The 72,089-nt window shown below is 37.2% G+C and overlaps 1 long non-coding RNA gene and 5 gene segments (V, D, J or C); all 6 read right to left on the bottom strand.

Moving 5' to 3' along the window:
* Positions 1 to 2,506: 2,506 nt before the first annotated feature.
* Positions 2,507 to 3,174, bottom strand: LOC124106598 (T cell receptor alpha variable 13-1-like). The segment is given in 2 exon segments: positions 2,507 to 2,850; positions 3,017 to 3,174. Coding segments are annotated over 2 exon segments (396 nt in total).
* A 27,401-nt stretch (positions 3,175 to 30,575) lies between these two features.
* LOC124106597 (T cell receptor alpha variable 14/delta variable 4-like) lies at positions 30,576 to 31,281 on the bottom strand. The segment is given in 2 exon segments: positions 30,576 to 30,979; positions 31,148 to 31,281. Coding segments are annotated over 2 exon segments (453 nt in total).
* A 5,817-nt stretch (positions 31,282 to 37,098) lies between these two features.
* On the bottom strand, positions 37,099 to 37,708 carry LOC124106596 (T cell receptor alpha variable 13-1-like). The segment is given in 2 exon segments: positions 37,099 to 37,442; positions 37,601 to 37,708. Coding segments are annotated over 2 exon segments (396 nt in total).
* A 10,168-nt stretch (positions 37,709 to 47,876) lies between these two features.
* Positions 47,877 to 48,370, bottom strand: LOC124106611 (uncharacterized). Its single transcript, XR_006856100.2, has 3 exons — positions 48,343 to 48,370; positions 48,074 to 48,146; positions 47,877 to 47,984 (listed from the first exon to the last, which is right to left on the bottom strand). It is a non-coding gene; the product is annotated as an uncharacterized LOC124106611 (long non-coding RNA).
* A 20,068-nt stretch (positions 48,371 to 68,438) lies between these two features.
* LOC124106595 (T cell receptor alpha variable 14/delta variable 4-like) lies at positions 68,439 to 69,275 on the bottom strand. The segment is given in 2 exon segments: positions 68,439 to 68,743; positions 68,911 to 69,275. Coding segments are annotated over 2 exon segments (354 nt in total).
* A 2,274-nt stretch (positions 69,276 to 71,549) lies between these two features.
* LOC124106610 (T cell receptor alpha variable 13-1-like) overlaps positions 71,550 to 72,089 on the bottom strand; it is a 1,196-nt gene continuing 656 nt past the window's right edge. Inside the window, exon 2 of the V gene segment in view lies at positions 71,550 to 72,089. This exon is cut by the window's right edge and continues 353 nt beyond it.

Raw genomic sequence — 72,089 nt, 5'->3', positions numbered from 1 at the left:
AAAGTTTGGTGAGCAAGTTATCAAACCTTTGAATTCTTAGTTTTCCCTTTTGCCTCAACTAGGACCTTTAATGAACCACAGCAAGATCCCATATTCTGTGTGCCCAAATCTGCATGAAACCTATACTGATTTACCTCAGACACCTCCCTAGGACAGATCACCATAGCATGAGAAATTGTGAAAAGCCGTTCTTTTTAATGTGCACATTAAAGATAAGGACATGTCCTAGAAACATTACTGAACAACATAATAAGCAACAAAGACCCATTGCTGGCCATAAGAGAAACCATAGAAGCTGGGGAGTGGTGATGCTTGAGCAGATGATCATGATGAAGTAAACATGCCTTTCTGACTAAAGTCCTTATGCAAGGGGTATAGCTCAGTGGTGGAGCACTTGCTTGGCATATGTGAAGCCCTGTGTTCCATTCCCAGTACCAAAAATAAAAAACAAAAATCAGGTGAAATTAATTACTGTATTAATTGCTGCTCAAGTCCCCACATCCTAAGTAATGTATATTGTTCACCTAAGTTCCTGTGACCTTGCTTCCCCTCAGCCACCCCACACAAAGTTGTCTGTTTTCTTGCTGTGAAATGGTCACCAGTAGGCAGATGTAGCTCCTGAACCATACATATTCCATTGTTTTACAAATTTAACTAGAGAAATAAACTCAGGATTGTCTACTCTTTCATCAGCATGCCAACTGGCATTTCAGTTAATAAACATGTATGCCACTTAAACCCAATGACAGAGGATGTGAAAACAATGCAGAGAAAGATGCCTCTGGAACTGTCCTCATTAAGTGCTATTTACTACCAGTTAAACAAATAAAGCACAATGAATTGATCCTTGGTTGCATTTAACGACTAGTACAATGTTACTCATCCTTATATGACAAGAATTTAAAAATAACGCACATTAAAGGTCTTAACTAAGATTCTGTGGACAATGTCCTTATACATATAGTCCTCAGAAAATGAGCACTAATGCAGAATCCGTGAAACACACGGGCCCTGGTCCTGCTAAGAGCCAAGTATATGATGCATGGCATTTTTGGTCGAAAGGTGACGCCAGCTAGCCATTGAGATGATATGATTATGTTAAGATTTGCATTCATATGGATATTGGACTCATGCTGTTCACCTAGGCCGGCTACGGGACTCCTGGAGAGTTCCCATTGGTTGGGGAAGTATAGTAGGAGGGAGTTCCGGGGAGGAGCTCCCTCTGCGGTTCCGAGAGGAGGCCGCGTGGGTGAAAAAAATCTTCCCGGGGGGTACTGGACATTGGCGGCAGTTTCAAAAAATAAACTTTGTTCCTGCTTGAGTGGCTCGTGATTTTGTGCCCAGCCAGACTGCGGCATGGTCCCACCTGTACAGTGCCTCAGAGACTATCAGAATAGAATTCTCTGGCTGATTGGAACCACTCAGGGTGCTATCTCCTGTTCAATCCTTAACTTTTTTTATACTTTAAATAGTATTTTCTCACCTTAATAATAGAATATTATATATTTCTCATGTATCTTATTTTGTTCTAATTACTACTAAAATAACTTAATTAGGTATAGGCTTTACTTCAGGCAATAGTCACACTAGTGCTATAATTCCACTCTAAAAAGCCATTGGTAGAAAATATATATATAATATATATATAAAATATATAAAATAAATATAGTAAACTGTAAAATTTTTAACATACGCCAGAAATAAAGATAAAAATAGCCATGAAAATAAATAAAAATAGCCATTAAAATTAAATGTGAAGGAATAAATTTAGTTTTTATTACAAACTGTAACTTATCAAAAAAGAAAGACATATATAAGTGGAAATAAATACATTTATTTAAAATAAATTTTGCTACATATAATTTGGGTTTATAACACAATGATATGATACATGTAGAGAGTGAAATGGTTACATAGAGAGTCAAATTACATATTTTTTCTATTGCACAGTAAATTTCACATTTTTTTGTATTTTACCTTTTTAATATTTGTTATGTAATGTTTATAATCAGAAAAATAACTAATGTGATATCTAAAGAGTCTAAAGCCCACCAACAATAAGGATTATGTTGATCACAAGGGGTTATTCATAGGAGAGGAGCCTGAATAGCAGGTGTAAACTCATCTTCCAAGACTAGATTTCAAGGCAAAACAGTTCTAATTCCCTTTAAGAATCCTTTAAGCTTTAGAGTTGTTGATCACATGGAGATACCTAGAGTTGGAAGCTCCTTCCCGATGCCTTCCCTATTCATCTCTTCAATCACCTGACAATTTTCGCTATGTGTATGATTTTCAAACTCCATATTATACCCCTTAAATACACATAAAATGCAAGTTTAAAAATAATTATTAAGCAATAATCAGCCAACAAAATATTCTAACTCTTTCTGGATCATCATGAACCTAACATTTTTATTATGTGCTTTTAATGTCTATATGATAGTTGCCACTTTTAAAAATAAATATAGTAAATGTTATACTGGGAACTTTATGCAAAGGAAGCAGCTCAGCCCAGTGGCAGGTTTGAGTACAGGCTGCAGGTGTCTGGGAAGCATTGTGTACTGGCTGCACAGAAGTAGACAGATGAGTCTCCAGGTTGGGTGGCTGTGATGTTCAGGGAGACGTGTTTGGCTTTCTTATCCAACACAACAATGAATCTTTGGACTTGATTTATCTCCTTGTTTGAACGAATGTCTATAATGTGCTGGGGACCTTTTCCAGTTTCTTGCTTATACCAAGGGAAGTAGTTGGAAGCACTGTCTGAATAAGTGCAGTTGATAACAGCGCTGTCTCCCTCCAGGACACTCAGGGTAGAAGGGTGCTGCTCCACCTTCTCTCCTTGGCTCATCCCTATGCAGAAAGTAAAAGAAAAAAAGATAATGTTGGCATGTGGTTACTCCTCAGAATATTCCTTTTCTTCAGTGACTATGGAAAACATGCAAAAAACCAGTCTTCTTCCCAGATGTCTAAAGAACATCTGCTAATATACTCTGCTTCCCCCAAATCCTCAACTCACAGTCCAGCTGCAGCCACAAGAACATGAATAAAGCAAAGGGAGATGTCTTCATTGTTCTTCCCAATTGAGATCAATCCAGATTTGCAATCTACCCAGGAGAGCTACTTTTGTTATCAATTTGTTCCTTTTTCTCTAACAATTATAGTGGCTTCTCTTATTGTTAACCCAACCAATAAGAAAAAAGCCCTGCTTCTCTCCTAAGCCTATTCATTCAGAATCCACTGAAATAAACCCCCATTGATTCTGCACCAGCTGTGGTAGACTGCCACCTTGTGGTCACATTCCTAACTACTGAACTCTGAACTCTGGTTAAATGGTCTTTTACCTTATCAGGGACTAAGAAAGATACATAGAAAGAGAAATAGGTAAATGTAGATTCTAGATCAGAGATTAGATTTACAGTATGTATATAAAGATCAGAGTTGATGGTTGTACACACTACTTAGTCATTGTTAATAAATTTGACACAGATGCTGTTGGTGTTGCTGTTGGTGACTTGACATGTTTGAAATCAAGGAAGCACCATGATTCACTCTCATAAACAGCTAAACTGTAAGCCAAAGATCAGTGTCAAATAGCCAAAATCACTGGATACTTGAAAATCACATTGTCTCAGACTCTGCTCCTCCATCTTGCACATGACCCACCATTCCCAAAGAATGTGCAGTACCAAAAGTCAAACCATGACTTCTTCCTTCTGTAAAGATGCTTGTGATAAAAAAGTAAAGATCAAATCTTAATGGTAAAAGAACATGAGGATGAGTTATTGAGTTATTAATACTCTAGAGAGTTTGACAGATAGATTGGGTTGAATTTCAATGAGAAATTTGATGTGCTCTAAGAAACTTTTTCCCATTTCTCATGACTTTTATTCTACAAAATCCTTAGAGAATGAGGAGATAGCCTCACAAAAGATCAGACTACAGATTCAAAATATGTAAGCACATGTAAGTTTTTTCTTAATGTGATTTTATTTCCTGTTATTAACATGGATTTTAGGTATATAATGCAATGACTATGTTATATTTTCCCTGGAATTTCCCATAAACTATGAACCAACCCTCCTGAGGTGGGGGATTGCCTTGACTATTGATTTTTCTCCCAGTTTCTATTATTTTTTTTCTTTCCCCAAAACTTTGATAAAATAGGTCAGCAGGGTACATTTCCCTCTGCAAAGAAAAAAATACCCTTTCTCATCTACTTAAGGTTTTTGTTTGTTTGTTTGTTTTGTTTTATTTTTCTAAAACTTCGAGGAAAGGAAATAGTTAGGCTTCTAGTTAGACACTGCCTGCCTCTGTCTTCTATAGGGACAGCACAAATAGGAAACTGACCCCCAAAACTAATCATGAGCAAAGTTTTCTAGAAAATCAAGGTGACTTCATTCCTATAAGCCCCTTGCTTCTGATTTGTACTCACTACTCTCCTTGAGTCACACAGAGTAAATCTAACTCTTCATTCACATCTTGTGCCATTAAAGATTTAAGGATACCTGCTATTATAAATCTCAACTTGATAACTAAACATATGTGCATGTATAAATGTTTCACTTTGCTTCATCCTGTTTTCTTCTTGTTTTTTGTCTGTTTGTTGTTTTGTTTTGTTTTGGTTTTGTTTTTGTTTTGGGGGAGGTGTACCAGCAATTGAATTCAGGGGCACTCAACCACCAAACCACATCCTCAGGCCTATTTTGTGCTTTATTTAGAGATAGGGTCTCACTGAATTACTTAGCACCTCACTTTTTTGAGGCTGTCTTTGAACTCACAATCCAAGTTCATAATTCACCAGCAACTGATCCCAGAGATAATGAAGTGGATGAATATCCAATAAATAATTCAAAACAATCATTATAAAAATGATCAATGAATTCCAAGAGAGACAGAAAAACAACCAAATTAATTAAGGAAGTTGTTACAGAAAAAGAATGAGAAATTTAATAAGGAGATATAAATATTGAAAAAGAACCAGATAGAAATCTTGCAAACAAAAATCAGTATGGAAATTCCTCAAAAGATAAGGAATGGAACCATCATATGACCCTGCTACATCACTCTTCAGTATTTATCCTAAAGAATATCCTAAAGCATATTCTAAAGTCAGTATACTACAGCCATACATGCATATCCATGTTTATAGCAGGATTCACAATAGCCAAATGAATGGAGCCAGCCTCAGCATCCATTAAAGAGTGAATGAATAAAGAAAACGTATTATACATATACACAATATAGTTTTAATGATCAAAAAGAAAGAATGAAATTAAGTCGATTGCAGGAAAATGGATAGACATTGAGAATACTATGTTAAGTAAAATAAGCCAAGCTCAGAAAGTCAAGGGTAATATGCTTTCTCTTATGTATGGAAGATAAAGAGGAAAAAGTAAAAGAAAGTTTGAGGTTGATATCTTGAAAATAAACCAGAGATCAATAATGTAGAAGGAAATTGGGGCGGGGGTTAGTGGACAGAGATGTTGATCAAAGTATATTGTTATATTGTGTGCATGTACAAATATATAACAATGAATTTCACCACGTACAACTATAATGCACCAACAAAAAATTAGGGGAGTGGGAGAGAGGAAGGAGATAAATACTAAGGAGTAAGTGAGGAAATAGTTCCCTTCTAATCCCACCCATTTTTTAGCTAACAGTTTTATAGTGGCATCTTGTATATAGTTTCTGTCTTTGTAAAATGAAGTTGGGCTAAAGGATTTCTAAGGGCTCTTCTGGTTTTGAAATTGTTTATCACAATGTAACAGAGAAAGTATGTATTGAGGACTGGGTGTGTGAGACATGGAGTTGTATGAGAGGAAAAGAAATGACCCTGCACCATGGAACTCCAAAGCATTTTTATATCCTCATGTAATCTATTGTGTCTGAGGTTACACTAACCCATCTTTGGGCCTCTTCAGAAGCAGAGACAGGGTCTTCAGGATGGGTTTCCATTACTGTTGTACAACATCAATAATGGATGATAGATTAGGAAGAGACTACATCCCACATAAAGTAGAATAAAATGGGACTTTACTAAGTATAAAGATCATCACAGGCAGTAATACAGGGGTGGACTCCATGCCTGAGCCAGGGGTAAACAGGATGCTTCCTTCTGATTATTTCTTTCATTCATCTGTAACATCATGTTGTTCTCACAGGAAACAAACAAACACTTGAAAGAGCTGGAAAACCTAGGAGAAAGTAGACATGAAACTTAAAGAATTTTCTCAAATATTTCTATTGATGTCCAGCTTGAACAACCCTTCTTTTAAGTGTAGCTTTAGGGTTCAAGGTTGTTGACCAGGGATGGCTATGATATTGTAAAACTTTGAGCAAAATGAAAAATTTTAAACATTGATTAAAAAAAAATAGAAAAAAAATACTAGGGATAATAATATAACCAGTGTGAGTCTACATCATGTACAACCAGAAGAATGAGAAATTATACTCCCTTATATATGATTGTTTCAAAGTGTATTCTACTATCATATATAACTAATTAAAACAAATATTTTAAAAGTGCTATACAATAATATAATATATAATTCTCCTTACAATATATTGAATTACTTATAAAACACAATAAGATTTATAGTTATAAGTAGCAATACAATTTGGTGTCATAAATTTATACAAAAAATAACTAATTTCTTTGAGAATATGATATCTTGATTAATATAAAAAATTTCTGGCTTCTTCTAATACAATTTAATTTATAAGATTTCCAAACTTTTAAAAAAATTTTTTATATATTCTTTTTTTTTATTTTTTTATTGGTTGTTCAAAACATTACAGAGCTCTTGACATATCATATTTCATATTAGATTCAAGTGGGTTATGAACTCCCATTTTTACCCCAAATACAGATTGCAGAATCACATCAGTTACACATCCACATTTTGTACATGAAGTAGAATGTATTCTGACATATCTTCCATACTGAGTATATGAAGTGGTATTGCACTGGTCATGTATACATATATGAACATAGGAAATTTATGTCCAATGCATTCTACTGTCTTTCCCATTCCCATCCACCTTCCCTTCCTTCATTCCCCCTTGTCTTATCCAGAGAACTCTCACTCCTCCCTCCCCCCAACACCTATTATGAGTCAGCATCCTTATGTCAGAAGTAACATTCATCCTTTGGTTTTGGGGGATTGGCTTATTTCACTTAATATGAAGTCTCCAGTTCCATCCATTTACTGGCAAATGCCATAATTTCAGTCTTCTTTATGACTGAGTAATATTCTATTGTGTATATGTACCACATTTTCTTTAACCATTCATCTATTGGAGGGCATCTAGGTTGATTCCACAGTTTTGCTATTGTGAATTGAGCTGCTATAAACATTGATATGGCTGCATCACTACAGTATACTGATTTTAAATCTTTTGGGTATATGCTAAGAAGTGAGATAACTGGGTCAAATGGTGGTTGAATTCCAAGTTTTCTGAGAAATCTTCACTGCTTTCAAAAGTGGTGGCACTAATTTGAAGTCCTACCAGTGATGTATGAGAGTACTTTTCTCCCCACATCCTCCCCAACATTTATTGTTGCTTGTGTTCTTAATAATTGCTATTCTGACTGGAGTGAAATGGAATCCCAGTGTAGTTTTAATTTACATTTCTCTAATTGCTAGAGATATTGAAACTTTTATAATATATGTTTTGACCATTCGTATTTCTTCTTCTGTTAAGTATCTGATCAGTTTCTTTGCCCATTTACTGATTGGGTTATGTGTTTTATTGGTGTTAAGTTTTTTTTTTTTTTTGAGTCCTTTGTATATCCTAGAAATTAATGCTCTATGTGAAGTACATGAGGTAAAGATTTTCTCCCATTCCATAGGCTCTCTCTTCACATTCTTGATTGTTTCCTTTGCTGTGAAGAACCTTTTTAGTTTGATACCATCTCATTTATTGATTCTGGATTTCTTGTGCTTTAGAAAATTTGTTGAGGAATTCAGTTCCTGAGCCAACATGATGGAGATTCTGGCCTATCGTTTCTTCTAGGAGACATAGGGTCTCTAGTCTAATGAGTAGATCCTTGATTCACTTTGAGTTTTGTGCAAGGTGAGAGACAGGATTCTAATTTCATTTTGTTACATATGGATTTCAAGTTTTCCCAGCATCATTTGTTAAAGAGGCTATCTTTTCTCCAATGTATGTCTATGGCACCTTTGTCTGGTATGAGATAACTATTATTTAGGTGGGTGTGTCTCTGTGTCTTCTATTCTGTACCATTGGTCTTCATGTCTGTTTTGATGTCAATCCCATGCCATTTTTGTTATGATAGTATAATTTAAGGTCTAGTATTGTGATGCCTCCTGCTTCACTTTTCTTGCTGAGGATTGCTTTGACTATCTGGGCCTCTAATTTTTCCAAATAAATTTTATGATTGCTTTTTCTGTTTCTATGAAGAATGTCATCAGAACCTTAGTAGGAATTGAATTAAATCTATATAGCACTTTGGGTAGTGTGGCCATTTTGACATATTAATTCTGCCTATCCAAGAACATGGGGGATCTTTCCTGTTGAGAGTCAACCTTGGGCTCTGTGTGGAAGATGTTGTGCACAGGGGATAGGTCTGGCATTGAGTTTCTAAACTTTTCAAAAGAATCTAACAACTTCTTTTAAAATGCTTTATTTTCAAGAAATATAATTTGAGGTGATGACATAGGCTCACTGTGCTCTTGAACCTGACATGTCCTCCTGTCCCAAGCCTTTGTATCTCTCCTCTGCTCAAGCACATGCTCCAGCCTCTTATCAGACTTCACTTAAAAAAACAAAATTAAGGGCCAGGGTTGTAGCTCAGTGGTAGAGCACTTACCTAGCACGTGGTACTGGGTTCGATCCTCAGCACCACATTAAAATTAAATAAAAAAATTTAAAATAAACACAAATTCAAAGACAAAATTATTAAGACTCTCAAGACAATGGTAGCACAATGTTAAATCAGTAACCAACCTGTTCTGAGTCCCAAGTCCTATGAAACTGTACACTTCACATCCCAGGAAGCTGGTCTTGCTCCTAGCTTCACTGAAACCCCTCAGAGTCTCACTGCTTCCTAGGTTATTCCTTACATTAACATAAAAGACCTTGACAAGATTGAAATTCCTTTTACATTGCAATTGATCCACATACAACTTAAACTTTTGATTTGCTTGTGAGAAGTTTTAGGATGTGGCTATAGCAAACAAAGGCTTTTGGGGGGTATGCTGGAAGGTTTTGGCTTCCTTTCCCAAATTTGAAATGATGTAAAAAAAAAATCGTGGGTAATAGATTTCTTCAAAGGAAGACCAATGGCTTTAATGTAACAAAAGGAAGCTTAATGATCTCTTCCTTAAAGAGTTACATTTAAGGGGTTGTGGCTCAGTGGTAGAACGCTTGCCTCACACATGAGAGGCCCTAGGTTCAATCCTCAGCACCACATAAATAAGTAAAATAGAGATATTGTGTTCAAATACAACTAAAAAATAAATATTAAAAGGTCATCTCTTTTCTGTTTGTTCACAATCATAGTTTTTCAAGTATTTTTCATCACAGTAATTTAGAAACCATTTATAAGCTCAGCCAGGGGACCTGTTTTCACAGTATTGGGGGCCCTCACATTCTTATCAGTTGCTCCCAATGCTTCCTTATTAAGAAATTTTTCCATCAAAGGGGTTCTGGGAGAAAAGGATCAACACAACTGGAATGACAGTGATAAGAATTCTCCTGTTACCAGCGGTGAGGCAGAGGCTGTGGCTGCAGGTGCAGCTGTAGTTTGGGGACAGGCTGTAGATCCCCTGGGAGCACTGTGCCTCAACTGCACAGAGGTAGGTGCCTGAGTCTTCCTGCTGGGAAGTGGAGATGTGCAGGGTGCTGTAGCGCTCCTTAGCATCTGCTGTTGCCTTTAACCTTCCCTCATGCTTTGTACCTGAAGCCAGGTAAATCAGATTGATGAGGCCACCCCCAGGATTCTGTTGGAACCACTGCACACTGTATATGGTGGTGGAAAAATTGCACCTCAGAGTAGAGCTGGCTCCCTCCTGGAGCCTCAGGGCTGAAGGACTCTGCTCCACCTGCTGCCCTCTCACCCCTGCTTGGAAAGAGAAAAGCAAACACAGCTGGTGTCACTGGGGAATCCATGACCAGTTCACAAACCTGCAGAATATCCCAGGAAACCCCCTGAGGGTGGAGCACAGGGAGGGGGCTTGGCGCCAGCTCTCCCTGCCCTCCCTCACACTGTCAGCCCTACAACACCCCCAGCCCCATCTGGGAGGAACCTGACTCACAACAAAGCTGCAGCCACAGAAGCCCCAGCAGAGCCCTCAGTCCCCTCTGCATGGCTGCTGGCCTGGCTGCTGGGTCTTCTCCCTGCTCTGCAGGTATCAGGTGTTGGGCCAGACAAGCTTGTTCTTCCAGGCAACAGGTTCCACCTGACTCCCTGAGCACCAGTCACATCTGAGCTCTGTCCTGCCCCTAACAGGGAGCTCCACCCCCATTGGCCCAGGGAGAAAGCAGTGGTGGCTCCAGAATTGTGTGAGGACAATGCAGAGGAAGGGGGCCATGTTTATGGTGGATGAAAACAAAGGTAGAGTTTTGTTTTACTTTAACAGCTGATGTAAGAACAGTGTGTTGGAGGAAAATATGTGAGAAAAATAGATGAAACTTCATGGAAGGAAGAATGTCTGAACTGCATAAAGTAGAGCTTTGAAGAGTCACAGGACATGTTAACCCATTTCCTATATTAAGTAGTTTGGCAGAGAACTTGAGAAATCATTTATATGCATGTTCTAATAAAGGTAAACCATTTGATAGCATGCAGTATTAAGAAGTAAAGAAAATTTCTTAAAATTAGCTGATCAACATCTGCATAAAAAATGTTTCCAACAGAGGCTGGACCTGAGGCTCAATAGTGGCACACTTGCTTGGCATGCATGAGGCACAGGGTTCATTCTCAGCACCACATACAAATAAGTAAAATAAATAAATAAAGAATATCATATGTATGCCATATTTTTCTTCATTGGCTTGAAGAAAAATATGGCATACATATGATATTCACCCAGATTTATATTCTATCTCTCCCCTTGCTCTCTACCCCTTTCCCCATACATACAGATCCGATCCACACAGCACACCAATCAGGTCACACACTGCTTGTCAAGTTAAATAATGTTTTTTCACCTTTTCTTCTAATTTTGTTCTTTATTTTTCATCTTATTTATTTTTGTTCCTTCTAGTCTCAGGGAAGGTATACAAAAATATTGGAAATCATAAGTCCTGCAATGATTTGTATGTCAGTGTATTGGGGGAATTTTTGTAATAAATTGAAAACAGGTAATGGAGATGTTCTCTATTGAACATGTTCCCTGTAAACTTTCAATTCCCTGACCTCTCTCAGAGAATCATCTTCCTAGTGGATTTACAGACATAAGGGCTCCAGAGAACATAGATTCAGGCTCCAGGCTTCTGAGGTTTTATGTAGAATGGCAGAGCTGAAGGCCTGAGATGAACATAGACCAACATCCACTGCCCCCTTCTGTCTCTCTCTGACCAGCTCACAACTTTTCTGTTCTCTTTCAACCCTCCTGGATCTTAAAAAATAAGTCATTCCTGGTGTAGTCTGGGGTGCCCCCTAGTGGACTGAAACTATCAATTCAGGTCACTAAAGACTAACCAAGTCCTCAGCAGTCACTCAACCCAGCCCCACCACATGCTTCCTGCTGCAGGAAAAGCAAATGATCCCAGGGGGTGGGGGAAACAAAAAACTGACTAGATTGGGAGGCGGGCACCGAAGGGATAAAAATGAATTATATTTAAGGTTTGGGTATAGTTCAGTAGAGCACATGACAGATTCAGGGTCAGATCCCCAGCACGACAAAGATGACCAGGGACACATTTTTTTTTCTTTTTTTTTTTTAATTTATTTTTTGCATTGCAATTCTAATACACCATTATACCATAATTTATCATATCTCTGATTATATATAAGGTATGTTGACACCAAATTCACATCTTCATACATGTATTTTATATAATGATGAGGGTCTCCTTTCACCATCCATGCTATTCCCTTTCTCCCTCCTTTTCCCTCCCACCTCTATTCCCTTTCTAGAGGTAATCTTCCTCCCTTGCTCCCCCTCCAAACCCCATTTTGAGTCACCCCTTATATCAGAGAAGACATTCGGCATTTGTTTTTTGGGGATTGGCTAACTTCACTTAGAATAATCTTCTCTAATGCCATCCATTTCCCTACAAATGCCATGATCTTATTCTTTTTTATTGCTGAGTAAAATTTCATTGTGTATATATGCCACATTGTTTTTATCTATTCTTCCACTGAAGGATATCTGGGTTGGCTCCACAGTTTAGCTATTGTGAATTGTGCTGCTATAAACATTAATGTGGCTGTGTCTCTGTAATATGCTGTTTTTAGGTCTTCTGGGTATAGTCCGAGAAGAGGAATAGCTGGGTCAAATGGTAGTTCCATTCCCAGTTTTCCAAGGAATCTCCATACTGCTTTCTAAATTGGCTGCACCAATTTGCAGTCCCACCAGCAGTGTATGAGTGTACCTTTTCCTCCTCATCCAACCGGGGACACTTTTAAAATGCCTTTTTATGGGTGTTATATTTTAAAATAAATTAGCAGTTATCATCCTGTGCTGTTGACCAAATTTTCTCTAATTTAGTTCAAAATAAATTCATAAACATTTATTCAAGTATTATTGGGAGTGAAAAAGAAGGATATGAAAGTGAGGAGGGAACAGTTTGTAGTCTACTGGGAAAGACTAAAGCTCACATATCTGTAATGAAATCAAGGAGTAGGACCCTGAGATAAAGCAAACCTATATGACCCCAGAAGCAGGAGAGCATTTATATATGGGATGCACAGACAAAACCTTCTGAAGAAGGTGAACATTTTCCCCCTCCCCTTCCTTTCTATGAGAAGGATAGACAAGAACATGGATAGTTCTTTATGATGGATTTTATGACTTTTTATTAATTTTAATGTTATGAAAAATTCATGAATATATGAATTATTGAAAGTAATAAAACACTGCATATAGACCAAATAAAATGACATTTGACTTTCCCTCCCAATTCTGCCTCTTTCACTGATCATTACCCAAAAGCTTTCTTCATCTTCTCAATTTGAAGGTGAAACTCTCAGGAGTTTTACTATAAATTTACAAGCATAGTACAAGTATGTGAAACAACAGAAACTATGTAGCATTTCATTTATAGTTTTTATTTGATACAAAACGATGGGTCTTGTACATACCTTTCTGTACCTTGCTTTATGAGCTCAATAATAAATCCTGTAGGTCTTACTACATAGCCCAGATCAGTTTTGCTGCTGCCTTGGACTACATCATGGCATGTTTAGTCTATACAGCCCTTGCTCTGTTGATGAACACTCACAGTGTTGTTGGATATTTATTAGGTATTTTAAGTATTTTAGACTGATTTTATATGTATATATATGCATATATATATATATATATATATATACATATCCAGTAAATAAGTCAATTAATAAATTTTTAAATTTTAATAATAAATAAAATAAAATAAATTTTAATAATAAAGCAGGTAATCAAGTTTGTTGGCATACAAGATTTGTGGGAGCAGGCATTATCATTTATCATTCATTCACTGCTTTAAGGTGGTTGAATCATGTATTTTAAATTTACCCAGCCTAAATATTACCTCATATGTGTTTTCATACATTTTTTTACTTTCCTCTTCTTTCATTTCATCTGAAGATCTACTTAATCTACCTTCTTACCCTGTGACTCCTCTGAAGGTTTTTCAGAAGATGGTCAAATACATTAGGTAGTCCATCAGTATTTATTTAATTTTTTTTACCTTTTTTTGCTTGGAAATATTCCACTATAATGTTCTGCTCTTCTTCTGAGAAGACCATTAATGTTGGGATTTTATTCTTACTAGAAGTTTAGGGGATTTTTTTTTTCCTTTCCTGTGTAATGAAATTTTATGTTGTCCTCAGCACTTGGATTCCCTTTCAATTTGGAAACACATATCATACACTGCTGAGAAATATTTCTGAGTAAACATCATCTTCTTCCAAAATTCAAAATTAAAAGTTGTTGTTTTGGCCAATTTCTGGGGCTGACAGAAAGGTCCAGCACTAATTGGGATGCATCTTCCTAGATTCCCTTTCTGCAAGATTTGGTTTCACATTTTTCAAATCTTTGTACACTATTATATCCTGATGTCTCTTTTCCACCTTTACATGTGTTGTTGGTATTTCATCTGCTACCTCCTCCTTTTCCATTGTCTTTCTGCATATGGAATTTTGCCTTTTTAAATACCGCCTTTTTGAGGTTGTGGAGGGAACAGCAGTAAATGTACAAGTTCAATCTGCCATGCTTTGCAAAAGTCAAAAACTTTGTTATACACCCATTTGAACTAAAAGTTTTTCCTCTGAATATAATTTGTGGGGTTATTTTAGTAGTTATGAACTCTCAATTAATTAATATGGCAAAGAATTATCTTGTAGAAAAAATATAATGATAAGAGAAAAGACTAAGAAATGACAATCATAGCAAATGAACGCTTTATGGGCAAGGTCTCTTTAATGATGATGACAGCATCAGTATTCCTCTGCAGGCTGTGAGACAGGGCATCATGCACACCATCCCCTCACTCTTACTTTTTATACACAAAGAAACTTCTCACAACTATCCTCTTCCTGGGCCAATAAACTGATATACATGAGGTGACTACAACAGACAAGACAATAGAAAATCTCAATATTTGCAAGAAAACAAGTTACCTATAATTAAATCTGTTCACATAAATAGCAACTTGTCATAGCAACAGCCCTCAGCACTACACCTGGAACTCTAAGACAGGACTCTGGAAGCTCCAGTTACGAAGAATGACAACTACAGGGTTCTCAGTTCTGCCCACACATTATGTTCACCTCTGAGGTGTAACCCCTGCCAGAACCTGAACTCCAGGATTCTGATGTGATTGACCTGGGGTGAGTGCCAGCCACATCTGGCTGATTCTACCCTGCAGCCAGGGTTGAGAAGCACTTGAGATGCACAGGCTGTAGGTGCCTGAAGAATGCTCTTTGGCCTCTCTCTGCTCAGAAGTCATGCCTGAGTCTCTGATCTGAAGACACAATAAACAAGGAGCTGAGCTTCTTTTTCTTTCAAACCACAGCAATCTTCTCTTCATTCCTCAAAGTTAGGAGAACATCAGTCCCTTTCTTGGGATTCTGCTTTAATTTAGGTGATTGGGGAAAGTCTTCGCAGTAGGTGGTAATGGGGATTCCTCCTGGAGGTTCAGGGCCCCAGCTGCAGCTGTTCACCTGCTCAGGGAAGGATGACCTCTAGAAACACAGGACATTCTGATGGGAGCAGGAGATCCCTTCAACATCATCATAGTATATGGAGCCTCCCCTTCCCCACTGATGGTTTCAAAACATATCTAGCCCATGTTGATCAGGGTTCCACAACACCTTCAATCTGTAGTCCTTGCTCACAGAAAGCTATTCTTAGACTGATTTAAAATAATTTCCGATAACTTTTAATACTCTTTGTCAATATCATCATATGTTTTTTTTTTATCCTCACAATTTTACTGTTAAATAAATGATCAAGTTTCATTCCATTTGTTTTCCCTAAGTCATCCTGTAGCTCTTCACTAACCTGGTAGTTTTGAGAACTACATGGGTTGTTGCTACCAAGAACCATCTAGCAGGTCTTCTCAACTCTGCCAGCAATGGCTTTAGTGTGGGAGCCAGTTCTATCACTGCAGCTCAGGAAAAATACGTTTTGACAATGCTTGCTTCTAGTGTGGAGAACCATTCAGCAAATCTCTGATCTCTAACCACTTGTCCATTTGAAGAATGAGTTAGGAAGATGAAATTAAACTTCTACTGCAGTTTTTCAAAAACCGCTATCAGACAGACTTAGCTTCCATTCTGTGAAGCAGAGAAACATCAGTACACATGACTCCATGAAGGCTTATCTGCTAAGTTCAATATCCATGTATCCCAATGCCTATAAAGAGAGGTGGCACACTTTAAGAGCTGCTTACATGGGTTCAATGTACAAGTGAATGGAAACTACCACCATATTTTTCACAGATGCTTCCAACCAGCAATCCTCTGTCCTAATTGTGCTGCCTTAATTTGTTAAAGTGTCTCACAGCATAACTGCAGAGAAGCATGGATCCTCTCCCTCCACAATGATCAGGGACTCTGCTCCAACTGGGTTTCACCACTCACCCCTATTCAGAAGGCAACATGAGATTCAAGAGATCAGTCCCCAGTCTTAATGCTTTCTAATCTGCCTCCCTTCTTTACTCCCCATGTGAATCCCAGGTGAACTAGAAGACGACCCCATTCTCTTCCCTCCACCTATCACAATACAGAACCCCTTTACCCAAATCCTAAGTAAATGCTCCATGAACTCACTGTGTCAACCTGGCTGAAACTTCCCACTAACTTACAATGAAAATTAAGCCACAAAACCATCCAAAAAATCCCCCAGATGCTTCTCCATTCTTATTCTATAGCAGCAGTCCCTGAAGCTAACTGGTCTACTCAACAACTTCTCTTTTTTGCAACATTAATCAAAGAGATTCTAGGGGGGAGCATGCCCTGCCAATCGGAGACCAGAGCAACTATAGTCACTCGCACAGGCAGAGCCAGTGCAAACCTTGTCGTCCTGGGGTCACAGGTAGAGCTGCTCAAAATCTCACATTAAGCCTTTTGCCAGGTTTCCTGTTCACTATTGAAAATGGGGAATAGAATACTAGCTCCTATATGTCTGGATAAGTATAGTAGATTAGCAAGATATATATTTGGGGACCTCAATTTGAATTCTGTCTCCATATGATATTGGATAGGAAAGTTAAGCTTTAGCTTTCTCATCTGAAAATAGGTATGGTAACACTTACCTAACAGTGTAAAGGGGCAATGGTAGTGGCTAGCATGTACCAAGCATTTAACTAAAATATAAACTCTGCTAGGACAGAGGTTTTTCTCTGGTCTACTCTCTACTATCTCTTCAGTTTCTAGAATAGAGCCTATCAAGATATAAGTACGTAATAAAATTTTACTGAATGAGTGGTAATTTTTGCTCTGGTAGTGATAGTAATGTTTTAATCATCCATTATGATTCAGCAATTATTTTCAAGAGCATACTGTATGGTGAATGTGCTAAGGGTCAGCAAAGCCCTCTTAAAATTCAGTGCCATTTAAGGAGAGGAAAGGTGGAGTATGTAGCACACTTGCTGGTAAGTGGTAAGTGTTGAAGCTTTGAAAACTCCTGCTTCTATTTCCTCAATGAACAGGAAGCCAATGAACACCAAAAACTAGGATGTATGTTGCACCTTTATTCTTAATGTCCCAGATTGGGAGTTACCAACATGCCCCTCTGGGAATGAAATAATGCATAAAATAAGATATATCTAGAAAAATGAACATTATTCAGCAGGACTAAAAAGAAATGAGCTATCAAGTCATGAAAGGCATGAAGAAAACTAAATGCATGTTACTAAATGAAAGAAGACAATTGAAAAAAAGTAACAAAATTTGTGACTCCAATTAAATGACAATTGAAAAAAGGCAAACCACAGTGACAGTCAAAAGTTCCCAAATGTTTGGGCTTGGAATTAAATGAACAGGTAGAACACAGAGGAAGTCTACATGAATGACAGTACTCTACGTGACTCTATAATGGTAGATATGTGTCATTATGCATTTGTCCAAATCCAGATGATATAAGAGCACAAAGGTGATTCCTAATGAAAACCATGGACTCTGGGTAACAATGATGTGGGAGCGGAGTTCACTGCTGGTACCAAGTGAACCACTCACTGTATGGGAGGGTATTGATAATGGAAAAGGCTGGGTCAGGGCAGTCAGTGGGGCTGGGGTCAAGTATGTAAGAAATCTCTGTAACTTTCTCTCAATTAGGTTGTGAACTAAAACTACTCAAAAAAAATTAAGGTCTTACAAAAAGAGTGAGGTCAGTAAATATGTTGCTGGGAGTCATCTATGAGCCATGGATAAACTGAGAAATATTGAAGCCATTAGGCAAGGAAGCCTGGTATCGGGAACTCTCAGTAGTAACCCACTAGTTAGAGAATGCCTGATTCACATGGTGCCCTGCCTAGCTCACCACTGAAGTTCTAACTTAGCTCCAGAGGTGGGAGTGACCAGCTGGAGCCAGAGAGCCTCTCCGAGATGAGTATAACTTGTGAAATGGGAATCAATCTGTTTACTGCAAGACCCCTGCAACACAGAGAAGCAAGCACTCACACAAGATTCCTCCCCTTGAACCCTTATACCTGCCTTTGGTGCACTCCCCCTTAAATAAAGAATCAGAGCCTTTTTTCAACTGTTCAGTTCCAGTTCCTAACAGGACTGGAAGACCCATCAGATGCTTCTCTTTTTATATCTGATTTCTGGCTCTATCTTTATTTCTGCCTGATTATTTCAGACTTTTAATTTTCCCAGGCAGCTCACATCTCCTGGGCAGGACCCCGCTCTGTTGGGGTGCTGGCAACCTTAATAATACTTGATAATATGTGATGGGTAGAACAAAGGTGAAGGTGAAGATCAGAGACAATAATATTAAAACATGGGCAGCTATCTAAATAGACAGCATGAGAAACTGTAAATGACTTAATATGTTAAATGAAACTCCATCTGATTTATAAATGAATAAATCATATATGCAAATAAAAGAGAGTCTTATAAGCAGAGGTAACAAAGTTTGGGAATGCACAGTTTTGTGAAAACAGATATTCTGTCCAATCACCACTACTGGGTGTATAGGAGAGTAAAATTAATCTAGGCAGCAGTTTTGTGAACAATACTAATCTGAGTATGTCCTTTTTCTTGGACATTGGGTTATTTCCCTATATTGAGAATTTACTACCATGTTCTTCTTTATAATATGCTTTTTAATTTCTTACTTTTATGTTTTCCAGTTCATAAATATCACTTCCAATTTTACGTTGGGTTCGTGAAGTGAACATTCCTTGTTCTGCAAGCAGTGGTGAACAGCATGGGGAACTGTCACTAGAATACTTTCTTTCTGGGTCCTTTTTTTCCATCCTCTCCCTTTCAAGTATCTCCAAATACACACACACACACACACACACACACACACACACAGAACCACCACCACCACCTTCTCCACTTCTCATCTGACTCCTAAACCTTCCACAAGGGCACAGCACACAAGCAATGCTCCTTGATGGCCTCTCTCGTGAGGCACAGATTCCATCTCCACATGGCCTGTGATGCAATTTCTCTCCATATTTTTCACCCTCTAAAATTCCATCAACATCAGTGTCATCGTCTCCTTTTCTACACTCTGCAGATTTATGGTCTTTGGGGATTCTTCACTGCCTTTTTAATGGCTTCAGAGAAAGTTACAAAATTGAAAAATATTTATATTTAATCTTCCACAGGCACTGGAAACTGACTCACATGGAACTTCTTGGCAAGCAAACTGAATTGTGCAACTGGCCAGAGCCACTCATCATTTAACCAGGGGTCATTTTTCAATTGTGCATTTGTTCCTTTCCTTTCATCATCAGCCTTTAGCTACCATCTTATTAACCAAAAGAGACACACTTGCCTGTCTGAGGAAATTCTCTTTCCTCTCATTGCACAGTTGCTATGTGAGAGGTCTGTTCCTTGTCCTTTCTTCTCTTCCCTTCCTTCTCTATTATCAATCTTATATTTCCAGTTTGGGGCTCCAATTCTCCTATCACCTCTCCTTACACACTCTGTTAGGGAGACCTTATGCACATACCACCTCTGGCACATTTGTCTTTCTAAAAATATAATGAGCCACAGCAATGTCTACCAGGGTGACCTGAAACAACAAGTGGGGTCTGGGATTTGTCTGCAAGGATAAAGAAAGAGCCCACTTCATCATTAGAGTGGTTTTACCTTAAAATTACTTTGTTCCTGCATGAAGAATTAACGCTGCCAGCTTTGGTTCTTACTTTCAATAGTGAAGAGCTGAGTTGGGGGTGTCCACTCCTTCTGCTGCTGCTGCTCTGGACATTTGTAAGATTTTTACATCAAGAAAAGAAATAATAGTAGAGGATAGGAAAGGCAGCAGAACACAACAGACACTAGTATGGCAATATGTAAATCAATGGATGTGTAACTGATGTGATTCTGCAATCTGTATATGGGGTAAAAATGGGAGTTCATAACCCACTTGAATCAAAGTGTGAAACATGATGTATCAAGAACTATGTAATGTTTTGAACAACCAACAATAAAAAAATTTAAAAAAGATAATTTTACAGTAAAAAAAATAAAAATGCAAAGTAACAGCTGAAAAAAAAAGAAAGAAAGAAATGGAGCAGCACACATCACAGACTGATGAAACCAGGGTGAACCCCAGAGGGACACGCTCAGCAGCCAGGCCCCTGGTGGCTGCTCAGAGTTTGTGCTCAGCTCCCCCTGCAGTTTCTGCCACTGTGTCACCCAGAGCACAGTAGTACACAGCGGAGTCTGACTCTTGGACAGAGGCTTTCTCCAAGTGGAAGGACGTGGCTTCTTTATTGTGTGTAGCTTCAAAACCTTTGTTGCTGACCTTATCATTGGCCTTCACAGCTTTCAGGAGGAGCTGTAGACCTTCTCCAGGGTATTGGACATACCAGAAAACAGTAGGGTACCCTGACGTTGTGGCTGAGTAAGTACAGTTTATAGTAAGCAAAGCCCCTTCTGATAGGGTAACTTGGCCTTCCATCTGGGACACTGAGTCTCCACGGATCCTTCCTGGGGAGAAGAGATCTGGGTCATCTTGGTGATAAAACTCTTTGAAAATTTTATGGTTAAATTTTTTTTCTGGCATTATAGAAGAAAGAGTCCATTGTAAAAGGCATTTTACTCACCAAGTATCAGGAACATCACCGTCACTAAGCCTGGAGAAGTATCCATCTTTACAATGTTGCTACTAAATAATGTTCTTGATTCTTAACATGAAGAATGTTGAAGTCATAGTGAAAAGATGAGCCTGAAGTTACAATTCACGCAGGAAGTTAGTGTTAGCAAACTGTGACCCCTGGTGGACAGGATCTGAACAGGGAAGAATGACTTCCTGGACTCCTTCCAGAAGTCAGAACTATGCCCTCACCCTGACCTCATTTATAAGCACATATTAATCTTCAGGTGGCCCTTGTAAATATAAGGGACAGCTATCATTACATCTATGGTCTTCTTTATTCTTTTCTACCTGGCATTTAAATGCTTTAGTAGATCATCCTAGGGTGTCTCTATTCTCAGAAGATATCAATATGGGCATTTTAATATAAGCTGTTATAAGCACAGCTATCAATTGTGGGTCAACCTATAATCCATGGAAATGTCACGAAAGCATTATAGGAAGTAATAAGAAGTCAAGTAATTGAGTGACTATGTTTTTCAGCACTGTACCTCGCATACGGAGTAGTAACTGACATTTACTAGGTGCACAATTCAAATTTGTTGAATGAAGCTGAAAACATGACTGGCTGGCCTTGGTTGAGAAATCACTACTATGGGAAAGATCATGTTCCCTGGAGTTCTCTCTCCACAGATTCAGATAAAGGAGCTCCATAGTTCAGAGTCAATCTGTAATAGCTTCACAGATACAGACATAAGTAAGATTTACAAGCCCAGATATCATTTGGAAGCCAGATGCAAAAAGACAAGCATCACCTGATTTCTCTCATATAAGTAACTTAAAAAAAAAGAAAAGAAAGTAAGAAATGACCTGAAAGTAGAAGAGTGACTATCAGAGAAGTGAACAGGACTGGTGAAGTGGCAGCAGTGCAGTGTACAGGAGGGTAAAATAGTGGAGAGTAGACAAGATCAAAGCACAGTATATTCGTGTATGGCAATGTCACAGCGAAACTCCTTAAAATTTGTACAATTAATGTGTATTAATAATTATATTTTTAAAAACAAAAAAGATATCCAGGCCCAAATATTTTGAGTCCACATACTTCTTTCTCTCTACCACATTATAGCCTTCCAGGTCACATTGCCAGAAACTGACACAGAACTATTCTAGAAATTCTGGAAAATTAGTTACAAATTCTATTCTGATATATGATAACAATGCAAAATCGGTTGGGATGATGCTGGGTTGGAGAGAAACAGTATAGCATAGAGTTTCACTTTTTGAAAGTAAAAAGCTTTGCACAGATGAATGGTTGCACAACAGTGTGACTGTACGTAATACCACTGGACTGTACACATAAAAATGTTGGAGTGGTAAGCCTCATGTTATGCATATTTTACTACAATTTAAAATACTTTTTTAAAAAATTGTAAAGATTCTTCCCTAAAGATTTCTACCCACATCCCTGCTTTCCAAATGCAAATATATTAGGAAGTTACAATACAGGATTGCTCATCAACCAACCACTCAACCACCACAAATCCGATTTTAGAGGATGAGAAAGTGGGGTTAGACATGGAAGGAGAGAATGAAGATTTGGTATTGTGGGATATTGATGGAGCACATAAGGCCTAAAGTGTACAAAATGAATCACATGATAGCATCAAATGATTTTGGAGGAGAGGTAAAGAGACAGACAAGAGCAGAGAAAAGAGATTTCACACTCTGCCCCTTGCAATGCCCCTCAAAGAGCCAGTAATTATTGATCATTTTATGGATAAAATTAGTACTAGGCAGGTAGACTTAGCATATGGAAACTAAGCTCCTTTGTGCTAGATGCTATTAAAAGGCCATGTAAATGGAACAAGTTCTCAGGTCAAAGTTTGTCGTACAGAAGGTACTCATTGACTATTTTGAATAAATATGATATTTAAATGAATACAGTTTTAAAAATCAAACTGCATTATTCTGTTAATAAGCTGCCTTTTGTTTTTTTAAGTTCTGAATTTAAATACTTGCATCTTTGTTCAAGAATTAGTACTTTTTATTTTGCTATCATTTTAAGTATTAGATTAAGGTTTGGCTAGCTCCATAAAATAAAATCTCATTGTCTAGGTAGTGAATACATACTGAATATTCACTAAACCTTGAGAGGGAGAAAATATTAGCTATATAATCAATGATTTCTTTGTATTTGAAATACTGATAAAAATAAACACATAAAAGAAAAAATTTAATGAAAATGTTTACATACAGATGAGTATGTAACAAAAATGGAAATTTAATTGAAGGTAAATATAAGAAATTATATTTATTTGAAGAACATAAAAGGCCTTTTGTAAGTTGAGAAAATGAGGAAAGAAGATAGCAGATTAGAGGAAGGGTCCACCTCACAGCAATTCCTCAGCACCATACCTAAAATGTGGGAATACTGCTCCCCCGTGAGGTGGGTAACAAGGGAACTCACTCAAACTCAGTACTGTACTGTAAAAAATATTGTAGAGACACAAAATGTCCAAAACTTAGAACAAAATGTAAAAATAATGCATTAGAAATGCACCAACTTGGCTGAGGGTGGCCAAAGAGGGGAGGGGTAAGCAGTGGCATTGAGAAGATGGCAAGGCCAATAATCAAAAAAAAAAAAAAATACTAATTTTTTAAAAAAATGTCTTTTGGCTTGGGGGAATCTGTGTATTAGAGCAGGAGGCTAAATTTAATGAACATAGAGTCAGTGGGGAAAGTGGTTCATTGAAACCAATCAAAAATTACTCAGGGGGCTGGGGTTGCAGCTCAGCAGTAGAGCACTTGCTTAGCATGTGTGAGGCTCTGGGTTCAATCCTCAGCACCACATAAATATAAATAAATAAAATAAAGGCATTGTGCCCAACAACACCTAATGTGTGTGTGTGTGTGTGTGTGTGTGTAAGTTATTCCAGGACCAGAGCAGATAGTTCAGCAGGATCTGAGATTGCTGGCCCAGAGATGACTACAGGCCCAGCCTGGGAACTGCTAATAAATACTGCCCAGTAGTGAGCAGAGTCAAAGCAGGGACACAGAGAGGAAGTAGCCAGCAGTTGCATATTCTGACCTTCAGTGTATGCTTGAACCAGAGTGAATAAAATAGGCACAAAGAAAACCTTTGTTGTTGGCATTCCATAGGAGTTATTAGGAAGACACCTATAGTGCCCACTCAGGAGTGTCTACACTCCAGAGCTGCTACCTTGTAATTCACATTCATAGCATTGAAGGTGAAACCTGTGGAGGGATTTTTATGCCCTAAAAGTGGATTTTACTGGAGGCTCCAGACATCCAGATGTCCAGCACAGACTGGCAGCTCCCCAGCAATATGAGGTGTGGATCAAAACTCAAATACCCACCAACAGAGTCCCAAAGTTCACTCACGATTAAACCCCAACCAGTGGACTTCAACTTTAGAACTCTGCATAACCCCCACCCCCTACAGAATTACAGAATTCGTAAGCACTCCCCAGTCTTTCCAACCAGAAGCTAACCCCTACTACACCCCACTGGAAGCTAGGTGATGAACACACAGACATTGAACTTTATAACCCAGCCCTTGATCCAAGGGCTATAGAGCCTAAATAAATATAAAGAATAAAAACCCATTCCTGCCAGCAGTTTTGACCAACATAGTGGAAACAAGCCCTCTAGTTCTCATTAATTTTTTTTTCTTTTTCTTTATCTCTTACTTCTCTATATGCCCATTTTTACTCTTTTTTAACTCTTGAAAATTTTTCAAACATCATTTTAACATATTGTATTTTTATAAAATTTTTCCATTATGCATGAGTGTGTGTGTGTGCGTGTGTGAGTGTGAGTGAGTGTGTGTGGTTGTGTGTTCTCACTGCATAATATTCATACATTTACTTTCACATTAACAAGTTTCTTCTGCACACATTTATTATTTAACCTTGATTTGACTTAAGTGCAGTACAATTATACAAGAGTTTGAGTTGTTTCTATCTCACCTTTGCTGGTTTGTTCATACCTTGGTTATTTTCCCTCCTGTTCCTTCTTCCTCTCTTTTTAAATTATTTTCTGCTAATTTGTCATTTCTTTTTCTTTACTGCCAAAATCTGCTGTCTCCTGTCTCTCCTCTGATCGCTTTCTCTCACCTTCCTACTCTATTTTCTCTTATGTAAGAAACTGTAATCCCATTAATAATACAACCATATAATTTATGTAATTCCTGCCCCATTCATGTTGTTGTGATTATTAACACAGTGGAAAACATAGTAGACACCTGCTCTCACATGTCTGATCTTATTGTATTTTTTATTGTTGGTACTGATGTTAAATACTAACATCATCATTCCTATAGAGGATGCAATAATTGTTATAGATTCAAAGTAGACAACAGACACTTGAGACTGTACATCCATCTGTGGCATTAGTGCTAACACTGGTTCCCCACTCCAAGAGGGACTGAAAAATGATTAGTACACTTCAAAGTCACAGAATAGAGATCCTGCTGCAGAGAAATCTCACATCTCAGCCAAGCAACAGTGGCCCTCACCTCACACGTGACCTAACCCTGCTTGAGCCTTAACATTACTTTAAATCACAGAATTAGGGAGACAAAAATCTCAAAGCAACAACCAGGACTCAAGGAGGAACAACCAGAGGGGGACCTCTAGTTCCATCCCTTGACATCTACTCATATAAAACAAAAACAGAAAGAAGCTGCCCCCAAAAAATAGCTACACACAAAAGAACAAGTATATAAAATAGAAAACAGAATCTACCTCAATTGATGTGCAAGTTTAAGACCTCTGAAAACATGAGGAAACAGGCAAAAAAAAATTACCCCCAAAATTCACATTCCCCAACAAAAGGATTCTGCAGATATAGAAGTGAAAAAAATTCCAGAGAAAGATTATAAAAAACTGATTAGAAAACATTCAATGAACTAAAAGAAAATCTAAGGAATGAATTAAGAAAGAAAATACAGGAGATAAAAGACCACATCAATAAAGAAATAGAAACATTTGAAAAGAAACCAACCAGAAATCCTGGAATTGAAAGACAAATCAAATTAAAGATTTATTTGAAAGCATCACCAACAGATTAGCTTACATAGAAAACAGAACTTCAGCCCTTGAAGATGGGATACATGAACTTGAGTACACGGGATATAATAAAGGAAAAAGAAATGATATAACATGATAAGAATATACACATATACACGAACTCTGAGACAACATCAAGAGAGCAAACCTAAAAAGGAGATTTCAAGCAAAAATGAATCAGAAGCTACAAAAAAGACTGCTACATCCTGGTAAGGGGAACAATCCAACTAGAACATATAGCAATAGTAAGTATATATGCCCAAAATGTCAGTGCACCTAATTGCATTTAAAAAATTCTCCTGGGCATTATATCTCAGATAGACTCATTACAATAATTCTGGGTAATTTCAAAACACCCTTATCACCAATAAACAGGTCATCAGAATATAAAATAAATAAAATAATTTCAAACCTAAATAATACTATGAATTAAATTCATCTAATATATATTTACAGAATATTTCACCTCAAAACACCTGAATATTTTATCAAAACACCTTATTCTCAGCAGTTCATTAAACATTTTCCAAAATGTACTATATTCTAGGTCACAATTTAAGTTTCAGCAAATACAAAAAACAATTAATATAATCCTGTGCCTCCCATCAGATCATAATGACATGGAACTAGAAATCAACAATAGGAAACAACAGAAACTACACAAGCACAAGGAGATCGAATAATACTTTTTTTAAATAAATAAATCAAAGAAGAAATGAGAGAAGAAATCAAGAAATGTTTTAAATAAATGAGAACAGAAGTATAATATGAAAGCATTTCAATAAGAAAATTTATAATATTGAGTGCTTATATAAAAAAAGATAATAAATGAATTTATGTTCCAACTCAAGGCTTTAGAAAAAGAACAAACTAATTCCAAACTCAGTAAAAGGAAATAATTAAGATTTAAAGCCAAAAATAATAAAATTGAGAAGAAAAAATACACAAGATAATGTAATAAGGAGTCTTCAAAAACATAAATAACCCTAAGCCAAACTCACCAAGAGAAAGAGAAAAGACCCAAATCAACAAAATTATAAATGAAAATGCAGATATCACCACAGAAACTTCTTAGATCCAAAGAATTATTAGAAATTGCTTTGAAAATGTATACTCCAATAAACTGGAAAATCTAGAAGACACTGAAAATTTTTTTACACATAAATGACTTGCCCAAATTAAAACAAAAAATATAGAAAACCTAAACTGACAATTATCAAAGAATGAAATTGAAAAAGCAATTAAAAGCCTTCCAAGAAAGATAAGCTGAAGACCAGATGCATTTTCAGCTGAATTTTTCCAGACCTTTAAAGAAATAATACCAATCATTCTCAAATTATTCCATGAGATTGAAAGGGAGGACACACTCCCAAGTACATTCTATGAAGCCAGTATAACCCTGATACCAAAACCAAAGGCACATCAAGGAAAGAACAGTACAAATCAAAAACCTTGCTGAACACAGATGTAAAAATCCTTAATAGAATATTAGCAAACTGCATACAAAAAAACATCAAGAAGATAATACACCATGTTCAAGTGGATTTTATCTCAGAAATTCAAGGTTGGATGAAGAGACACAAATCAACAAATGTAATTCAGCACATAAATAGAACTAAGAATCAAATAGAAACTAGAATTAAATAGAAATTAAGACTTAAATAAAAACAAGAATCACATGATCATCACAATAGATGAAGAAAAGAACTCTGATAAAATCCAGCACCTACTCAGGTCAGTAATTCTGAAGAAGCTACCTATAGAAGGAAATATCCCTAGAATAGAAGGAACATTCCATTATATTAGTAATGGCACCAGCATCTTTAACAAGAAACCTAAAACTCAAGAAATAAAACCAAGAATCAATAAATGGGATGACAACCAGGGGCAGTGATGCACACCTGTAATCCCAACAGCTCAACAGGCTGATGCAAGAGGATCACAACTTCAAAGCCAGCCTCAGCAACATAGCAAGGCCCTAAAGTAACTTAGACCATGTCTCTAAATAAAATATTAAAAAGTGCTAAGGATGTGGCTCAGTGGTTAAGCACCCATCGGTTCATTCTCTGGTACAAAAAAAAATGGGATGCCATCGAATTAAAAACTTCTGCACAGCAATGAAAATGATTAAAACTGTGAGGAGAGACTGTACAGAATGGGATAAAATCTTTGCCAGTTGCTACTAGAACAAGAGATTAATATCCAGAATATATAAAGAACTCAAAAAATGTAATAAAAAGAATAATTTATTCAACAAATGGGCAACAGAACTAAACAGATATTTCTCAAAATAAAATACAGAAATGAACAAATACAAATATGAAAAATGTTCAACATCTTTAGCAGTCAAATAAATGTAAATAAAAATACACTAAGATTTCATCTTACTCCAGTCAGAATGGCAATGATCAAGAACACAACAACAATAAATGCTGGTGAAGACGTTGGGGAAATGCACACTTGTACACTGTTGGTAGGACTTCAGACTGGTACAAGTACTCTGCAAAAAGCAATGTGAAGAGTCCTCAAAAAACTAAGAATTTAACCACCATGTGACTGAGCTATCCTACTCTTTAAAATTTACCCAAATTTTAAATTTAAGAATCAAAATCAATATACTATAAAAATTCAGCTACTTTGATGTTTATAGGAGTACAATTGACAATAACTAAATTATGGAGTCAACTTAGATGACCATAATAGTTGAATAGATTATATATATATATATTTGTATATAATTTCTTATACTATATACACATAAAAAATGAAATTTTACTCAAATAAGAAGAATGAAATTATGGCATTTGCTGATAAATGGGAGGAAATGAAGAACATCATACTAAGTAAAATAAGCCAAACTCAGAAAATCAAGGGTCAAATGTTCTCTTTCTTTTATGGAAACTAGAGTAAAATAAAAAAAAAAAGAAGGAGGGGAGGATTGGATATCATAAAGATCTATGGAAAACCAATAGAGTAGGGATCAAGAGGGAGAGGGGAAGGATGGTAAATTAGAGAAAATGCAAAATTAATTTTAAAATATTGTGCTATGTGCATATATAAATTCACCAAAGGATTTTTCAACTATATGTATAAATAGAAAGAACCAAATCAAAAATAAATAGATGAGGGAACAGAAGGCCAGTAGAGTAGAAAAAGGGGTATCGGGGTGAGAGGAGAGGGAAAAAGGGGGAATATGAACACAAATCAAATTCCATGCACATATGATTGTGTCAGATTAAACCCAAATACTATGTATAATTATAATGCCTTAATTTTTAAATGTTGAGAAAATTAGCATTTAAATATAAATTAATAAATAAGTTGATATTTTATGTGTAAATATGTTCAATAGATGTAATTTCAACTTTCTATTTTTAAATCATTCTTTGGTTTTGCATGTTTTTTCATTTGGTTTAGTGGAGGGTTATTGAATATGGAAAAATTAAGACAGATTTGAAAATTTATGTTGAAAAATAACTGGGGCAATAAATTACTAAAAATTTCATGGTAAATTTTACTGCTTAAAAGTGATTTACCCGAACAAGTAATAAAATTTACTGCTTTCTGTGATTGGCACAGATTAAAACAAATAGAACAATAAAACTAAAAAAATAAAGTAGAAACATATTATACTGAAAGTGGAAATTTAATATTTTTAAAGTATGGTAACTGTTTTAGGAGAAAATGATCCCTTATCTACCTATAAAGAGGTCTCTGTGGGGTGGATCCACCACATACCCAAGAGCCACTAGTTACTAAGCTTTCCATAGATGTGAAGGGTGAAACAAAAGCTTTCGGTATGGGAATGGGGCTCTTCCATGTTACAGTTAAGAAGAGGTAACTCTTAGAACAAAGATTGTAACATAATAGACACTTAGAAAGTAAATATGAGTAACTTCAAGGAAAGCAAATGTAAGTCAAAAATCATTAAATTGTATGAATCAGCATGATCTTTCTTAGAGAGAGAGAGAGAGAGAGAGAGAGAGAGAGAGAGAGATTTCAAGGCATTCCCTATTTTAAAATACACTAGAAACATGATCTTTATTCAATGAATACTTATTAGAAAATTTGCTCTGAAAATCCCAAGAGTTCATACATATTTTATGACTTTTCAGTCATAGGTTTCTGAACTACTTTAGCCAATTCTTTGAGTTAAATTTTATATCCAAATGACAGATTGTTTATTGTACTTATTCTTCCTTTTCTATCTTCTGTAAAAATTCTGAGCCAGGTGTAGGGGCACATGCCTGTAATCCCAGCAGTTCAAGAGGCTGAGACAGGAGTATTTTGAGTTCAAAGCCAGCCTTAGCAAAGGCAAGGTATTAAGCAACACAGGGAGACCCTGTCTCTAAATAAAAACTACAAAATAGGGCTGGATGTGCTTAGTGCTCAAGTGCCCCTGAGTTCAATCCCCAGTACCAAAAAAAAAAAAAAAAAAAATCTTTATCCACATTCAATCCAAAGATTCAGGAAAACGGCTGGTTTGTTTAGTGATAATCCTGATGTGGTCTATGAACCTAGACAGGGGTTCCTCAGAGTGAGTATTTTCCCTCCAACCCCAGGCATGAGCTGACACAGCCCTGGCCACTTCCTATCTGGGGTGGCCATTCCCTGCCTTGGTCCCTACAGCAGGTGGCTGTCTCAGGCAGACCCTGGGTTTTTGTGCACCTCCCTCCAACAGTCCTCCCACTGTGCCCTCTCTCAGTGCACAGAAATACACCGCTGAGTCCCCCAGCTGTGAGGCTGAGATGACAAGCTGGATGGATTTGCTTGCCTTCTGCAAATTCACTGAGTAGCGACCTTTTGTGGCATTTTGCTGGCTGTAAGAGTTCTGAAGGATGAGGAAGTCCATCTCCCCACTGCTGGGCTGCTTGTACCAGAGGAGATCGTAACTTACAGTACTGGTGTCATAGGAGCAGAGCAGGCTCACAGCCTCCTTCTCCTGCACCCACATGGCTGGCTGGGCCTGAGTCACATTCTGGGCAAAACTGGATCCTGAAGGAAAAAAAGACAGAATCAGAAAGTTGAGAGACAAGTGGTGTGGGACAAAAAAGTGCATTTTTGCTCACTGCCAACCCTTCCTTCTAAAGTCCCTTTAAAGCTATTCTATTCCTCAGTTTCTTGGTCACAGAGGAGACCCCTTCCCACAGGGACCATCCCTACCCAGCCACACAGACACCATGACCAGCTTCAGCAGCCTGGGCAGCACCATGTTGGTGTTCTTCCTCTAGATGAAAAGGATCTGTTTACTCTTGGATTTCAGGCTCTGCACTGGGAGGGGAGCCCAACAGGGTGAGAGAGGAACCCCTGGGCTATGAGCTGCTGCTGCACCAGAGCAGGAAACAGAGGCTTCCTGGAGCAGGAGGTGGCATGTGTCATCTTAAACTTCTCTGTGGCTGGCTGATGGTCTCACCAACACAGACTTCAGATCTGGCACTAGAGTCACACTAAATCTGATTATGCCACAAACAGGACAACTGTTCTGCTCTCTACTAAATGGAACATTTTCTACCAGGAGGATGACTAATTAATTAAAGAGATACAATGAAATTCTTCTCATACTATTTAAATCTGTTATACTGTACATTCACAGAAATCTCATGATTGTATTTATGTTATTCAAAAAGTGTCCAGACTGGGCATAGTAGAACACCCCTATAATCCCAGCAGCTCTGAAGGCAGAGACAAGAGAATTGCGAGTTCAAAGCTGGCCTCAGCAATTTAGCAAGGCACTAAGCAACTCAGTGAGACCCTGTGTCTAATGAAATACAAAATATGGCTGGGGATGTGGCTCAGTGGTCAAGTGCCCCTTAGTTCAATTCTGGTAATCCTCCCCACCAAAAAAAGTGTCCATATCCAGAAAAGATATTTTTGACAGTCTCATACCAAATTAGAATTAAATTTTACTTCAATAAAGTTAATACCAGATTCCAATATATATCTAGTCATCAAATAGAAGGAAAATTAACTTAGGTTGCTAAATTTGTGGATCCCTTTGAGGAAGGTGAACACAAAAAATATATACAGTGATGTCAGCATCTTTCAATGAACTTAAAAACCTCTAGGACTTCAGAGACTATGATGTTTCTTAACCCTATTAGCCTCTTCTTAATCTGATACTTCAATTGAAAATAGACCCTAAATACTTAAAATACATGATGTCTTCATGATAATCATAGAAATTTTGTCATGAAGACAAGATTCCACACTATAAGAGTCACCACAGAAGCTGGGGAGGGGATGATGCTTGAGCAGATGATCATGCTGAATTGAACATGCCTTTCTGACTACAGTCCTTAGTAAGGATCTCTTATACAACACAGAGAAAAATTCATGGAAAAGCTCCACAATTTCATCTGAGATTCAGAAAATTAAATCCCCAAGTTTGCATAGAAACTCTACAAAAGAGGTTTCTTTGATCCATGAGGACAAGATATTACCAAAGCCAGACAGATCCCCTGGAGGAGCCAGCTGATCTCCAGTGAATGCTTAGTTCAGTCCCCAGAAACAACACATCACAGTAGGGACATGGGGCTGAAACATAAACTGAACACTGTGAAACACTATAAAAACTTGCCTAGCATAGCAGAGGATGTGACCAGTTCATGCCTTTCCTGAGATAAAAAAAAAGTCCCATAAATACTGTAAAGATCGGACATTAATAGAAATATAGTTCTGCATTAACATTTGAACATCCCCAAAACAATTTCATGAAGTTGCAATAGCTATATGAGTCATGAGTGTGTACCACTAAGTCTTCTATTTTCTCATGAGTTGAAGCAGCCTCCTATCAGAAAGCCACAGCATCTGTGATAACAAAACTCAACTTGATTTTGTGTTCCCTGCCTGTGTTCATTCAATTCATGTGAAGCACGTTTGTGGCACAGTTAGGCGAGACTTTGTCCTCACTCAGAAATTTCACTTTTTTCATCACTTCCCTATCTTCTGAAAATTTGGAACCAAATGAAATGTCCAAAATCAAATTAAGTACTGAGTCATGCTACAATACAGCTTAGTAGTAAAGTGTGTGCCTAGAATATGTAAAGCCCTGAGTTCCACCCCCAGTGGCACAAAGAAAAAACAAAAATCAGGTGAAATTAATTACTGTATCAGACATGCTTGAGCCCCCATGTCCTATGTAATGCATTGCTAACCTTAGCCCTGGTGGCCCTGCTTTTCCCCCTCACAGGAAGTCATATGTTGTCTTGCTATGCACTAGTCACCAGTAGGTACAGGTAAATCCCAAATTATACAGATTCCATGTTTCACAAACCGAACTAGATAAGGAAACTCATGAATCAGTATCCTCATCAGCATGCCAACAGGTTGCCTTTCCTGGCCTCTCATTTCATCAGCCCTTACATGGCCTAAATCTAGATGAACTGATGAAACAACCCAGGGAACGACACCTTTGAACCTTATAGAAATGACCTAAGTGGTATTTACTACCAGGTGAACAAATAAAGTACAAGGAACTCATCCTAAGTGCATTTAACAACTAGTATGACTTCACTCATCCTAAAGTGACAAGAATTAAAAAGTAACTCACATTAATAAGCTTAACTAAGATTCTTCACAGAATGTCCTTAAGTAGACAGTCCTCAGAAGATGAGTGCTGACCCAGGATCCTTGAAGCACACAAGCCCTGATACAACCTATACAGTGCCTCTGAGACTGTCAGAACAGAATTCTCTGGAATATTAGAAATATTCACTGTAATATCTCCTGTCTGTTCCTTAAGTTTTTATACTTTAAGTAGTATTTTCTCACCTGAATGGTAAAATGCAACATAATTCTAATTTATCTTATTCTGTTCTTTTACTAGTAAAATAACATGATTAGGTATAGGCTTTATTAAGGCAATGGCCACAATAATGTTTTATTTCAGCTCTACAAAGCCATTAGTAGGAAATAATACCTAAAGAATTGCTGAATATGTCATTCAATGCCACTTCTGGAAAAATCCACTCATAACTCAGCCTTAAGAAGTATAGGTTAAATGACTTTTGATCAATAAAATTACACTTAAAATGTTAGAAATGTATCTACCAATGAATAATTAAGATAGAGTTGGTGCAATTAAACTTATACAGAGACAATGACTCACCTGACAGTATGTACTGACATAACACTCCACTGAAACTCTCCTTTATCAATTGTCATTATAATGGAGTATTTTTTTTCTTTTTTGGCAAAAATAGAATTTAGATTACCATGGAAATAGAAACACTTGAAATTATGATTTTCTAAGTAAAATAACTTAAAGTTTACACATTCAGGAGTAGGAGCAACTGAAATTGGTGCAGAGATGGAGGCCTCACATGTACCCAATGGTATTTGCTTCCTCTATCTAAGATTAAGACTTCTCATAATATTTAAATTGTATTCTTCCAGTGTCTCAGGAGGCTAAGGCAGGATGATCACAAGTTCAAAGTCAGACTTAGCAATAGCGAGATCCTAATCAACCTAGCAAGACCCAGTCTCTAAATAAAATACATAAAAGAACTGGGAATATGGTTGTTGACCCTTGGTTCAATCACTAGTCTCAGAATAAATAAATGAATAGCATGTTTCTCTTCACGGTACATTCTGTAAGGTCACGTAGAAAAGAACACACTAAGGTTTGCCTGGACATAGGAAGGGGAGGGTGTGATTACAATAGGAGAGACAAGAGGTTCTGAAGTAATGACAGTACTCCATATCATGATTGTGCAGTGGTTACACAGATATATATGATGCACTGGAATTCAGTGTTCATAGATAGAATTGTACACCAAAGAGTTAATTCTTCTGTACAATAATTTTAAAAATAATATTTAAATCACCGTAATATAAAATGATTGCATATTCTATTTTTGTGAATGGACTTGCTCTAATACATAACATTACTTACTAAATTGGTGGGGGGAGCTCCAGCCATACCCACTGTGGAAGGCAAAATAGCACCATCAAAATTAATCGGACCCTGACCCCTGGATTGCCAGTTACTTTATATACAGGTGTGATTAAGTTAAGATCCTCAGATCTTAGAGAGTATACTGGATTATATGAAATTTGAAAGCAATCTTGTGTGGGCTTGCAAGAGGGACACTTGTCAATGGGAGAGAGATGCCAGGGTGACTGTGGAGGCAGAGACTGGAGGAGGTAGCCACAAGCCCAGAAATGCTTGCAGCCATCAGAGCTGGGAGGGGCCAGAAGCAGATTCTCCCTACAGCCTCTGCACAGATGCAGACCTACTAACACCTCCCTTCCAGCCCAAAGAAACTGATTCCAACTTCAGGCCTCCAGAATCATGACAGAGAAAAAACACTTCTGTTACTATAAGCCACCAAGTCTGTTACAGAAGCAAAAGGAAAACACACATCAACCATGGTGAGGGTCCAAAGCTTGAGCCTGTCTGGATCTGAGATATTGACCCTGTACACTGTGGCTGGAGGGTGTGTGTGTGTGTGTGTGTGTGTGTGTGTGTGTGTGTGTTCATTCTTTTGGATAAATTGTCACCTTAGTAAGATAGATCTTTTAGGTGAATAATAACATACCCTCTGTCTTATACTATAAAACTTAGTGATAAAATATAAGTTATGCTTCCCTCTCATCCCATGACCAGTCTTAGGGGAAGTGGACTAATAAGGAGTCTACTTCCTTCTCCAGGACAGGAGCTGGTGATAATATTGAGGGAAACAAGGACAGCCAGTTGAAGGAGGAGCCACAGCATTAGTTCCCATTCAGATGTTTTAAATCTAATTTATCTAAAGACTACAAGAACAAGCCAACTAGCTGATAACTCTAATAGCTAACATCCATAACTCAGTCAAGAGGAATCCTCCTCACCACATCAATCATGGCCTCTATTCATTCTTAGTATGAGAGCTCTTAAAATGCACCTACCTTTGACCAGAAGTTGGAGAATTAGGGATCTTATTTATACAGGTTCTTTACTTTCATTGATTCATCAGCATCTCTAGAAGATATAATTTTAAAAGAAATTTGTGATAATAATGTTTGATTCAGTCTAGACATGAGGACAGAGAGCTTTGTAGTGAGCCATCTGTGAATTTGCCATTAACCCAAATCTTTTTGTAACCCACTAGTAAGAGTTGAGTAAAGCAGTAGGAAAATATATGTAAATATTTTTTCACATACACTAAAAATAAAGGTAAAAGGTCAGTAAATTTAAATGTTGAGGAATAAATATAACTATATTTATAAAATGGAGTTTTAGCAAAAGAAGAAAGGCATAGAAAAATGTAAATAAATAGGATTTTTCAAAACAAATTTTGTTTTGTATAATTCTGGTTTACAACAGGATGTTTTAGGATGAATATAGATAGTAAGGTGATTATATAGTGAAGAATATAATATATCTATTCTCTTCTATAGTAAATTTTTGTGTTTGACAAAAACAGCTAAAATCTATTTGACAGAAATCCTTAATGCAGTATAATAAATTATATGTCTTATACTGTGTATTAGATATCTAGACTTGTTTATCCTATATGTGTACTTCTCTGTATTTTTTGAACAAATATTGGGAACAAATATTGAGTGTATAAAATTATCAATTTTATATATTTTATATCATAATTATTTTCTGTGTTTGGTGTGTAATGTTTTCTAATCCAAAAAAAAAAATAACTAATGCAATATCTAAAGAGTTGAAGGCCAGCAATAACAGGGATTATGATATTGATCACAAGGGACTATTTATATGAGAGGAGTCTAAACAGCAGGTGTCAATTCATCTTCAAAGTCTGGATTTCAAGGCAAAACAGCTCTAATTCCCTTTATGAATCTGTTAACTACAGCTGTGGGATTGCTAATCACATGGAGATACCTGGTGTTGGGGATTTTTTCCCCCATGCCTTCCCTACGCATGTCCTCATACATCTGTCCAATTTTCACTATATATATATATATAAACATCAAGCTATACACCTTAACTATACACAAAAAAGTTGGTGAAAATGTTAAGCAATATTTAGAAAAAAATTATTAAGCATCTGGGTTACAATGTACCTAAATTTCTTATTATATACTAACATGCTATTTGCCACTTGCAAACAATATGGCAAATGCTATTCTGCAAAGTCTGTGGTAAGGGAAGCATGTGGGGCTCAGCCCAGTGGCAGGTTTGAGTGCAGGCTGCAGATGTCTGAGAAGCATCGTGCATCAGCTGCACAGAAGTAGACAGCTGAGTCTACAGGTTGGGCAGCTGTGATGTTCAGGGAGAAGTGTTTGTCTTTCTTATCCAACACAGCAATGAATCTTTGGATTTGATTTATCTCCTTATTTGAACGAATGTCTATAATCATCTGGAGACCTTTTCCAGCTTCTTGCTTATACCAAAGGAAGTAGACTGAACCACTGTTTGAATAAGTACAGTTGATAACAACGCTGTCTCCCTCCTGGACACTCAGGGTAGAAGGACTCTGTTCCACCTTCTCTCCTCGGCTCACACCTGGGAAAGAAAAAGAAAAACAAGAAGTTGGGTCATTACTTTCCAGAATTTTACTTTCCTGCAGGACATTCAGGAGATTTAAATAAAACTAATCATCTCCCTGGACATTAAAAGAACATCCAGTAGTATACTCTATTATCCCCCAATCCTCAACTCACAGCTCAGCTGTAGCCACAAGAACATGAATAAAGAATAAATCACTGTCTTCATTATTCTTCCTTTAGACCACAGATATCTCTAGCCAGGAGAACTCCTTCTGTTATCAGGCTGTCACTTCTTTTCCTCTAACAATTATAGTGGCTTCTCTTATTAGCTATTCAGCCAATAAGAAAAAGGCTCTGCTTCTGCTGAATTCAGAAACTACCACAAAGAACTCACCATTTATTCTGCACCAGCTAGGGTAGACTGCCCCCTTGTGGTCACATCCTTAGTTACTGAACTCCCTAGTAAAATGGTCTTTCCTTCCCCCATGAGGAATTCAGACACACAAAAGTGGCAATAGGTCTAATAAAGTAGATATCAGATCAGAAATTAAATGCACAGTTAGTATGTAGAGATCAAGGTTGATGTTTATGCACACTACTGATTTTTTGTTAATAAATTGGAAAGAGATAGATGCTGCTGGTTGATACAACCATGGGCTGACTTGACAAGGAAGCACTCTAGTAAATGAAGGATCACTTAATACTTTCCCTTTTGGTGAAATCTTCCGCCAAAATATGTCTATGACAAATAAAAACTCTTCATCAAAGGAACTTGTAAGCCAAAGAACAGAAAGACATAAAACCACTGAATATTAGAAATGCACATCATCTCAGGCTCTACTCCTCTAAGCCTGGTCCTGTCCATAACTTATCATTCCCAAAGAAGGGGCAGTACCAAAGTCAAACTGTGGCATCTTCCCTCAGTAAAGGTACCTAGGATAAAAAATAAAGATCAAATGTTAATTGTAAAGGAACATAGGCATAAATTATTGAGTCATTAATACTCCAACTTCAAAAACAGGTGGACAGATTGGGTTGAATTGCAATGAGAAATTTGATATGCTTAAGAAACATTTTCCTATTTCTGATGGCTTCTATTCTGCAAAGTCCTAAGAGAGAGAGAAGAGATCCTCAAAAAACATCAAACTATAGATTCAAAATATATATCCACACATAAGTTTATTCTTGATGTGACTTTATCTTCTGCTATCAAAATGGATTATTGTCTATAAATGCAATAACGGTCTTATATCTTCCCTGGAATTTCCTCTTAACCTAAGAGCCAGTCCTCCTGGGATGGAGTTCTGTGACCTTGATCAATAACATGAATTACCTTCTTATACAAATCAATATCCTATACATCTGAATTTAATTTTAAAATTAAAGTTCTTTACCCAAAACTTTGATATAGTACTTCATCTCTGTACCTTTCCAGGATAATTTCCATTTGTCAAAAAAAAAAAAAAACCCAGCTCTCATCTACTTTAATTCTTTGGTGTTTCCTGAAATGTCTATAAGACAAAAATCTGATTGCCTGTGTAAGATAGGATAGTGCACTTGGAGGAAGCAAACCAGGAGCAATAGCTTCAGGCAAACCAAGATGACCTCATTTCCAGAGTCAAGGCCCCTTTCCTCTGATTTGTCTTCACTACTCCATTGCAGTCACAGAGTAAACACATTAACTCCTCAATCAGATTTCATGACCATTAAAGTTTTAAAAACACCTGTTATGACAAACTTCAACTCAAAAAATAAGGATGTGTGTGGAATGTGTGTATGTAAAATATTTCCATATATAAAATGTTTCTTCATTCTAAGTTTCTCTACTCTTGCCCATTCTGCATATAATAGAATTCTCAATCTTTGGACAAAGTTCCCTATTCTTGGATACAGATACTTCAGGTCAATGTTTGCCTTTTTGAGTTGTGGCATCGACAAAAAAAGATTTTCTTCAGCCTTTATGGACTGTTGAGAGGATAATGTTGTCCTTGGTGACTCAATTTCAATGATCATTCTTACTGATAATGTGCAAGTGATGCTGACGATGTTGGTATCCTTCCTTCCAGGGATGGCTTCCTGGGCTAATGAATATATACTGCTACTTTTAGGGAAGGCCATAGAGATGATCTGAGTCTTGAGGATGCCTGTCACTTATATCTCACTCCAACAGCAGTCAGTGAGTGGTGGACAGATTTGATAGTAGAATAACTAGAAATTTTAAAAAATATACAAGGGATCAATGAAAGAATGAGGTTGTTTCTTTAAAAAAATAAACAAGATTAATTAATCCTTAGCCAAACCAGCTTAAAGAAAGAGAAGACCAAACCAACAAAAGTGAAAATAAGACTTTCTGAGTTGAGCTTATGCAATTTATAAGATTTTCAAAATTTCTTCTCTTAGCAAATTCATTTCAAGCACTATAACTGAAAGTGATGTCAAGAACTTTTACTCAATGCAAGACTATGAACTTAATTTTTGATAATTTCTGATTGGGATAAATGATGCAACAGATACAGAAGTTCTTAAAATATGCTAGAACAACATTATTTTATAGCTTAATTCGAAATAAAACTTTTATAGGGTTAATGTTTCTAGGGAATCAATTATTGTGACATGAACTACGATCTTATACAAATCAATTTTCTGTGAGTCTAAATTTACTTTTAATTATAAATTAATACATCAAAATTTAAATGTTTGCATATATACTTTCTATAACTGGTAGGTGTCTGATAACTTGATAGAGGCTCCATGATTTGTATGTAACTCAGATTGCTTATTTGTGCATCCTAATGCTGTATTTTCAATAATGAGGAACATTAATTTTTAAATTAATGAAAAGTCTAGTTTATTCAAAACTTCATACATAAATAGCATTCTACTCCATCATGCTACTATCTTTACAATAATTCCTATATCTGATCAGGAAAATAACCCCATCCAGAATTTCCTCAAAAAATACATAGGAACAAATCTACCCAAAGGCATGAGAGAACTCTACCATAAAAATTATAGAACTCTGAAGAAAGAAATCGAACAAGACACTAGAAAATGGAAAGAACTCCCATGGTCATGGATAGGCAGAAATAATACTGTCAGAATGATGGTGCTACCAAATACAATATAGAGATGCAATGCAAACCTCATTAAATACCTAGGACATTTGTCACAAATTTAGAAAAAAAAATTGTCCTAAAATTTATATGAAAGAGTAAGAGATACACTGTAGCCAAGTGAGAAAAGAGAAAAGAAAAGAAAAAAAAATCAATGCTTGAGTCATCACAATACCTGACTTTAAATTATACTAAAGAGCTCTAGTAACAAAAACTTCATGGTACTGGCATAAAAAGGGACACATAGACCAATGGAAAAGACTAGAGGCACAGAAAAGACCTCACAGATACAGTCATTTGATACTTGACATATATACCAAAAAGATATGTTGCAGAAGAAGAAGGAGAGATATTGGAAATCTGTGGGGTTAATATAAGTTTATGAGGTAGAAACTATAATACCTCAAATGCACATTGCTAGAGAGGAAGACATATGAACAACATGAAAAATCAAGGGAAGAAAGTGCCCCAAAAAAACCAAGATGCTACAATAATAGAATCCATTGATAGCACAGCAGAAGAAATGTCAGAGTAAGAGTTCAAAATGTACATAATCAAAGTGATCTGCAAAGTAAAGAATAATACAAGAGGGCAAATACAGGCAACAAATGATCACTCCAATAAAGGGATAATGCTGGCAGCTGGATAAGAGAGAAAATATAGGTAGAAAACGAATACCTCAAGAAAGAGATAGAAATTCTAAAAAAAATAAAATAAAAATCCTTGAAATGAGGGAAGCAATAAACCAAATTAAAAATTCAATAGGAAGTATCACCAAGATACTTGATCACTTGGAAGACAGAAACTCAGGCAATGAAGACAAAATATATAAACATGAAAATTAAATTGACACACAGTGAAGATGGTAAGAAATAATGAACAGAACTTCCAAGAATTATGGAATAACTTGAAAATACCAAATTTAAGATTTATAGGGACAGAGGAAGGCACAGAGATACAGATATTTATGATTGTTCTCTTGTTGGTGTATGATTCCCTTAAGCAGTATGAAATGTCCTTATTTATCCCTTCTGACTAATTTTTGTTTGAAGTCCATTTTATCTGATATGAGGATGGAAATCACCGCTTGTTTATGCACAATCTCTTCAATGAAATAATATCAGAAAATTTTCCAAACCTAAAGAATGAATTGAAAAATCTAATATAAGAGGCTTATGGGACACAAAATGTACAAAATTACACCATATCCACACCAAGGCACATTTTAATGAAAATGTCTATCATATAGAATAAGGGTAGAATTTTAAAAGCTGCAGGAGAAAGTTTCAAATTATATATAGTGGGAAACCAATTCAGATCTAAACAGATTTCTCAACCCAGACCCTCAAAGCTAGGAGGTCCTGCAACAACATATACCTAGCTCTGGAAGAAAATAGGTGCCAACCAAGAATCCTATATCCAGCAAAATTAAGCTTCTGATTTTATGATGAAATAAAAACCTTCCATGATAAACAAAAATTAAAAGAATTTACAATGAGAAAACCTGCATTATAGAACATTCTCAGGAAAATATTCCATGAAGATGAAATAAAAATTAGCAAAGGGAGGAGCTACACTAAAGAAAAAGCCAATCAAAGGAGAAACAAAGTCAAGTTACAAACCAAAATTAAACCAAAATGACTGGGAATACAAACCATATTTCAATAATAACCCCGAATGTTAATGGCCTAAACTCATCAATTAAAAGAGATAGATTGGCAGATTAGACCCCAACAATGTGCTGCCTTCAGACTCATCTCCTAGGAAAAGACATCCACAGACTGAAGGTGAAATGATGGGAAAAAAACATATTACTCACACCAACTACATAAACAAGCAGTGATTTTCATCCTCATATAAGATAAAGTGGATTTTAAACAAAAATTAGTCAGAAGGGATAAAGAAGGACATTTCATACTGCTTAAAGGAATCATATACCAACAAGATATTACAATCATAAACATTTATGCCCCAAACAATGATGCATCAAAAACCAAGTAGACCACAACACAGTAATACTGGGTGACTTTAATAAACCTCTCCCACCACTGAATAGACCTTCCAAACAAAAACTAAACAAGAAACTATATAACTCAATAATACAATCAATAATTTAAACTTAACAGATGTATATAGTATATTCCATCCACCAATGAGTGAATACAATTTCTTCTCAGCAGCACATGGATACTTCTCCAAAATAAACCATATGTTATGCCACAAAACAAGTCTTACCAAGTACAAAAAAATAGAGATTCTACCCTGAATTCTATCAGACAATAATGGAATAAAATTAGAAATCAATGATAAAATAAAAAAATAGAGGCTACTCCAACACTTGGAGAATAAATAACACACTATTGAATGACACACGATTAGCAAAAGCCATCAGTGAGGAAATAAAAAAAAATCTTAGAAGTAAATTAGGCAGTGCTAAGAGGGAAGTTCATTGCATTGAGCTTACTCATTAAAAGAATAAAAGGTAAACAAATAAACGACCTGACTTTACATCTCAAATCCCTAGGAAAAGGATAAATCAACTCCAAAAGTAGAAGACTAAAAATAATTAAATCAGGGCTGAGATCAATGAAATTGAAACAAAATAAACAATTGAAAAAATTGACAAAATAAAAAGCTGGTTCTGTGAAAACCTAAATATAATGGATAACTCTTAGCCACAGGAATGAAAAGAAGGAAACAGAAAACTGAAATTACTAAAATTTGTGATGAAAAAGGAAATATCACAACAGACCCTATTGAAAAACAGAAGATTATTAGAAACTATTTTGAAAGTTTATACTCCAATAAAATAGAAAATCTCAAAGACATCAACAAATTTCTAAAGACATATAAACTGCCCAAATGAAATCAGAAGGATATAAACAATTTAAACAGATTAATATCAAGCAATGAAATAGAAGATGCCATCAAAATCCTACAAACCAAGAAAAGCACAGGACCCAATAAATTCTCAGCTAAAATCCACAAGACCTTCAAAGAAGAATTAATACCAATACTCCTCAAATTATTCCATGAAATAGGAAAGGAGGGAATCCTTCCAAACTTATTCTCTGAGGATTGTATCATCCTGATACTAAAACCAGACAAAGACACATCAAGGAAACAAAACTTCAGACTAATATCACTGATAAAAATAGACACAAAACTTCTCAATAAAATTCTGGCAAATCATATACAAAAACATTAAAAAGATAGCATACCATGATCAAGTGGGGTTCATCCCAAGGATACAAGGTTGGTTCAACATATGGAAATCAATAAATATAATTCATCACATTAATAGACTTAAAGATAAGAGTCATATGATTATCTCAATACATGCTGAGAAAACATTTGACAAAATATAGCTCCTCTTCATGTTAAAAGTACTAGAAAAACTAGGGAGAGTAGGGACATACCTCAACATTGTAAAAGCTATGTATGCTAAGCCCAAGGAAAACATCATTCTAAATGGAGAAAATTTAAAGCATTCCCTATAAAAACTAGAACAAGACAGGGATGCCCTCTTTCACCACTTCTATTCAACATAGTCCTTGAAACTTTAGCCAGAGCAATCAGACAGATGAAAGAAATTAAATGGATACAAATAGTTAAAGAAAAACTCAAACTATCACTATTTGCTAATGACATGATTCATTATTCAGAAGATCCAAAAAAATCCACCAGAAAACTTCTAGAAATAATAAATGAAATCAACAAAGTAGCAGGATATAAAATCAATACCCATAAATTAAATGTACTTCTATACATAATCGATGAATCCACTACAAGAGAAATTAGGAAAAAAAACACCCCGTTTATAATAGCCTCAGGAAAAAAAAATACTTGGGATTCAATCAAACAAAAGAGTTGAAAGACCTCTACAATGAAAACTACAGAATTCTAAAGAAAGAAATTGAAGAAGGACTTAGAAGATGGAAAGATCTCCCATGCTCTTGGATAGGCAGAATACATATTGTCAAAATTATCATACTACCAGAAGTGTTATACAGATTTAATGCAATTGCTATTAAAATCACAATGACATAATTTATGTAACTAGAAAAAGCAATCATGAAATTCATTTGGAAAAATAAGAGGCCCAAAATAGCCAAAGCAAGCCTTAGTAAGAAGAGTAATGCAGAAGGCATCACAATACCAGACCTTAAACTATACTACAGAGCAATAGTAACAAAACAGCATGGTATTGGCACCAAAACAGACATGTAGACTGATGCTACAAAATAGAAGACATAGACTCAAACCCACATCAATACAGTTATCTCATACTAGACAAAAACGCTAAAAACATGGAGAAAAGATAGCCTCTTCAACAAATGGTGCTGGGAAAACTGGAAATCCATATGTGGCAAAATGAAATTAAACCCCTATCTGTCATCCTACACAAAACTCAACTCAGAGTGGATCAAAGACTTAGACACTAGAACAGAGACCCTGCACCTAACAGAAGAAAAAGTAGGTCCAAATCTACATCAGCTTGGCTTAGGAACTGACTTCCTGAACAAGACTCCTAAAGCACAAGACATAAAATAAAGAATCAATAAATGGGATAGATTCAAACTAAAAAGCTTCTTCTCAGCAAATAAAACAATCAACAACATAGTGAGAGAGTCTACAGAATGGGAAAAAAAAATCTTTACCACATGCACCTCAGATAGAGCACTAATCTCTAGGATATATAAAGAACTCAAAAAGCTTAACACCAAAAAAATAAATAACCCAATCAATAAATGGGCTAAGGGACTGAACAGACACTACACAGAAGAAGAAATATGATTATCAACAAGTATATGAAAAAGTGTTGAACATCTTGAGCAATTAGAGAAATGCAAATCAAAACTAAGATTTCATCTCACTCCAGTCAGAATGGCAATTATCAAGTATACAAGCAACAATAAGTGTTTTCAAGGATGTGGAGGAAAAGGTACACTCATACATTGCTGGTGGGACTGCAAACTGGTGCAACCACTCTGGAAAGCACTATGGAGATTCCTCAGAGAACTTGGAATGGAACCACCATTTGACCCAACTATCCCACTCTTTGGTTTATACCAAAAGGACTTAAAACCAGCATACTACAGTGACACAGCTGCATCAATGTTTTTAGCCGCTCAATTCACAATAGCTAAACTACGAAACCAACATAGATGTCCTTAAACAGATGAATGAATAAAAAGAATGTGGTACATACACACAAAGAAATATTACTCAGCCTTAAATAAGAATGAAATTATGTCATTTTCAGGTAAATGGATGGAACTAGAGAAAATCTTGCTAAGTGAAAAAAACCAATCCCCAAAAAACCAAATACTGAATGTTTACTTTGATAAACAGATGCTGATTCACAGCATGGGGGGAGGGACGATAGGGAAGAATGAAGGAACTTTGTATTGTGCAGAGGGGAGTGATAGGAAGACTGGGGATATGGAGATAGGAAGGACAATAGAATGAAAAAGACATTATTACCCTATATACATGTATGATTATACTACTGGTGTGACTCAGCAACATGTACAGCCAGAGGAAAGAGAAGTTGTGCTCCATTTGTGTACAATGTTTTAAAATGCATGTTACTGTCAAGTATAACTAATGTTTTAATCTAAAGTTTTCTGCTTGAATTCAATATCTAGTAATAATATTATCCTTTCTGTTATGCAGATTTCATACTTGCTATGTTAATGACCATCTAATATTCTATCAAGTAAAAAAAACAGGCATTCCTGCTTCTTAACCTGTGCATAGTTATTCTGCTATGGCATCAATTTTCAAAGCCAGACTTTATAAACTTTTCAAAGGATTCTAATCACTCCAAAATGCTTTACTGCAATGTCCACGCATATGCATTCATTTTGTAAAAACTAACTAGCAACACTGATTGCCACCCACAGACATCAGGAATCCCTGCATGTACCTGCTCTTGGAATGGGCTAGACCAACTGCTCAGCTCATAGGCTGCCCACTGTGTCCTTCAACCACAGGTCACATGTGTCCTTTTCCTGAAGCCCCAGGTGTCTCCTCTTCTCATGCACATGCTCCATCCTCTTATCAGATTCACTTACAAAACACAAGTTCACACAAAATAATCAAAAATTTCAAAATACCAACAGCAAAATATTATGTCAATCTCCAGACCCATCCTGAGTGCCAGGCCCTGAGAACTGTATGGGTCACATTCCCAGGAAGCTGGTCCTACTCCCAGCTCCACTGGAGCTGCCCAGGTGTCTTCATCTTAATCTCATGGACCAGCTCTTTCCAAGGCAATCCCTTATGTTAGCACAAAGAGCTGCAATGCTGAGAATCAATTTACACTGCAACTAATCCACATATAGGATTAAACTTTGGGGTTTTTTGTTTGTTTGTTTGAGATAAGTCTTGATAGGTGTCTACAGAAAATAAAAGTTTCCTTGAGGGGTATGCTTGAGGATTTCTACTCCCTTTCCTAGGCCCTAAATGATGTTACGAAATCATGAGTGATAGATTCTCCAAAGTGCAAGGAATTGCACTGGATTTCCATGCAACAAAATTAAACATTAATAAACATTTCCTTAAAGGGTGCCATTGGGAAAGGATTAAATGGATATTTTCATCAGTGATGGACGAGAACATGTTGTAGAACTCTACCCATAGACATCTTTTCCATTTGGGAGTCTTCTGCCCTGGCTAGTTCACAGCACAAACTCTAATATCAGATTTCCTGGGTGGGAATCCCTGCTAAATTTCAATAGCTTATAACCAGGTGAGCTCAAGCAGGTCAATTTTGCTGTATAATCCTGACACTAAAAAACAAGTAGGAACTTTTCTTTATATTTTTCAGAGGTTACAGAAGTGAAAAAAATCTGAATACAAGCATTACATATGTACAAGATATCTAATGTCACATCACATTTTCCTTTATGTTGGAAATTGAACAATCTGCAATCAGCTGGAACACTGGAACATCTGATTTCTATTTGTTGACAATTATCTTTTTAAGCATTTTTCATCACAGTAATGTAGATGTCATTCACAAGCTCAGCCAGGGGATCTCTTTTAAGAGTATTTGGGGCCTTAGCATTCTTATCAGTTGCTCTAAAGCATCCTTATTGCAAAATGTTTTTACAAATGGCCTAAGGGAGGGAAAGGGTGCCATCCATGTGTGATGACAGTGCTGAGAAGTCTCCTGTTAGCAGAGGTGACAGTGCTATGACATGAATCAGGACACCCATAGCTGTGCAAAGGCTGCTGGGCAAGCCCTCCCTGAGGCAGAGGCTGTGCTGCAGGTGCAGCTGCAGTTTGGTGACAGGCTGCAGGTCCCCTGGGAGCACTGTGCCTCCCTGCACAGAGGTAGGTGCCTGAGTCTTCCAGCTGGGAGGTGGAGATGTGCAGGGTGCTGTAGCGCTCCTTAGCATCCACTGTTGCCTTTAATCTTCCCTCCTGCTTTGTCCCTGAAGCCAGGAAAAACAGACTGATGAGGCTGCCCCCAGGATTCTGTTGGAACCACTGCACACTGTAAATGTTGGTGGAAAAATTGCACCTCAGAGTAGAGTTGTTTCCCTCCTGGAGCCTCAGGGCTGAAGGACTCTGCTCCACCTGCTGCCCTCTCACCCCTGCTTGGAAAGAGAAAAGCAAACTCAGCTGGTGTCACTGGGGAATCCATGACCAGTTCACAAACCTGTAGAATATCCCAGGAAACACCCTGAGGATGGAGGACAGGGAGGGGGCTTGGTGCCAGCTCTCCCTGCCCTCCCTCACACTGTCAGCCCTGGGACACTGCCAGCCCCATCTGGGAGGAACCTGACTCACAGCAAAGCTGCACCCACAGAAGCCCCAGCAGAGCCCCCAGTCCCCTCTGCATGGCTGCTGGCCTGGCTGCTGGGGCTTCTCCCCGCTCTGCATGTGTCAGGTCTTGGGCCAGACAAGCTTGTTCTTCCAGGCAACAGGTTCCACCTGACTCCCTGAGCACCAGTCACAGCTGAGCTCTGTCCTGCCCCTAACAGGGAGCTCCACCCCCAGTGGCCCAGGGAGACAGTAGTGGTGGCTCCAGAATTGTGTGAGGACAGTGTAGGGGAAGAGGCCATGTTTCAGGTGAATGAAGATAAAAGGGGTATATTCTTCTTACAACAGTTTATTTCAAAGACGTTTTTGTGAGGAAGGAGGTTGGTGCTTTAGACAGGACCAGTGTTTCAACTGGAACCCTGAAGCATCACAAAAACATTAAGCCCATTTCCCAAGTTACATAGATTGACAGAGATTTTTGAAAAATCAATTCTATTAAAATTTTTATAAAGGAAAACTGTTTGATAGTAAGCAATGAGTATTAAGAAGTAAAACAATTTCTTAAAGTCAGTAGATCACCATCTGCATTGGAAATGTTTCCAACAGGGGCTGGGGATGTGGCTCAAGCGGTAGCGCGCTCGCCTGGTATGCATGCGGCCCGGGTTTGATCCCCAGCACCACATACAAAGATGTTGTGTCCGCCAAAAACTAAAAAATAAATATTAAAAATTCTCTCTCTCTCTCTCTCTCTCTCTCTGTCTCTCTCCTCTCTCTTTAAAAAACTAAAAAAAAGAAAATGTTTCCAACAACAGTTCAGTCAATTAAAAGAAAAAGAGGATATGCAAATGATGAATTTATAAGCATATGGGCTCCTATGAATAAGGCCTATAGCTTTCTGATGATTTACATAGAATGGCAGAACTGAAGACCTGAGATGAACTTACACAAACAGGGTGCCCTTTGCTGTCTGTGATCTGACTGACTCACATTCTCTGGTCTCCTCCCTTTAACTATGAACCCTCTGGGATTCTCAGAAGTCATTCTTCTTGTAGCCTGGAGTACCCCCTGGTGGACAAAACCATCAACATATATCACTGAAGACCAAGCAAGTCCTCAGCAGTCACTCAACCCAGCCCCACTCACTGCATGTTCCTGATGTAGAAAATGCAGATGGTCAGAAAACAAAAACAACCTTCTAGTTTCAATGAGGGTTAAAAAAAATGAACCACTTCCAGGACTTAGGGTGTAGCTCAGTGGTAGAGCACATGGTTCAAGGCTCTAACTTCAATCTCCTGCACCACAAAGACCAGGGCCACTTTTAAATGTTATGTATGGATGTTTTATTTTAAAATAAGTGGGCAGTTATTAACCTATGCTGTTGATTAGATCTTCTCTAATTTAATTCAAAAGAAATTGATAAACATTTATTCAAATTTTATTGGAAGTGAAAAAGAGGGGAGGAGACACTAGTTTGTAGTGTACTGGAAAAGACAGACATACACACTGCTCTAATGAAATCAAATAATTGGACCCTGAGAGGAGCATGAGGTGAAGGTGCATGACCCCAGAGGCAGGAAGGTGCATGACCCCAAAGGGAGGGGAGCACTTACATATGCAGTGATCAGACAAAGCCTTCTGGAGAAGTTGAACATTTTCTTCTCCCTCTCCTGCCTTGTTATGAGAAGGATGGACAAGAATATGGATAGCTCTTTATTGTGGCTTTGATGGCTTTTTATTAGTTTCAAATAATCACCACTCATCATCCCAACTTTTCCTTCAATCTTTCAATTTGCAGACAAATTTCTCAGGTGTTTTGCTATGAATTTATAAGCATATTCACATTTGTGAAACAGCAGTCAATATATAATATTTCATTCATAGTTTCTTACTTGATACAAAATTATGCCTTGTGCATAGCTTTCTGTAATTTGCTTTATAAACTTGATGATAAATTCTGTAGGTTGTATTAGCACAGATAAGTTCTGCTTCTGCCTTACCACATCATGGCATGTTTAGCTTATACACCCTTCCTCTGTTGATGAACACTGAATGTGTACTTGGTTATTCACCATGAAATACAACATGGCAGTAAACTGGGTAATTTATTCACATGTGCCATGTTTCCCTAGGAGCAGACAAGAGCAAATGACTGCCATCCACATTACCAGCAGGGAGAAGCATTCCAAGGAAGTGGGAAGACCTGAGACAAAGGCTCTATGGAAGAAGGAGGTGAATTCATTCTTTGATTATTATGTGTGGTTTTCATTTTCATTGCTTTTCCTGTCTGTGCATTAGAGCTGTAGCTTTTCAGGTAACTTGATAAACTCTGAAATAACTGTCCTACATTAACTGATGTGTAGTTTCCTCCAACCAGCCACTGAGGTCACTCTAAAGATAATAAATTGGCTAGAGGAAGAAGTGGGATATACAAGGAGAAATGAAGTAGAATAACACTGTGGAAAACAAAAAATAACATGGAGCATTGGGAAAAACTGAGTCAGGTACTGTGATAGTAGGAGCAAATGTGACTCCATTTTGTTTTATAATCATCCTGTAAAACAACCATGCCAAGTAGAAGATTCATGACTGGGGCAAGATGTTCTTTTCCTTTTGCTATAGAAATCTTTAAAAACACAAAGCTACCTAATGGGGTATTGTTTCTGTAACTAGGGTAACGGGGCTCTGTTTCTGTAACTGGGGTGACTGGGCTAACTGTGATTGGTTAGGCTTCCCTCTGCTTGACTGCAATGTCCTGATTCTGTAACCTGGCTTGCTTGCATTGGCTAGACACCCCCCAACCAAACATCCCTTTTGCAGTTTTCAGGCTTATAAGGAGTGCCCTTGCAATTGTTCGGGGCTGATCAGAGGAACAGCTTTATTTTCTGGTCAGCCACCACCAGTGTGCTTCAATAAAGGCTTGATTCGATTATACGTGAGTGGTCTGGAAGTCAGTTTATGAAACCCTGGGATGAAGATTTAACTATAACAGTACATTGGAAACCCTGTATTCCCAGCTACTCTGAAGCCTGAGTCAGGAAGATCACAAGTTCAAGTCCACCCTAGTCAAATTAGCAAAACCCTGTCTTAAAGCAAGATGTTTAAAAGGACTGAGACTATAGCTCAGTGGCAGAGTACTTCCCTAGAATGTTCCAGGCCCTGAGTCCAATCCCTGGTGCTGAGAGAGAAGGAAGGAAGAAGAGAAAGAAGATATATATATATATATATATATATATATATATATATATAGAGAGAGAGAGAGAGAGAGAGAGAGAGAAAGAGAGAGAGAGAGAGAGATAGATAGATATAGATATAGATATATAGAGATATATAGAGATAGATAGATAGATAACCATGCTTACAGGAAGAGAAATGTACTTTAAATTTTCTAAAACCAAAAGAAGAAAAATGAAAAATTTATCAATGCATTAGAAGACAGCCTAAAAAGAAAAAAGCAAAAAGTCAATACTACATCAAGAGACACCAAAATAATAAAACTGAATCCGAACATATCAGTCCTCAATACATATTAAGAAGTTCTCTGGTGGAGTCAAAATTTAAAACCTTTCTATATACTACTTGAGAAAAGGAACTGAACATATAGAAAGGTTTCTTCCTGGCACTCTTGTGTGCAAGGACTGGATTCCACCCACATCTACTAAACCACACATCCACCAAAAAGATGTCACCAAAAGCAATCCCATTCTGGCTTTAAAGGAGGCACACAAGAGGAGAACAGCAGCTACATTAGCTCCAGCAGAGGTGAAATCTGATCAGAAGAGAAAAGGGACATAAGGAAGAAAGGGAGAGGAAGTGGAGAGAGAAGGGAAGGAATAAAGATTTGCATTCAGAGAGAAAACAGGATTGGGAAAGAAAATAAAATAGGAATGAACAAAATACCAAGAGAAATTGAAGATTTAGCTGCAGAGAAGCAGAAAACTAAACATGAGAAAATTCTGTATCCTGAGATAGCAGAGGAGAATGAAACCACATCTGAATAACAGCTTTGAAATATGTGTTACTGGTTCTGGTACTTCCATTATTTTACAATTTGTAATATTTTATAAATTATTCATAATTTCATGTTTCTACTTCCTCTAAAAACACACCAAAAGAAGGCAGGGAAAGCTACCATCAGAATTATGTATTGGATGATTGTGTGCGCCAGAAATTCATTCCATGTTGAATCAGGGAGACTTCAACAGGTGCTGAATTAGGAACTGAATTGTGAACAATTAGGAACTGAATTGTGACCCATGCAAAATGTTGAAGCCCTAATCCTAAAAACCTCAGAATGTGACAGTTGTTGAAGACAATATCATTAAAGAATGAATTAAGATAAAATGAATTCTGATGTGATGGCTCCACTTCAAAATGACTGGTATTCTCAGCAGAGGAGGAAATTTGGGCACAGATATGTGCATCCTCAGAGAAGGACCACATGAGAACCCACTGAGAAGGTACAACCTGCTTGCCAAGGAGAGAGGCCTCCAGAGAACTAATCCTGTTGACACCTTGACCTTGGACTTCCTGTCTCCAGAACTGGGAAAAAATAATGTCTTTTGTTTTGTAAAAGCAATCTATGCTAAGCCCAATACCAATATCATTCTCAATGGAAAAAAAATTGAAAGTATTCCCCCTAAAACCTGGAACAAGACAAGTATGCCCTCTTTCACCACTTCTCTTCAACATAGTCTTTGAAACTCTAGCCAGAGCAATTAGACAGAAGAAAGAAATTAAAGGGATATGAATAAAAAAAGAAGAACTTGAACTATCACTATTTGCTGACAACATGATTTTATACTTAGAGGATATGAAAGATTCCACCAGGAAACTTTTAGAACTAATAAATAAATTCAGCAAAGTAGCAGGAGATAAAATCAACACCCATAAATCAAAAGCATTTCTGTACATCAGTGACAAATCTTCTGAAAGAGAAATAGGAAAACCAATGGTACCAAATAGAGTATATGGAGACAAACCCACATATATAACAGTTATCTCATACTAGACAAAGATGCTAAAAACATATATTGGAGCAAATATAGCCAAATGGTGCTGAGGAAACTGGAAATCCATATGCAACAAAACAAAATTTAACCTCTATCTTTCACCCTGCACAAAAATCAATTCAAAGTGGGTCAAGGACATAGGAATTAGGCCAGAGACTCTGCACATAACAGAAGAAAAACCAGGCCAAATCTTCATCATATGGCTTAGGATCTGACTTCCTTTACAAGACTCATAAAGTGCAAGAAATGAAATCAAGAATCAATAAATGGGATATATTCAAACTAAAAAGCTTCTTCTCAGCAAAAGAAAAAAATAACAAAGTGAAGAGAGAGCCTACAGAATGGGAGCAAATTTTTACCACACTCACATTAAATAGAGTACTAATCTCCAGGACATATAAAGAGCTCAAAAAACTTAACACCAAAAAAAGAAAAACAAACAAACAACTGATCAATAAAAGGGCTAAGGAAATGAGCAGACACTTCACAGAATAAGATATACAATTGATCAACAAATGTATGAAAAAATGTTCAACATTTCTACCAATTAAAGAAATGCAAATCAAAAACACAAAGGCATATTACTCAGCCTTAAAGAATAAAATCATAGCATTTTGGGGTAAATGAATGGAGTTGGAGAATATCATGCTAAGCAAAGTAAGTCAATACCAAAAAAACAAAGGCTGAATGTTTTCTATGATAAGTGGATCCTGATCCTTGGGCGGGGGCAAGAGAAGAATTGGAGGAACTTTGGATTGAGCAGAGGGGAGGGAGGGAATGGGAGAGGGTGTATGTGGGGAGATGATGGAATGAGATGGACATTATACCCCATGTATGTGTATGATTGCACGAATGGTGTGATTCTACAACATGTACAACCAGAGAATAAAAAGCTGTGCTCTATTTGTGTAAAAATTAAAACTAATTAATTAAAACATTTCTATTATTTAAACCATGCTGTTTATGGCATTTTATTATGGCTTCCCTAGAAAACTAATGCAGGAATCATTTTTTAATATCCTTTTATATAATGAAACCAATCACAAAAAGCAATTTTGAATCAAAACCAAACATGTTAAGTACCTTCAACATTTCAAAATTTTATTTCATAAACCCATGATTTAGCATACTGTTTCTAAATAAAAGTGCTCATGCCTAGCATGGTAGTGCACATTTATAATCCCAGCAACTGGGGAGGTTGAGGCAGGAGGATCACAAGTTCAAAACCAGTCTTGCAATTTAGCAAAAGCCTTAGCATCTTAGAAACTGTCTCAAAATAAAAAATAAAAAAGAGCTGGAGATATGGCTCTATAGTTAAGGATACCCTGGGTTCAACCCCAGTGTGATAGCACCCCCATGTTTAATCCCAAGTACCAAAAAAAAAAGTGCTCCCTTGTCTTTGATAGTCTCTTAAGAACTAGGTCTCCAGGTCAAATTATCCTAACAACTGTGCTAAAGTGGTAAGAAGATTGAAAATTTGTTTGGGATATATTTGATATTAAATTTTCTTATATGTTAATAAGCTTTTCAATATTTTACTATCTATAGCAAAGTGCTTTTAAATAGTTCTCTGAAATAACTGTTGAAAAAGACTACAATTTCATGATTTATAAATCTTCAGAACATAACAGAAACCATTATCTAAAAATTATTCAGAGTATCTATATATTACCAAGTAAGAAGAAATATAACAAAGTATTAACATATTTAATTAACATGAATAATTTTTTAATGCAGACCTTGGTATATGGAGTATAGGCTAATTCAATTTAGTTACTACTATAAAGTGAGTCAATTGACCTGGTCAAGAAAGCAAACTCAGGCTGGGGTTGTGGCTCAGTGGTAGAGTGCTTGCCCGCTGTGTGTGAGGCACTGGGTTCGATTCTCAGCACCACATATAGATAAATAAAGTCCACTGACAACTAAAAAAGTATTTAAAAAGAAAGAAAGAAAGGAAGGAAGGAAGGAAGGGAGGGAGGGAGGGAGGGGAGGCAGCTGCAGGGGAGGCAGCTACCACAATAACAGAAGCCAAGAGAGAGGAAGCCACAATTCAGCCACCCACATCTTGATTGAAGACTTAACTACTGTTAAACATCACAGGGAATGTCAGATATTGGGTTTACAGGCAAAAACAGTGGCATAATAAATAGCATAATAAATTTTAGAAATGGGCTTTCCTAAAAACATATTAAAGGTCAACCACTGTTGGTTCTAGTTCTGCAACCTGATGTCCTTGATCTGCCCTCTTGCCCTGGGCCTGGTGCACCAGACTCCAGTGGGCCAGAGTCTCTGTAGGGGTGGGGGAAGAAGGAAGAGAGGAGAGGGCCTAGGAGGGCCAGGGAGAGCCCAGGAGTGGGCTTTATGTTAGTGCCACTGATTAAAGTATGGGGTCATTACTACCTTGGCTGATAGTAATGTGTTCAAATTCAGGAGCTAGTCCTCTGCCCAGAGGCACCTGGACCTCCATGGAAGAACCACAGAGCTATTTGTGTGGACTGGAAGTGAAACATGCTACTTATGAGCAGTCTTTCCCAGGACCAGACAGTGTGACTTTACAGCTGGAATGAAGCATGCAGTGTTACACATGGTACTAATATGATCCCCATTAGCAGGGCGGCCCCTCCAGGAAACAGCACAACTGACAGTGGACATAGCGGAGACAAAAAGATGACAACAGAAAAAGAGTCTGTAAAACCCAGCCAAGAGTAGGAGCACTGAGTCTCCTATGAGTAGATTGGTGTGGATTTAATAGCATCAGGAGTGAATGAAAGGAAAATAGACAACCTAATGCCACCCTGGTACAGTATGGAAGCAACTGCCAAAGGACATTACTTTTCAATAAGAACCAGGGAGGGGCTGCAGTCAGAAAGGTAAAATGGACTCCTACTCCAAAAATAGACAAAGAAAAGCCTCTCCTACTAGGAAGTGTATGGAAAGCAGAGCCCATGGCTCCCCTGAGGAGTCTTTGAGCTTTGGGGTGTGGAACAACTAGGGGAGAGGTCAAGGTTCAGGGATCAGTGCCATGTCTCTGAACCAGAGGCCAAATATAGAACTGACAATACATCAGTCTTCAAAAAATGTTCAAAGAGTAACATCATTCGTGGACACAGGAGCTGAGTGTTACAGGTTTATGGTGATCCTGACAAATCCACAGGTAAGTTAACTGCTATTGGTGGATATGGGGTGTGGGAGGCATAGTAAGAGTCTGAACTGTAACATTGACCCTGAAGCTTGGATGACTGCCACCCTCCTCCTTCCTGGTGCTCCCATTCCTGAATATATGATAGGTATTGATTTATTTTGGGGTAAATGACCACAGACTACCATAGAGGAGTTCTTTTGGGTTTCCAGGAGATCCATCATGTGTAAACTCTAAAACCAATATTAAGAAAACATGCTAAGCAACCCCCTGTTTCTTTGAGTATACCCCACTGAATCATTGTCACTAACCAATATTAATTCCACAGTGGCCATCAAGAGATATTAGAGACCATTTGTTAACTGACTAAAGTAAACATAATTCATCCAGACTACAGTCCTTTTAAATCTAGCCAGTAAGAAAGCCAGATAGAACTTGGTGCATGATAGTGGGCTGCAGGGTATTAAATAATTTGCTTCTGCCACTTCATGAAGTAGTTCCCAACATAGCAACTATTCTGGAAGAGCTAAGTACTCAATTGGAAACATAATCAGTGTGAATTAGTTCTTGCTAATGCCTTCTTTATCACTGTTGGAGTCTGGAGAGTCAAGACCCCTTTGCCTTCATGTGTGAAGGTCAACTATGGTGTTACCTCAAGGACATCTCCATCATCCCATCTTGTGTCATGGTATGGTAACATACCTTGTACCAAACTCCACTGATAAAAAATATATAAAATGACCACATCTAATTATTTTTCAGTGCTCACTGAGTTTACCCATGCACTTTTGACTGTAAGAAAGACAATGGACTATACTCCCTGACAGAGTGCTTATTGGTGAAATTCTTGGGGATTGTTTGGTCAGATGAAACAAAGGTTACACCTCAGGCTGTAATAGATAAAGTTCAGGTGTTTCCACTGTCCAACACACGTATGCACAAACAACTTCCAGTTTTTGGTTTTGCATGAAATTGTATCTCATTTTAAGGTCTCATGCTGTTGCTGCTACTGCTTTATTACAGTAGTAACTTTAATATTTGAAAGTCCTGAGCCCATCATTGTTCATTTGTGCACCAATTGTTATTTTTGAACTTTTTTTCTTTTCCCTTAACAGTGAAAGCCAAATAAGATACACTGATTCTAGGTACATGTTTTAATTTCCTAAAAGATAAATTTTTAAAGTTAGTTAGTCTAAGAAAATTCAGTTTATGTTTCTGAACAAGAGATTGTGAAAGGATGGCAATGCGTAAATGCACAAGTTTAGTCCAGGATGGCCAATAGATGTATAAAATAATTGTGTATCACTGAGATTTGGCTGAAATTCATGAGGAAGCACTTGAGAGAGGATGAAACAAGTGTTAAAATATATGTATACTTTTAATGCCTGTTGGATACTGAAGAGGAAACTCGATGCCACACATGGACATCCAGACTTCAGGGGCAATCATGGCCAAATGGACATTGTTCCATCAAAAAAGGAAGCCAAATGCAGAGATTCAAATTCACTTAAGGGGTCTCATGATACACTTTGTACCAGAGAGCATTTTGTTGTGTTGACAACCTTTTTCCCTTCTTGATAGTTATCACCTCTGATGGCTGTAGAATGTAAATATGTATAATGTTGCAGCTTTTACCATGTTTTGAACATCAAGATAAACAGAGGTGTTTGCCTTATTCATTTTAATTTTTTACTTTCTGTTATAGGTGAATTAGCTTTTTCTCTAATATTAAAACTTCAAATGTCCTTTTCTCATTTTGTTTATATTGCAGCAGTATTCATTTTTAGTGGTGAGAACTGTTATGCAATGTTAGCAAATGCAGCTTCAACTTACATGAAATAGGCTTACTGCAGTTTCTTTTGAACTATGTTCAAAAAGTGAACACATCATTGACAATCATGCACTGTTTCTTGAATGTAAAGAAATTGACAAAGCTCTGAAATTGTACAGATTGACTAGAATTTGGCTTTGGGAGAAGAAGTATTATCACTTAAGCTTTTGGTCCTAAAAATGAAAAAATCTCCAAATATCTGTGCCAAAGGCTTAATAAAACAAATAAATGTTGAAATTTTCTCACTTGAGAATTGAAATATTAGGACAGCCTGACAACATAATGTAATGAAGAAAACTGAGTGTTGAGAGCCACAGCCGAAGGGGACCCAGCAAACTTCTAGCTGCCAACTGATTGGCTCCTCTGCGGTGATGCTCATTGGGCTGTTTCCGTGCCCTTTCAGACCATGGAACTGCTCATTGGGGGACTTTTTTTGGCTCTGTCCACAGGACCCAGCCAATTGGCCTGAAGAGCAGGAGGGGGTGGGGGAGGTTGAGAGGCTTGTGGGAAGCCAGTGGTGGCAGTTGGGCTCTGAGGGGATTCCTGAAGAGCTGTGTGTTCTAAAAATAAAGTTCGTTTCTTTTGACAAGTGGCTCCTGAATTGTGCCCAGCCAGACTGCGGCAACTGAGATGTGAATGATGATGAGAAATGAACTTTATTTGGCAAAACGAAAACATTGAGAATATTTATAAAGTAGGCAGTGAAGGATAAGGAACTAGTGTATTTATTCTAGTCAAAGTACATTTATCACTGAAGTAAGCCAGCAGGGTGGGAGGTGTGGGGGGACACCTCTAGCTTTTGTTTTCATGTATATATTCCTGTCTCCAATTCCCAACATTTCTTACAGAGAGGGGGACATGTATGCAAACCGCATCTTTATCCTTCATTAATGATGACCTTCAGATTAAACATATTCCAAAGCAGCCTAAGAAGCTCAAATTCAGGGTTCCTTGTTATGGCAAGCAGGAGGGCATCACCCTGTGAGGTGATCAAGGAAATGTATTCTAGATAAACTGAAAGCTACCCAATAGAAGACTACAGGAGGACATAGTATTTCAATTGCATTGAATGAAAAAGACATCCTATGTCTTTTGACATAGGACGGATCATGTTCATATGCAGATGTCATCCTCTTGAGGTTGGAAGTGTGGACTTAGAGCTCTGGAACCACTGCTGGTGGTGGGCGGGCCACTGGGCATGATGGGAGAGAAAGAGCATTTTACTAAAGCAGCAGAGACATATTCAGACATAGAGTTTATGCTAAGTTTTTATATTTCTACTTGAGTAAGCTTCATTCCTAGTATTAGGAAGTTATAGTAGTTTGTAGTCCATCTTACATCTATAGATTAATTATTTTTTCACCTAGAATTATGTTGAATGTCTCATATTGACAAGAAAGTAGACTAGATGGTTTCTCCTTAAAGTTGTTTTGCATTCATCTTATAACAAACAGCTGAGAGGAAGAGAAGGAAGTTGAGACTGGATTCCTTCAGAGCATTTGTCCTTCAGAGGGAAAGCATGACACTGCACATTAAGAGCGTGTTCTGTTATTTTGGTTTTTTTCCCCATATCTTAAGGTGATTTCCATAACTTGGCCAAGCGTATTGCCTAAAGATTAATTAGGGGGACTGGCAGTGTCCCAGGCTGGCCACTGCTTACAGCTGGCCCTCAGCTCCCTGCTTCATGTAGGTCTCAGTCATCTTTTCCATGGCTTTTCAATTTCAAACAAGGTGTAGTTTTGACTTCAATTTTAAGAATCCCTTCTTGTCACTCCCAGATGTCAGTTGGTCAGCGTTGAGTCATATTGGAACACAAAAGGTATGTGGAGAGACATACTGATACTTGCCCATAGCTATACTTTTGGATCCTGGAAGGTGGAACAATGTGAAACCTGCAATCTTCCTATGCAAGAAGATTTCCAATTTTGGGGACTCCAGCTCATAGTAACTCTCATGAAGTTTGACATCTTCTCATAATGCAGCCATCTTAAAGGAAATTGTCAGTTCTACATGGTTTAGGGGAAGGATTACTCACAGTTTTGCTTCCTCCCCTAATTCCATAGCATTATTCCAGTATTGTTCCTGTCTCCTATACCTGATTTTTGGCATCTGAAAGTTGACTGTTCTTGCAGGGGCCACTTGCTTCTCCTAGACCACAAAAGTAAGGGCCTTCCTTATTAACTGCAGGGGCTATACACCACACCTTAATGCACACACTGTGCTGGTACCCTTGGGACTATCTACAGTAGAATCTTCTTATCTTGCTCTTGGTAGTGATTCACAGGCAACCAGGAAATATAATGTATTTATTTAAATAAAAAGAAAATATCTAAGTTGGCAATTACCTCCCTGTAGTTTATAGTTTGTGACATTTTTTGACCCTGCTAGTTCTTTTTTTTTAGATATGCACAAAATCTAGTCACTGGTTAAGGATTTTAAACAGACACAACTATAAACCCAACAAACTGCATTGCTATTACTGTTGGTCAGACTAAAATTATTTCTTTAAGTATATGACCCACAAGGGTGTAAAATAATTACAAAAAACTGTTTTGTGTACTGTATATTCTCAGCATTTTTACATATATATGATAGAGACACATATTATTCTATTCATATGGCTTAAATAAAGCACTATGCAAAGTCTGCTAAAATAGATATTTAAGTTACATTTTTAAATTTTTATTAGTGCACTACACTACATAATAATGGGTTTCATTCAGATATACTCATATATCAATATAATTTGAAATATATTTTTTCCATTTAAGTCTCTAGTATTTCCTCTTTCTCCTTATCTCTCCTTTTGTCCCTCTTCCTCTATTCTGCTGGTCTTGCTTGGTTTATTTGTTTTTTTCTTATTTGGTGATTTATATATACACATAAAAGTGAAATTCATTGTGGTATGCTCATGTACACACATAGCATATTTTGGTCAATTTTATTCCATGTTTTCTCCCTTTTCCTATTATTTCTCTGCCACCCTCAAACTCCTTCCCCTACTCCACTGACATCATTTCTATTTTCCTAGGATCCCCCTGCTTTTCTTTTTTTTCCTTATTTCACTCTAGCTTTCACACTGAAAGAAAACATTCAACCTTTAACTTTCTGAATCCAGCTTATTTCACTTAGCATTATTGTCTCCAGTTCCATTGACTTAGAAATGAAATAATTTAACCCCTCTTCATGGCTGAGCTTTAAACTCCATTGTGTATATATATCACATATTCTTTATCCCTTCATCTGTTGACAGACACCTGTACTGGTTCCATAACTCGGTATTGGAAAACTACACTACTATAAATATTGATGTGCCTGTAGAGCTATAGTACTCCAATTAAGTTTTTTTTAGAAAAAAAAATATTTATTTTTTAGTTTTAGGTGGACACAATATCTTTATTTTATATTTATGTGGTGCTGAGGATCAAACCCAGTGCCTCATGCATGCTAGGCAAGCACTCTACCACTGAGCCACAGTCTCAGTCCTTGATTAAGCTATTTTACATAAATACCAAGGAGGTGGATAGATAGGTCCTATGCTGGTTCCATTTCTAGTTTTATGAGGAATCTCCATACTGGTTTCCAAAGTGGTTATACTAATTTGCAGTCTCATCAACATTGTATGAATGTACTTTCCCCCCACATCTTTGCCAGAGTTTATTGTTATTTATATTCTTAATGATTGCCATCCTAACTAGAATGAGATGAAATCTCAATGTAGTTTTGATTTTCATTTACTTGATTTCAGGATGTTGAACATTTTTTTCATATATTTGTTGGCCATTGTGTTTCTTCTTCTGAGAAATGTCTATTTCTTTTGCCCATTTATTGATTGGTTTATCTGAGTTGTTTTGGTATTAGGTTTTTGTTTTCTTTCTTTCTTTCTTTCTTTCTTTCTTTCTTTTCTTTTCTTTTCTTTCTTTCTCTCTTTTTTGGTATTAATCCTGTTGGAGAAGTATCTGGAAAATATTTTTGCCCATTTTATAGGTTACCTTTTTATGCTCTTATTTTCTTTTCAGAAGCTTTTAATTTGATGCCATCCCACGTACTGATTCTTGATTTTATTTCTTGCACTTTGAAGTCATGATAAGGAATTTCCTATGCCAATATTATTGGAGTATTAAGCCTGTTTTCCTCTAGCATTTGCAAGGTTTTTGATTGAATTCCTATGTCTTTTATTTACTTGGATTTAACTTTTGTGCAAGGTGAAAGGGATCTAGTTTCATTCATCTACAATGTATTGCCATCTATCCTAGCTGGTGACCTAATGCTTGGTTCACAGAATCTGACTTTTCCAATAACATTAAAATGACAAAGAAAGCACACACACACACACACAAAAAAAAAAAAACAGAAAGACCTTTGAAAAATCGGCTCTCCGACCTTAAGGGTCCATGGAAAAAGAGAGAGCCGCTGGAATTCTTTATTCTTATATAGGGGACTCACCAGGGGAAGTTCCATGAAATATTCTATCCCAGAAAGGGCAAATGGGTAGGATTACAAAGTAACAGGTGAGTGTAACTCAACTCCAGTGGGTGATGCCTACTCCTGGAGCCATGCCTCGTTATCCTAGTTGAGGTAATACCCAAATTACTGTGACCTAGCACTCTCATGCCAGACTGCAAGCAATAATTGTTCAGAACCCAGTGCATCAGGACTTAAAGGCAGCTCCCAACACATATGGATATCCAGTTTCCCAGCACCATTTGTTTAAAAGGCTATTTTTTCACCAAGGTATTTTTTGGTACCTTTGTCAAATATCAAATAATTGTATCTATGTGTGATAGTCTCTGTGTCTTCTATTCTATTCTGTTGGTTTTCATTTCTGTTTTGATGCCAGCCAATACCATGCTATTTGGGTTACTATATAGCTCTGTAGTGTAATTGGAGATCAGGTAGTGTGATGCCTCTGACATTGCTCTTCTTGATCAGTATTGTGTTGGCTGTTCTAGATCTTTTATTCTCCAAATGAATTTCAATACCATTTTTCCTAGTTCTTTGAGAAATTTCATTGGTATTTTAATGGGTATTTTTCATTTGTATTTTGATGCATTGAATCTGTATATCTCTCTTGGTAGTGTGGCCATTTTGACAATATTAATTTCGCCTATCAATGAACATGGGAGGTCTTTCCATCTTTTAAGATCTCCTTCAATTTCTTTCTTCAGCATTCTATATTTTTCATTGTAGAGATTTTTCACTCCTTGGTTAGATTTATTCCTAAGTATTTCTGGGTGTGAAGTTATTGAAAATGGGAGAGTTTTCCTGATTTCTTTCTCAATAGATTTATTATTGGAGCTAGCAAAGTTACTGTTTTTTTTTTAATTGACCTTGTTTTCTGTTATTTTGCTGAATTTATTTTTCAGCTCTAGAAGTCTTCTGGTGGAGTTTTTGTGGTCTTCTAGATACAGGATCATGAACACACTAGTTATTATCCCTGATGGCCTGTTTTTACATTGGGACTAGAAAGCCAATTAAAGTTTATGAGTTTGCTAGACTAACAAAAAGCTATTTTGCCACCTGTTTGTTTGTTTGTTTGTTTGTGTGTTTATTATTGAAGATTGAACCCAGGGCCTTGCACATGCTCATCAAGCACCCTAGTATTGGAAACCATGGATAAACTGTGAGCGTGTCTGAGCCATCTCTAAGCAGAGGTGAGCGCCTCAGAGAACACTCAGGATTATCTTATTGATTTGAGACAACTTCGTTGACTTCTCAAATGTCCTGCTCAAAGAGAATTCTGTGATACTGCAGAATTTATTGGCTCAGACAGCCCTAGTTTCAAAGGCAACCCCCCAGAGGTAGAGAGAGTTACCAGTGCCCTAACCAGCCTGTGGCACCAGCTGCCTGGAGGATGAAGAATTACTGCACAAGTGATAAGTCCCTGATCAGGGCAACTTCCACACATCCTCCCACCTCTTATTTACCTTGAAGAACCACTCCTCACAATAAATTCCTTTGGTGTCTTTCACTATAAATAAAGCATTTGAAGGCTTTTTTCCCTTTGTTAAGATCAGACCCATCAGGTCTCTTCCACCCATAAAGCCCACACTTTCAATGAATTTCTTGTCCTTTGTTTTTATCCCTTAAAACTACTTTTTCAGGCTTCTACTTCCAACAGGCCCACAACTCTAGGGTTAATAATTCCCTCCCCAGGCAGGCCATGGTTCAAACTCTAGCACTGAGTCCTTTTTATTTTTATCTTGAAAAATGGTCTCATAAGTTTTGCAAGCTGGCCTCAAACTCACAGTCCTCTTGCCTCAGTCTCCCAAGTAGCTGTGACTGTCACCAGTTTTAAAGAAGTGAATACTCTAATAATTACTCTCTTGCCACACATTCATTTAGTGGAAGCCAAATAAAAGCTGAATGTAACAGAAGCCAAAGGTCTCACACTCAGTATACAGAAATTTATGAAATTCACCTATTTTCAACTTGCCAATTCACCCCACCCTAGATTTATTTGGTGTTACACCAAACAGATTTATCTGTTGTCTCAAAAATCAGAGGCTATTTCCAGTGAGTAAATATATGGTCTTTTGTAATAGTTGATGATTGTAAGTCATTGTTGTAGAAAGTAATGAAGGGTATGGTGGTTGAAGTGCTACTTACAAATTCCTTTAACCAGTTCTCCTATTTTAAAGCCAGACACCTCTCCAAGCATCCTCATCTTCCAGTATTCAAAAGGAGAGTCACTGTTGTCTCCAGTTCCTGGGCCAAGCAAAACTGTGGGCCTGGAAGTCTTCTTCCTAGATTCCTCTTCTGCAAGATTTGGTTTCACATTTCTCAGCTCTTTGAAGTCTGTTAGATTTACATTTTGCTTCAACTTTTCAGATATTTCTGGAATTTCATCTGCAAATGTTCTTTTTTTCCATTGTCTTCATGATCATGGAATTTTGCCTCTTGAAATACCCTCTTGTTGGAGTTTCAGAGAGACAGAAGTGGACACATGTGCAATCTACCATACTTCACAAAATAAATTAGTTTTTCTGTATATTATTTGACCTATTTAAAGTTGTTTTATCCTATGAACATAAATTATTTATGTTGTATGAGTAGTTATTGATCAACTATCTAATAAGATCTAAAGATGGGCCTCTGGGGAGGGGTGTAAAAAGATAAAAGGGAAGCCTAAAATGGATAATAATGAAAAATGAAAGATTTATAGACAATGTTACTTTAATGACAATGATGTTATGGGCCAGACTATATGGGCAATGACCAAACAGACTCCATTTTACCCTGAGACTCCATATCATTAATAAATGATATTCTCCTGTGGGGAAGCCCCACCACTGTACTCATTAATTAATAGTTGCCGAACATAACATACTTGGGAACACAAAATAGCAATTCTTATACAATGTAAAATTGTTCTTTTTGTTTTTCATTTTTCTTGGACAATGTCCCTTGTCAGAGATTGCCTGTCTAGACATTAGTAACCATTCTCTAACTTGTACTCAATTAGAGTCATTTTGACCCACATCCCTTCTGCTTGCTTGCTCGCTGCTATGCCAACCTGGAAAGTCCTGTGGGAAATACCAATGTACCCATCGCATTGTCTCATTACCTGCCCAATCCAGCTTCTGTACATCAGTTTATTGACATAGTTGCTTGCTGACAGCTATGTCAACCCAGATGTGGGTTTTGCCTTTAAATATCCTAAAATGCTCAGGTGTGGGCCTGTTCCTTGCAGAGACACTTATGGTCCTGCAGGGAGCAGTCACCAGTTGGCTCTTCAATTTGGATAAAACTGGGACTTGGTGTATTTTTCTGAGTGACCTTCCTCACAACAATGACAATGTTATTGTCACCAGTTTTAAAGAAACCAATGTTAGTATCTGCCAAGTGGCATTCTTCTGCAGACTCTGAGACAGAAAATAATGGACAGCATCCCCTCACTCTCATTTATTGTGCTCAAGAACAATTCCCACAAGCAAAATGCACACATAATGGGTCAATAAACTGATATATATTAACTACCTACAATAGCAACCCAAAAGGAAATCTCCAATATTTACAAAGATACCAGGTCTTCTGCAATTAAATCCAAAGATTCTTCTTTTTTGCCATCCTTCCTTTCTTATAGCCCTGGCCACCATCTCCCACTCCATTTAGTTACTCCTCCCCTTCTGTGGGAGAAATGGTGCAAAGATACAGGGGAAGTTGGGATCCCCACCAAACTACAGTGAAAGAATTTTATCCCAGTAGAATTTTTATACTCCGGATCCTGGACACTTCCAATCTATCTCAGGTACTATCTTAATGATAGAAAGGAAGATTGCTGAGAAATTATGGAAAGAGATATCTCTACAGTTTTTGGTCAATGGTAATCTTTTTGGAGAACTCCCCATGCATGTATGCATATACATTCCCCAAAGGAATTAAAAAATGTTCATCTTATCTTTTCAAATGTGGGACTCCCAGTCCCCCTTCACTCTTTACATTCTTTTCTTTCTTTAAATTTTTACTATTTCTTAGGCTAAAACTTTCTTCAGAAATCATGAGCTTCTCATGGACACATTAAGCATTCACACTCTCAGAAACCACAAATATTTTTCTAAACAATATTTTCTTGCAGGATCTGAGACAAGGTCAGGGGATAAAATTATATGCAAAGATGGACATATAGATTATTTCACTCACCTTGAGGTTTTATGCTTTTAAAATCACAAGTTTCAGGAGTAGTTGAAGAAGTATGGTGACAGTTTCCACTCTAACCTTTGAAGAATCTTATGTGAAGTAAATTTGCTTCATATTCTCCTACTGTGTTCTTAGGGTTGGTTTGGAAGACTTTTATAGCAGTGCTTCATGGGTGGCTACAATAGTAGACCAGTTTCTGGTCCTTAAACCAAAGAGATATCAGAGGCAGATGCTTAGCACCCAGGCCCCTGAGTTTGCCAGAGTTTGCACTCAGCTCCACCTCAGTTTCTGACACTGTGTCACCTAGAGCACAGTAGTACATAGCCAAGTCTGATTCTTGGACATAAGTTTTCTCCAAATGGAAGGAGGTAGTTTCTCTCTTGTATGTGGCTTCAAAACCTTTCTCAATTCCCTTATCATTGGCCTTCGCAGCTTTCAGTAGGGGCTGTGGACCTTTTCCAGGGTATTGGATATACCAGAAAAGAGTAGGGTAATTTGAGGCTGAGTAAGTGCAGTTTATATTCAGAAAACCCCCTTCTAAAAAGGTCACTGAGTCTCCATGGATCCAATCTGGGGGGAAGAAAGAGACCTGTGTTCACCATGAGATACAGCTCTTAGATAAGTTCATGATTAAAAGCTTTTCTGACATCATAGAAGAAAGAGTCCAAATTTTAAAAAAATATGTTACTCACCAAGTATCAAGAGCATCTTGAGCTTAATTCAAGAGTTATTATTTGGTTATTCTATCACTTTATGTGTCAGAATATGGTAAATATAGCCTCATAAAATAAAATATAATAATTTAGGTAGTAAGTTTACATGGCAACTTTAAAATTTAGAAACACTTAGCTATAAAACCAATGTGATTTTTTAAAATAAGCATTGTTTGTACTTGGGATATCAGCAAAAAATAATATATAAAAAATTCAGTTGAAACTGAATATGTAGGAATAAATTTAGATAAATTCAATTGAAGATACAGATAAGAGACTTCAAAATATTTGAGGAACATAAAAGTCCTTTATGAATTGAGAAATTAGCCTTTTTCTGAATTAAAAAATAACTAATAAGTTGATACTTCATATGTTAATGTATTCGTTAAAGCAATTCCTCATTTTGCTTTCAACAAGTTTTTTGTTTTATTTGCTTTTTCACTTGTTTTAATGGAGAGTTATTGAACACAAAGAAAATGAAATAAAACAATATTTATATTGAAAAATAAATGTGTAAGAATTTCTTCAAAGTGTACTGCTAAAGAGTGATTTGCTGTAAAAGGCAATAAAATTTACTATAAACTATTTGCTGAGAGTATTATTGAATGAAACAAAGAGAGCAGAATTTCCTCAGAATAAGTATTTTCCCTCCAACCCCAGACAGGAGCCACCACAACCCTGGCCACTTCCTGTCTGAAGTGGCATTACCTGCCTTGGTCCCTACAGCAGGTGGCTGTCTCAGGCAGACCCTGGGTTTTTGTACAACTGCCTCCAACAGTCCTCTCACTGTGCTATCTATCTCTCAGTGCACAGAAATACACCGCTGAGTCCCCCAGCTGTGAGGCTGAGATGACAAGCTGGATGGATTTGCTTGCCTTCTGCAAATTCACTGAGTAGCGACCTTTTGTGGCATTTTGCTGGCTGTAAGAGTTCTGAAGGATGAGGAAGACCATCTCCCCACTGCTGGGCTGCTTGTACCAGAGGAGATCATAACTTCCAGCACTGGTGTCATAGGAGCAGAGCAGGCTCACAGCTTCCTTCTCCTGCACCCACATGGCTGGCTGGGCTTGAGTCACCTTCTGGGCAAAACTGGATCCTGAAGGAAAAAGGAAAGAATCAGAAAGTTGAGGGACAAGCTCTTGGGACAAATAAAGGTGCACTTTTACACACTGCTAACCATCCCTCCCAAAGTCCCTTTAAGGCTATCCTGACCCCCAATCTCTAGGTCACAAAAAAGGCCCCTTCCACAGGAACCATTCCTACCCAGCCACATGGACACCATGACCAGTTTCAGCAGTCTGGGCAGCACCATGTTTGCCTTATTCCTTCAGAAGAAATTCTTCTTTGACTTCAGGGCTCTGTACTGGGTGGGCAGGCTGACAGGGTGAGGGAGGTACTACTGAGCTCCAAGCTGCTGCTGCCCCAGAACAGGAAAGGAAGTCATGTCTAACTGCTGTGTGTGTGACTGGCAATCTCACCAACCCAGACTCCCTTCTTAATTTAACAACTATTGAACCTGCAGCCTAGGTGTCCATCAATAAATAAATGGGTAAAGAAAACGTGGTATATATACATACACACAATGGAGTTTTATTAATACATAAGGAAAATGAAATTATGTCTTTTGCAGGAAAATAGATGGAACTTGAGAGCATTATAGTAAGTGAAATAAGCCAGACTCAAAGTCAAGTGTTACTTGTTTTCCTTCATATGTGGAAGCTGGAAAGGAAAAATGGAGACACAGGTAAAGGGTGGGGATCTTGTGCAAATCAAAGGGAGATCAATTCAAGGAAAAGGACCAGGGGTGGTAATGAGGAGAGGGATGATGGAAGGGCTAGGGAATTACATTGGTCAAATTATAATGTTATATTATGCACATGTACAAATATGTAACAACAAATCTCATCATCATGTACAACTATAATGCACCAATAAAAAACATGAAAAGATATAATAAATAAATAAACAGGTGAACTACTAAAAAGGACAAGGCCATTTCCTAAAGATACTACTCAACAAAATGCCAACAATAAACCAATGCCTGTCATCCCTACTTGGTGATACAGTAGCCAAAGCTTATCCTCTTCTCAAAATAATGTTACTCTTGTCTAGATTGGTTGAAGTATTCTCAGATTTGTACTGGAATCTCCCTTAAATCTGATACCACATACAGTACAACTGTTCTGCTCTCAAACACCAATATTTTTCTACCAGGTGGTCCATCAACTATAAGGTATAATTAATTTCTCCTTATAGTATTCAGCTTCATTACACTTCTCACTCAATGGAGGGTCACAACTGTACTTCTGTCAGTCAAGAAGTATCCATTTCCACAATCAATATTTTGACACTCTCATGCCAAATTTTGAACAGGGATCATGCCAGGTAAATTATTTCAACTAGCTAGGCTTAGTGGCATGTACCTATAATCCCAGTGGCTCAGGAGGCTGAGGCAGGAGGAACACAAATTCAAAGCCAGCTTCAGCAAAAGCAAGGCACTAAGCAACTCAGTAAGACCCTGTCTCTAAATAAAAAGTGAAATAGGGCTGGGGATGTGGCTCGGTAGTTGAGTGCCCCTGAGCTCAATCACCATTACCAAAAAAAAAAAAAAAAATAAGAAACAAAGAAAGAAAGATAAAAAAGATTTCAACTAAGCTTCTTCAGAGGGTCTCCATAAACAGTTCACAGAAGATGAGCACTGACCCAGGATTCTTGAAACACACATGCTCTGGCACAACACAGACAGCACATGGAAGACTTTCAAACAGAAATCTCTGTAGCAAGCTATAAGTAAATAGACCATTAATCCAAATTATTGTAATATAGTAGTAAGTTTTCAATATGGTAGTTAAAATGTAGATATAAAAATTTTCTCACATATACCAGAAAGAATTATAAGATAGCAATAAAAGCTAAATGCATAGGAATAAATTTAATCATCTCAAAACAATAGAACTTCATCAAGAAAGAAAGACACAAATAAGTAGAAAGAAATAACATGTTTCTTTTAGTTAATTTTGCTGTGTATGTTGTAAGGAAAGCAAAAGGAGACAGAGGCAAGGTGCAGAGGCAAAGCAAAAGCTGCTCGCCTGAGCTGCCAGCTTTATTTATATCAATAGGTTACATTAGGTCACTGGCATCAGTAGCACATTATTGTTCATTGTGGCATTAGGCAGGTTACAGAGTTAGCAACATTATGCTGCTTCTCTCTCAGTTACATACTGCAGTTGTAATGTGAAATGTTAGGAGCTTTGTGTAGCTCTCAAGAAAGCCCGTTGTTTAAAGTTTCTGTTATGTGGAAAGGTTCAGGCTCAGCAGAGCTTGGTGTGACATTGTGGTTGTCCAACAACAGAATTCCTTTATTCCCACAAGCTGAGCACCTGAGATCAAGGTCAAAGCTAATAAGGCTCTAGCACAGATCCTCCTCATGCAGGGCATTATCATAGCAGCTAGGCATTGCACATGTATTAGTTATCTTAGTAGTTCCTAGGAAAAACTGCAGAATATTCCAAGTGTGGAAAACGGGGCACCTGTTTCCCCCCAGGAGTTTCCTCACCAGATGAATGCTGCCTTGTACATTTCCACAGCCAGAATCCTTACAGTGTATTCAAGATTTACAACAGGATATTATAGGATACATATAGGTGGTAAAGTGGTTATATATTGAAGCAAATTGACATATCTATCATTTTATATAACTTTTTGTACATTTGACAGTAGCTAAAAAATCTATTCAACAATTTTATTATCTATTGTCTTAGATTTTACATCTCCAAACTTGATGATTTTACCTTTCTACTGCATTGGAAGCTTTGACTAAATATTAGCAACACTTATCATGGTACAGAAAAAGCAATTTCATATATTATATTTTACATATTTTCTATGTTTAACATGTAATTTTTTATAATAAGAAAAATAACAAGTATAATTTTCTAAAGCACCAGTAGCCCATATCTGACAAGGATTGTGATACTGGTTAGTAAGTGATATTTATAGGAGAGAAGTCAAAATAGCAAATGTTATCTTTAAAAACTAGATTGCAAAACAAAACATCATTTGTTCCCTGGAAGAATCCATTATGTGCAGGTTTAGGATTGCTGAAGTTGTGAGGGCGCCTGGGTGTGAGGAGCCCAGAGTGGGCATGAAGTTCTGTGCCACACCTTGCCCTCTTTATCTCACATCACTTCATCTAGCTGTTCATTTTCACTATGTTTTTTGTATATCAAACCATCATGTTATGTACTTTAAATACGTAAAATAAAAATAGAAAAAAATAATCTGTTAAGAACTATCAGCTAACAAAATGTTCTGACCCTCTCTGGGTCATCTTGAACCCACTGTATGTATTATATACTTTGAATGCCTATATGCTAGTTTCCACTTGCAAAATAACAATATAGAAAATGCAATACTGGAAGGTCTTTGCAAAAAAAGGAAGC

This window comes from Marmota monax, unplaced genomic scaffold (genome assembly GCF_021218885.2).
Source record: "Marmota monax isolate L192 unplaced genomic scaffold, Marmota_monax_Labrador192_F-V1.1 WCK01_AAM20220418_F8-fsc00482, whole genome shotgun sequence".
Taxonomy (NCBI): domain Eukaryota; kingdom Metazoa; phylum Chordata; class Mammalia; order Rodentia; family Sciuridae; genus Marmota; species Marmota monax.
Note: the sequence above shows the minus strand (reverse complement) of the source record. Positions and strands in the feature narration are given on the sequence as shown.